General features: G+C 40.1%; 1 protein-coding gene across 7 annotated transcripts; it reads left to right on the forward strand.

The window, feature by feature from the left end:
• Positions 1-11,387: 11,387 nt before the first annotated feature.
• On the forward strand, positions 11,388-40,044 carry LOC133609557 (aurora kinase B-like). Of its 7 annotated transcripts, none has more exons than XM_061965246.2 (10): positions 11,388-11,849; positions 21,560-21,598; positions 27,111-27,195; positions 27,268-27,313; positions 27,394-27,440; positions 27,503-27,582; positions 33,248-33,386; positions 33,459-33,607; positions 33,673-33,847; positions 39,706-40,044. In XM_061965246.2, exons 3-10 carry the CDS (start codon positions 27,184-27,186, stop codon positions 39,877-39,879), a joined length of 822 nt encoding a protein of 273 aa, XP_061821230.1. In that variant the 5' UTR covers positions 11,388-11,849; positions 21,560-21,598; positions 27,111-27,183; the 3' UTR covers positions 39,880-40,044. The 7 variants fall into 7 exon arrangements, with proteins under 7 accessions (XP_061821230.1, XP_061821231.1, XP_072769615.1 ...); XM_072913514.1 differs by lacking the exon at positions 11,388-11,849 and adding an exon at positions 17,265-17,402 and having other exon boundaries at positions 27,111-27,200; XM_061965245.1 differs by lacking the exon at positions 11,388-11,849 and adding an exon at positions 17,298-17,402.
• Positions 40,045-72,089: the final 32,045 nt, after the last annotated feature.

The raw sequence follows: 72,089 nt of genomic DNA on the forward strand, positions 1-72,089 counted from the left end.
ATCTGCTGTTTTTAAGAACATACTGCACAGTCAGTAGTTAAAGATCCTCTATATGACAGAACCCTCTGCTGTTTTTAAGAACATACTGAACAGTCACTAGTTAAAGATCCTCTATATGACAGGACTATCTGATGTTTTTAAGAACACACTGCACAGTCACTAGTCAGAGATCCTCTATATGACAGGACTATCTGCTGTTTTTAAGAACACACTGCACAGTCACTAGTCAGAGATCCTCTATATGGCAGGACTATCTGCTGTTTTTAAGAACATACTACACAGTCACTAGTCAGAGATCCTCTATATGACAGGACTATCTGCTGTTTTTAAGAACATACAGCACAGTCACTAGTTAAAGATCCTCTATATGACAGGACTAGCTGATGTTTTTAAAAACAGACTGCACAGTCACTAGTCAAAGATCCTCTATATGACAGGACTATCTGCTGTTTTTAAGAACACACTGCACAGTCACTAGTCAGAGATCCTCTATATGACTGGACTATCTGCTGTTTTTAAGAACATACTGCACAGTCACTAGTCAAAGATTCTCTATATGACAGGACTATCTGCTGTTTTTAAGAACACACTGCACAGTCACTAGTCAGAGATTCTCTATATGGCAGGACTATCTGCTGTTTTTAAGAACATACTGCACAGTCAGTAGTCAGAGATCCTCTATATGGCAGGACTATCTGCTGTTTTTAAGAACACACTGCACAGTCACTAGTTAAATATACTCTATATGACAGGACTATCTGATGTTTTTAAGAACACACTGCACAGTCACTAGTCAAAGATCCTCTATATGACAGGACTAGCTGATGTTTTTAAGAACACACTGCACAGTCACTAGTCAGAGATCCTCTATATGACTGGACTATCTGCTGTTTTTAAGAACATACTGCACAGTCACTAGTCAAAGATTCTCTATATGACAGGACTATCTGCTGTTTTTAAGAACACACTGCACAGTCACTAGTCAGAGATTCTCTATATGGCAGGACTATCTGCTGTTTTTAAGAACATACTGCACAGTCAGTAGTCAGAGATCCTCTATATGACAGGACTATCTGCTGTTTTTAAGAACACACTGCACAGTCACTAGTTAAATATACTCTATATGACAGGACTATCTGATGTTTTTAAGAACACACTGCACAGTCACTAGTCAAAGATCCTCTATATGGCAGGACTATCTGCTGTTTTTAAGAACATACTGCACAGTCAGTAGTCAGAGATCCTCTATATGGCAGGACTATCTGCTGTTTTTAAGAACACACTGCACAGTCACTAGTCAAAGATACTCTATATGACAGGACTATCTGCTGTTTTTAAGAACATACTGCACAGTCACTAGTTAAAGATCCTCTATATGACAGGGCTATCTGATGTTTTTAATAACTTACTGCACAGTCACTAGTTAAAGATCGTTTATATGACTGGACTATCTGATGTTTTTAAGAACATACTGCACAGTCACTAGTTAAAGATTCTCTATATGACAGGACTATCTGCTGTTTTTAAGAACACACTGCACAGTCACTCGTCAGAGATCCTCTATATGGCAGGACTATCTGATGTTTTTAAGAACCTAATGCACAGACACTAGTCAAAGATCCTCTATATGACAAGGCTATCTGCTGTTTTTAAGGACCAACAGCACAAACACATTTCTAAGATTCTCTTAATGACGGGACTATCTGCTGTTTTTAAGGAGCAAATGCAACAACACTTTTCAAAGATTCTCTATATGACTAGACTATCTTCTGTTTTTAAGAACATACTGCACAGTCACTAGTCAAAGATCCTCTATATGACAGGACTGTCTGCTGTTTTTAAGAACCTGCTGCAGAAACATTAGTCAACAATCCTCTAAATGACAGGACTATCTGCTGTTTTTAAGGTCAAACTGCACAAACATAAGTCAAAGATCCTCTATGTGACAACACTATCTGCTGTTTTTAAGAACCTACTGCAGAAACACAAGTTAGATATTCTCTATATGACAAGAGTATCTGCTGTTTTTGAGAACCTACTGCAGAAGCACCAGTCAAAGATCCTCTATGCTGCAGAAACATTAGTCAACAATCCTCTAAATGACAGGACTATCTGCTGTTTTTAAGGTCCAACTGAACAAACATCAGTCAAAGATCCTCCAAATGACAAGACTATCTGCTGTTTTTAAGAACCTACTCCACAAACATTAGTCAAAGATCCTCTATATGACAAGACTATCTGCTGTTTTTAAGAACCTATTCCACAAACATTAGTCAAAGATCTTCCACAAGACCGGTCAATCTGCTGTTTTTAAGGACCAACTGCATAAACATTCGTCAAAGATCCTCTATATAACATATATATATATATATATATATAAAGAAATACTTGACTTTCAGTGAATTCTAGCTATATATATATTTATTTTATTATATATATAAAAGAAATACTTGAATTTCAATGTTCATTTATTTACACATATACACACACATAACACTCATCTACTCATTGTTGAGTTAAGGGTTGAATTGTCCATCCTTGTTCTATTCTCTGTCACTACTTTTCTAACCATGCTGAACACCCTTTCGCAGGTACCCAGAAAGGTTTCGAGTACCACCAAAAAAAATAAATCTCTGAAGACAGTATAAAAATCTGTGTTAAAGCTGTACAAATACTGTTTGTATAATAAGCATGTTATTGTTTACAAATGAGGGTTAAGAGTTCAGTACTAAAAAAAAAAAAGAATGTGGCTTAAGTACAGTTTTTTAATTGAGCTGCTGCATTTTTTGGTTGGGTTGTTTGTTTATTTTGAGTAACTTCTACATTTCTAAAAGGGGAGGAATGTAATAGAGTGATCTATGTTTGTCTGTTGCCATCTCCTGGTGAATGTTGGCTATAGCGTACTGGGGTTACTTTTTGGTTGGCCAAAGATTTACGTGGTGTTGCGCACCTGACGTCAAGTGTGTGAGTCTGTTCTGAAGTCTACAGTAAAGAGACGTACTTCATCACCTCGCCTGGTTATTGCCTCCAACTCAATATAATACAACAACATTGCTGTTTACGGCAGACGAACTGCTTTACGGTAGAATAAAACGTGACTGCTGTTGTTGTGTGTTGTTACCGCGCTGGGAGGACGTTAATGAAACTACCTAACAATAAACCCACATAAGAAACCAAGAACTCGCCCTCAATCACAATAAACCCACATAAGAAACCAAGAACTCGCCCTCAATCATTCTACAGTTATAACGTGTTTGGGCAGGCACGCTGTTTATATTGTGGTAAAGCGGACGTGAATACAGGCTGTTGACACGTCACTCAGGTCCGCATGGAGCTGGAGGGGGCGTGGTCTCCAGCTCCGCCTGAATTTCGGGAGATTTTCGGGAGAAAATGTGTCCCGGGAGGTTTTCGGGAGAGGCGCTGAATTTCGGGAGTCTCCCGGAAAATCCGGGAGGGTTGGCAAGTATGATTTACAACAACCACTCGTTTTCTTGCTTTATACTTTTGAAGAGTGTGACATATTTTAGCGTCCGTCTTCCGTTTCTTTGTGACCGCTCTAAAGAACAGGTGTTACTTACCCTGCTTTAATTCCTCCTCATAATTGCAGCATCATGTTCAAGCGCAAAGCAGAAGCAACATGTGTTGCTGTGAGATGGACGTGATGTGATGATTCAAAAAGTCATTCATGAGGGACAAGTTTATTGCAGGATTTGCTGCAGGAAAAGCGGGATTAAAGGATCAATTCTTAAAGTCTCAAAGCAAAACTGTCAAACGCAAAGTTGCTCAATGCATTTGTGGCAGCAGTTATTATTCCATGTGTGCATGTAAAGACTCCTTCAATCCTTTAATGCTGAAATATGATTAATGTTTACCTTCAGCAGGCAGGTAACAACGCAATCACAGTCACAAGAAACAAACAAGGCCATTCTCGACCTAATAAAATAATGAATGATAACCTGAGGCACATGTAAAATAGTTATTTATAATTATATATAATTAAAACCAGTATATTTTATTACATAAAATAAAATAAATTGAGCACGGCTAATTATTTTGAATCTGAGTTCTGGGAAAAAAATAATATAATAATTTAAAAAAAATATGTATTTTTACTTTAATCAATTAATGGAACATGTATTAATAAAAATGTAATGTTTACCTAAATAAAAAATAAAGAATAAAAAAAACTTCCCAAACTGCTTTTATTTGTAGTCCACTGCAATTGTTTTCCTCCTATATAATAAGGAATAATAAATAATAAAATAAGCCACATGATAACCTGATTTATTATGTGGCCTCAAATCACATTTATGAATTGCAAAAAAAAATAAAAATACCGCAGTAAGTTGAGGGCTGCTAATTATATTTGTGTCACTATAATTCTGGTATACTGGTAGTTTTTGTCATGACGTGGACTTTGGTGGCGCAAATTACTGCACGGATTGCTTTCCCGGGATGCAAAACAACTTGACTGGACATGGCGTGAAGGTAAAGACATGTTTATTCTGACTATAAACAGAACAAAACAAAAGGCGCGCACAAGGCGGGGACACAAAACTGGCTGAAAAACAAAAACTTACACTTAATGTAGACTATGGACATGAAACAAAAGAACTGCTAAACGTGACATGAATAAACAAAAACTTACTTGGGAAAAGCATGGAAACGAGCATGGAATCAATGGCATGGAATACTAGCATGAGTGACAAGGGTAGTAGAGGTAGCATGGGTATCATCAGATAACAGAGGTAATGTCGCCAGGCCGACTGCCTGGCAACTACAAGCTTAAATGATAGTGACATGATTAGTGCCAGGTGCGTGAGTCCAAAACGTGAAACAGGTGAAACTAATGGGTTGACATGGTAACCAAACAATGGAGCGTAAACAGGAACTAAAAAGAGTCTTAAGACCAAACAGAACATAGCCAAACAAAAACATGATCAACAGACATGACAGTTTTGTTCTTAAATTTAAACATTTCACAACAGTTAAGTTATCAAACAAGAATTATTAAATGTCAATTTTGCACAAATATAACATGTAAAAAAAAGAAATAAATATAATAACTTAACCTGCTTTTATTTTGGGGTCAGTGTGATTTAGAATATATAAATAAATTATGATAAACTGATATGTTATGCAGCCAAATAGGCACAGTTTTGTTGTCCTGATAACAATATTTTGGTATTGGTACCGGTATCAAAATTATTTCGATACTTTTCGGTGCTTTTTTAAATAAAGGGCACCACAAAAAATTGCACTATTGGCTTTATTTTAACAAAAAATCTTAGGGTACATTAAACATATGTTTCTTATTGCAAGTTTGTCCTTAAATAAAATAGTGAACATACAAGACTACTTGTCTTTTATTAATAAGTGTCATGTATGAGTGATCATGTTTTGTTTTAGTCATGTTCGGTTTTGTTTTTGGACTTTTTGTGCACTTTTGTTTGTTTTGTCACCATAGCAACCATTAGTTTTCACCTGTCACGTCACGCACCTGTTTTCACTAATCATGTCACTATTATTTAAGCTTCGAGTTGCCAGGCTGTCTGTCTGGCAACATCACACTCTTTATCGTCACTCTGCATAATGCCATGTTCACAGTCCCATGCCAAGTAAGTTTTTGTTTCATTGTTCACAGTTTCTGTCTTTGTGCAAGTTTTGTTTTCATTAGCCAAGTTTTTTACCTCCGCCATTGTGCGCGCCTTTCGTTTGTTCTTTTTGTTATAGTAAAAAATAAATATGTACTCACAGTCCCGTCTCGCCCGAGCCAACTTTCTGTTGCCTTCCGGAAAATCAAACACCAAGGACCAAGTCATGACAGTAAGTAAGCAAACAAAGGCTCCTAATTAGTCTGCTGACGTATGCAGTAACATACTGTGTCATTTCTCATTCTATTATTTTGTCAACATTATGAGGGACAAACTGTAAAAATTGATTATTAATCTACTTGTTCATTTACTGTTAATATTTGCTTACTTTCTCTTTTAACATGTTCTATCTACACTTCGGTTAAAATGTAATAATCACTTATTTTCTGTTGTTTGATACTTTACATTAGTTTTGAATGATACCACAAATTTAGGTATCAATCCGATACCAAGTCGTTACAGGATCATAAATTGGTCATATTCAAAGTCCTAATGTGTATTTCCTAAGTTTATAAACATAATATCATTTTTTTTAAACGAAAGAAGATATGATGCCAAAAAATATCGACGTAATCATAGTAGTATCGACTAGATACGCTCCTGACTTGGTATCATTACAGTGAATGTTAGGTGTGGATTCACCAATGGCGTTTGTTTACATTTTGACGGCGGTGAGCTACGGTGTGTAGTGAAGCATGTTTAGCTATTTCTCATCCTGCAGGGATGATACTTGTAAGAAACTCACTTTATTTGTCACCATGGAGGCGAGGATTAGTGATTTAGAAGTAGCTAAAACACTGCCGACTGGGGCTGGACTTTAGCTGCTAGCTCGCTAGCCATGTCTTAAACGCCCTCAGGAAGTGTTATAACTTCACCTTTATCGTTAGTTTTTAAGCCAAAATGTGTCCGTTCTCCCTTTTCTGTCTACACACTGTGTCTGCTCATAAGTACTCCGTGTTTATGCGCTGCCAAACATGCTCGTCTGCTCGTAAACCAGAAATGACACGACGTGACGACGACAGAGGCGCGGGGATTGGGGGGGTGTTAGACCGGTTCTTTTCAGAGGCGGTATAGTGCCGAATATGATTCATTAGTATTGCGGTACTATACTAATGCCGGTATACTGTATATGTGTATATATATATATATATATATATATATATATATATATATATGGAGACGGCGTGGCTCGGTTGGTATAGCGGCCAGCAACCTGAGGGTTCCTAGTTTGATCCCCGGCTTCCGCCATCCTAGTCACGTCCGTTGTGTCCTTGGGCAAGACACTTCATCCTTGCTCCTGATGGGTCGTGGTTAGGGCCTTGCATGTCGACTCCCTCTATCAGTCTGTGAATGGGTGAAGGTGGAAATAGTGTCACGGCGCTTTGAGCACCTTGAAGGTAGAAAAGCACTATACTAGAGATGTCCGATAATGGCTTTTTTGCCGATATCCGATATTCCGATATTGTCAAACTCTTAATTACCGATTCCGATATCAACCAATACCTATATATATAGTCGTGGAATTAAGACATTATTATGCCTACTTTTGTTGTGAAGCCCCGCTGGATGCATTAAACAATGTAACAAGGTTTTCCAAAATAAATCAACTCAAGTTATGGAAAAAAATGCCAACATGGCACTGCCATATTTATTATTGAAGTCACAAAGTGCATTATTTTTTTTAACATGCCTCAAAACAGCAGCTTGTAAATTGGGACATGCTCTCCCAGAGAGAGCATGAAGAGGTTGAGGTGGGCGGGGTCGGGGGACGGGTTGAGGTGGGGTAGGGAGTAGCGGGGGGTGTATATTGTAGCGTCCCGGAAGAGTTAGTGCTGCAAGGGGTTCTGGGTATTTGTTCTGTTGTGTTTATGTTGTGTTACGGTGCGGATGTTCTCCCGAAATGTGTTTGTCATTCTTGTTGGGTGTGGGTTCACAGTGGGGCGCATATTTGTAACAGTCTTAAAGTTGTTTATACGGCCACTCTCAGTGTGACCTGTATGGCTGTTGACCAAGTATGCTTTGCATTCACTTGTGTGTGTGAAAAGCCGTAAATATTATGTGACTGGGCCGGCACGCAAGGCAGTGCCTTTAAGATTAATTGGCGCTCTGTTCGTCTCCCTACGTCCGTGTACACAGCGGCGTTTTAAAAAGTAATACATTTTACTTTTTGAAACCGATACTGATCATTTTGAAACCGATACCGATAATTTCCGATATTACATTTGAAAGCATTTATTTAAGTACTTAGTTAACTGAGCATTTTTTTAATAAACCATTTAATATGATTAAAATAAAGTAAAGAAAAGAAATGTAATTAAATTCATTAAATAATATTGTTCTGAATTAAAAAAATCAATTGTTGTATTACATTTGCTGCTGCAGTATTTAGTATTCAACACGATCTTCTACAGGCCTAAACTGGCCACTGAAGGTGCGTTTTGTTTCCTCAGGTGCTGATTAGAGTGACTTCAGCGCGTTATTACAGTTGTGTTGTTGTCTTCACACGAGGTAATCGCACTCATTATTTGCTTGGCTGGCGTGATAACTGCAAACATGCTGCACTTGTTGTTGTTGTTTGCATCCAAAGGTGTAAAAAGGTTGCGTGTTCATGTGATTAATTAGAGCGCTACCTGCTAATCACTTGTCTTTGTTCTTAAAGGGCAGCCACGTCGCCAAAACCGGCGACTAACAACACTTGAGCTGCTTCCGCAGTGTTATTATTGCCACAACTGTGTGGGGACACAAAAGATTCCATAAATGTTACATAAGAGGTAATGGCGGCGACATTATGGAAGTGTCGCGGCCCGGCCGGGCGCTCTAATGCATCAGGAGACGTATTACCTCCAGGGAACGCGGCCCCCTCGCCATAAATAATGCAAGGCAAATACATCACGGCCATGTGTCTCTTTATCCAACATGTGTAGCTGTCAGCTATGATCAATAGGAACACGCCCGTGACGCTAACGCAACACGTTTGGGCGGAGAAAGGACACGTCACGTGGGCGAGCCCTCAAGGCCCTGCCCCGTGATTGACTGCATCATAGAGACCCGGACCATTCTGCGGAATCAAAAGGAAGGAAGAACGTGCGGGATAGGAAGGAGTGAAGGGATCCGGTCAATGTAAGGAAGCAGGAAGGAAAGGAGAATGCCAAAGATTGATGAAAGGAAAGATGAGAAAGAAAGGAATACGGTCAAGAAGAAAGGAAGGTTGGGGGGAGGAATGACAGGACATAAAATGAAATAAAAAGTAGAAAAGATGGAGCAGAAAGGAAGGAAGGATGGAAAGTTTAGGAAAAAAGAAGAAAGATATATTTGTGTGTGCACGAAGGACTGAATGAAAGAAAATAAGATGAAAAAGCCAGCGAGTTATTTCGAAGGCAAGAAGGAACGAAAACTGGGGAAGAAAGATGGAAAGGATCGAGTCAAGAAGGAAGAGAATGAACGATGAAGGCAAGGAAAGACATTTAAAAAAGAAGAAAGTAAACAAATATGGTTGACGAGAGTGAAAGGAACAACAAGAAAGAGAGGGGGAAAAAAACCATATGATTAAAAAAGAAGAAGATAAGAAGTATAAATGAAGCACTAAAGATGGTTGATGAGAAAGGAACCAGAAGAATGAAAAAGAGGAAAAAAGAGACGTTTAAAAAAAATTTGGTTGTTAAGTTTGGAAGGAGCAACAAGAAGGTGAAGTGAAATATATTTTAGCACTTGTTGTCCAGTGACTCAAAGTGTATTTTATTAAGAAACCAATTTTGGATACATTTCTACATACATGTGTACTGTACATGCACTATACATACATGTGTACTGTACATGCACTGTACATACATGTGTACTGTACATGCACTACACATACATGTGTACTGTATATGCAATACATGTGTACTGTATATGCACTATACATACATGTGTACTGTACATGCACTATACATACATGTGTACTGTACATGCACTGTACATACATGTGTACTGTACATGCACTACACATACATGTGTACTGCATATGCACTATACATACATGTGTACTGTATATGCACTATACATACAGGTGTACTGTACATGCACTGTACATACATGTGTACTGTATATTCACTATACATACATGTGTACTGTACATGCACTATACATACAGTACATGAGTACTGTACATGCACTATACATACAGTACATGTGTACTGTACATGCACTATACATACATGTGTACTGTACATGCACTATACATACATGTGCACTGTACATGCACTATACATACATGTGTGCTGTATATGCACTATAAATATATGTGTACATGTGTACTGTGCATGCACTATAAATACATGTGTACATACATGTGTACTGTACATGCACTATACATACATGTGTACTGTATATGCACTATACATACATGTGTACTGTACATGCACTATACATGTGTACTGTACATGCACTATACATACACGTGTACATACATGGGTACTTTACATGCACTATACATACATGTGTATTTATATGTACTATACATACTGTACAGTTAGTACACACATACTGTACATACACTATACATACATGTGTACTGTATATGTACTGTACATACTGTACAGTACATGTGTACTGTACATGCACTATACATACAGTACAAGTGTACTTGCATGTGTGTACATATATGTACATCCAAGCATGTGTGTACATATACAGTATGTACATCCATACACCCAATGTGGCTGGCACTGCTAGCACGGTGGGTGATGTGTGCTGCCCAAGTACACAAGGTCAGTGACTGGGATGGTGGAAGCTGGATTCAAACCAGGAACCCTCAAGTTGTGGGATCTGAGCCGAGGATGTCGTCGTGGCTTGTGCAGCCCTTTGAGACACTCGTGACTTAGGGCTATATAAGTAAACATTGATTGATTGATTGAAGTTTCTGTGCCAGCCGCTCTACCATTGGAGATGAGAAAGAGGAAGAAAAAAAAAAGTGTTAAAAAATGAATGAAAGATGAGTGTGAAAAGAACAACAGTACAATGAAAAAAAACATTTTAAAAGAAAGAAAAAAGTATAAATGAAAGACAAAGATGGTTGACGAAAGTGAAAGGAACAAAAAGAAAGATAAGAAAGAGGAAAATAAGTTAAAGTTAAACGTCCCAACGATAGTCACACACACACACACACACACACTAGGTGTGGTGAAATTATCCTCTGCATTTGACCCATCCCCATGTTCACCCGCTGGCAGGTGAGGGGAGCAGTGAGCAGCAGCGGTGGCCGCGCTCGGTAATCATTTGGGTGATTTAACCCCCAATTCCAACCCTTGATGCTGAGTGCCAAGCAGGGAGGCAATGGGTCCCATTTTTATAGTCTTTGGTATGACTCGGCCGGGGTTTGAACTCACGACCTTCCAGTCTCAGGGCGGACACTCTAACCACAAGGCCACTGAGCAGGTCTAGAAGAAGAAAAACAAGTAAAAAAAAAAAAGCTATAAATGTTTGTCCGCCCAAGTGTAGTCAAGTTAGGTTGCACCTACAAAAAAGTGTACAATATTTAGTATTTGGACTGATGAAGATGTAAAAGTCCAATTCCTGCTCACATCAAAAGGCTGCTCATTTGCATATCCATCTCACCTGTGGACTTTATCCAGGTGCACCGACGGACTACTTAGTGACTCTTTCGAACCATTGCTTCTCCAACAGGACACTTTATTGGGTACAGCGGCGCAATGAACTCCTTTTTGGTCGGCAGCCATCTTCTCGGCACACAAAAAAACCAAACATGTCGACTCGTCAATTATTCCTTCAGTTTTAAGAATCCTGTGCCAACTTCTTCAAATCCCGACCGACGGAGCCAGCACCGTGCTGCGAGGAAGTCTTCTTCTCAGCCGTATTTTTTTTTTGATGTAAAAGACATGGAATGTTCTCGCTATTTTGAGCCCCGAAACCCTCCCATGGCCAGCTGCCCGTCGGGGCCGTGATGGGCTGTGATCAGAGATCCATTAGTCATGTCTGGGAAATGGGCTCAGGGAGCAAAGGAGTCCTAAATTGATCGCTAACTTTGCTTTTCCAGGCATATATAGCGGCCTCATTTGCATATCTGTCTGATTGCAGCGGGGGGACGTGCATGAGGCGTCCACACCGACGGGGCTGAGGGTTGAACTCCCTCCAGAAGAGCTTCTGTACGCCCGCATGAGTTAGCGTCATCCGGTGAGGAAAATATTTGGCTGTCAGGTAAGTAAAGTTGATTTATTTATCCCCACTCCGCGTCACTTTGGCCACCTCTTCTTCCGCCGTTTCCCCAGCATGACTTTCAGTGTCCACACTCATCACGCTCAACGCCAAGCACACAGGATAAAAGGAAACGTGGAATATTGCGAGCACATAAATATGTCTGCGATACTAAACATCCATATGGCATCACTTTGTATAACACTTTTAGAAATAGTCAAAGGCAAAGATGCACAATAGAATAACAAAAACTGGACTTGAGAAAAAATAAAAAATGTTAAAACATCTAGCTTTGTCCCGAAACCAATATTTTGCCAGTACTAAAATGATTTCGATACTTTTCGGTACTTTTCGATACCTTTCTAAATAAAGGGCACCACAAAAAAATTCACTATTGGCTTTATTTTAACAACAAATCTTGGGGTACATTAAACATATGTTTCTTATTGCAAGTTTGTCCTTAAATAAAATAGTGAACATACAAGACAACTTTTAGTAGTAAGTAAGCAAACAAAGGCCTTTAATTAGTCTGCTGACATATGCGGTGACATATTGTGTCATTTTCCATTCTATTATTTTGTCAACATTATTAAGGACAAGCGGTAGAAAATGAATTATTAATCTACTTGTTCATTTACTGTTAATATCTGCTTACTTTCTCTTTCAACATGTTCTATCTACACTTCTGTTAAAATGTAATAATCATTTATTATTCTGTTGTTTGAATGCTTTACATTAGTTTTGGATGATACCACACATTTGGGTATCAATCCGACACCAGGATCATACATTGGTCATATTCAAAGTTCTCATGTGACCAGGGACATGTTTCCTGAGTTTATAAACATAATATACATTTAAAAAAAACGAAGGAAGATGTTGTGATGCAAACATATCGACGTAATCATAGTAGTATCGACTAGTATCGATACGCTATTGTACTTGGTATCATTACAGTGGATGTCAGGTGTAGATACACCAATGGCGTTTGTTTACATTTTGACGCCGGTGAGCTACTGTCGTGTAGTGAAGCATGTTTCGCTATTCCTCGTCCTGCAGTGATAATGCTGCTTGTAAGAAACTTACTTTATTTGTCGCCATGGAGGCGAGGATTAGTGATTTAGAAGTAGATAAAACACTGCCGACTGGGGCTGGACTTTAGCCGCTAGCTCGCTAGCCATTTCTTAAAGCACCTCTTCCTGAGGGTGTTTCAGTGTTTTAATTTCACCTTTATTGTTCGTTTTTAAGCCAAAATGCGTCCGAGTTTGTAAGTACTCTGTGATTGTGCACTGCCAAACATGCTGCTCTGCTCGTAAACCAGCAATGATGCAACGTGATGACAACGGGGGGGGTTGGTGGACCAGTACTTTTCAGAGGCAGTATAGTACCGAATATGATTAATTAGTATCGCGGTACTACACTAATACCGGTATACAGTACAACCGTAGTTAAAACTATCATGCTGTTTTGTTTGGAAGTTCTTAGTATAATGTTCCATTTTTAGATGGACACTCTTATTGTGACTGTTTTATTAATTTCCCTTCTTTCATGTTTGTTTGTTATAAATATCCCGATAGGGACAAGCGGTAGAAAATGGATGGATGGATATTGAGTACAACAATCATGGCAACATTTCAATTTCAATTAATTAAATATTTAACTAAATTATGAAATATAATAAGAAATAATTATATTGAATCTGTTATTTTATGTATACTTTATTTAATGTTCAATGTGTTGATTTCACTGATTGACCGATGTACATATTTTTCAAATGTGTACAACATTTTGAAGTAAATGTAATGTATTTTCAGGGGTACTAAAGTATTACAGAAAGGAGTTTGATGGGTTTTTTTGTGTAACTTTGAAACATTTCAAAATGTATTTATCCGAATTCCAACACTTTTTGATGTCAACTGGGCCAATAAACCCTAAAAAAAAAAACATAATATATTGTCTTATTATTGACATATACTGTATGTAAGTTTATGATAAAGAACAAAATTCTCAGTAATTTACCAGAAACAACATGTTTATAAACACAATTGATTTTTCATTTTACTGTGGGGAAAACTGGCGGCTCATTATAAAGGCGACACCTTTCTGAGGTGCTGATTTTCGACAAAATGGTTAGGGGTACATCTGAACCGATATGATACTAATTCCTGGTACCTGAGAACATTTTCTGTACATTTGTGTGGTCATGTGTTAATAAATGTTCATTTGTTTAATAATAAAAATTTTTTTCCTATTTTTAACATGTAACGGTGAGCTAATATTGATAACTATGCTGTCCAATTGTTATATCTTTTTTTTTTTTTACTCTTCTGAGTCTAAGTCCCTGCCCTTTCTTTTCCACCTGGCAGTGGTCCTCAACGACTGGTCCGAGGACCGGTACCGGTCCGTGACGCATTTGCTACCGGGCCGCACAGAAACATTAATTAATTTATAAACTACCGAATTTTCTCCGACTTAACTGTCACTTGTCCCACTAAACACACTAATAAGCTTGTTAATAAATGTATATTACAACTCATGTGTTATAGTACATTGATAGACATATAACATGTTAATGTGCCAGAATGTAGTCAAAGGCTAATTTTCATCTGCAGTTCTCAGCAGGGTCATTGTATATAGCAGGGGTTCCTAACCTTTTTGACCTTGAGACCCAACTTTACCACTACAGAGGAGCCGGGGGACCTCTCCAATATTAACACTGAATTAGTCATCTTAATCTTGATTTTGATCATATTCAATAACTATATCTTACCTACTTACAGTTTAATACCTTGTCAAATGATAAAAAAGCAAGATTATTATTAATTTAACAAATAAACCTTAGGCTTAGGTCAGGCTGATTTGAAAAATAAGTACTAACCAATTAAACAATACATTTACATACAGTATGTATTATGCTGGGACGGCGTGGCACAGTTGGGAGAGTGGCCGTGCAAGCAACCTGAGGGTTCCTAGTTCAATCCCCACCTTCTACCAACCTAGTCACGTTCGTTGTGTCCTTGAGCAAGACACTTCACCCTTGCTCCTGATGGGTCGTGGTCAGGGCCTTGCATGGCAGCTCCCGCCATCAGTGTGTGAATGTGTGGGTGAATGGGTGAATGTAGAAATAGGTAGAAAAGCGCTATACAAGTATAACCCATAACCCATATGCTGTGCTAAAATAAATATACTAAATTATTAACTAGATGAGGCAATTCCTGAAGGAATTGCATGTGAATGCTCCAATGCTGAAGTTGAACTGAAATGCTGACAGAATGTAGTATGAACATAAGAATAGTTTGAATGTTGAAATGGTTTGAATGTTAAAGAGCTGACGCTGAACTGAAATGCTAATGGAATGTGGTTTGAATGTTGAAATTGTTTAAATGCTGAAATAGTTTGAATGTTGAAATGGTTTGAATGTTGAAAAGCTGACGCAAATTGGTTAGTGTTGGAATGGTTTGAATATGTAAAGAAATGTGTTAGTAGTGACAATTTATAATTGAATAATAGTGTTACAGAATTTCAGGAATTTGTGAATTACCAGGAAAACTGGAATTTGGTTTGGAACTTGGGAAAGTGTTAGTTTGAATGTCCAGGTTGAATAGTATGTGTTTGAATTGGTTTGAATAGGTTAAAAAATTAGGAATTGTGCAACTTGAAAAAATGTCCTATTCATTTCAATAGGAGCTTCCTGGAAATTTGGGAATTTTGGGGAAAAAAAATTTTTTTTTAATGATTATGAGCATGAATGTCCTGAATGAGCTGAATTGGTTGGTGTTGGAATCGTTTAATTCGTTAAGAAATGTTGAAGTACTAACAGTTTTTTATGTGGGAAAAGGTATTTCGGAATTTCGGGATAACTGGGAATTTTTCAAGTTCCTAATCCAACTTGTTTTTTTGTACTGACTAAGAGTGATATTTTGACAATGGAACAGTTGAAATGGGTTGAAAAGTGAGAAAGGTGTCGTCGCACTAAAAAGGTTGAAAAAAAAGGTTGGAAAAATGTTTGTTTGAATTTCCAGGATGAGTCGAATGTGTTGAAGGTGGAATGGTTTAAAAATCGGTTGAAAAATGTGTGAATTGTGGAAGTTTAAAAAATGGGTAACTCATTTTGAATTAGGAAAATGTCCCTAAAAACTGGGAATTCTTGAAAATCCTGGAATTTTTTCAATAATTGTTGAAAGAGACCACACAATTCCTGAACAGGCTTAATATTTGGAAGTTGTAACGGTTTGAATCGGACAAAAAAGTGTGTGGGTTGAAAAAATGTCCCATTCATTTTAATGGGAATTTCATGGAAATTTGGGAATTTCGGGAAAAGCGGGAATTTTTTTGGAAAATGTGAAAGTTGTGAATGGTTGGTTTTGGAATTTTTCAAATCGGTCGAGAAATGTTGAATGAGTAACATTTTTAATTGAAAAATGGTATTACGGAATTCCTGGAATTTCGGGAATACCAGGAACTTTTCCAGCTCAAAAAACAACTTGGTTTTTTTTGTCCTGAATTCTAAGAAATTATTTGACGGTAGAACGGTTGAAGTGGGTTGAAAAATGTGGGAGGAGTAGTCGCCAGAAAAAAGGGTGGAAATAGGGCTTTGGAAAACCAGGAATTCTGGAAAATCCTGGAATTTTTTTCAACTTGGAAAAAGGGTAGTTTGAATTTACAGAATGGTGGAATATGTTGAATGTGGAATGGTTTGAATCGGTTGAAAAATGTGGAAATGGTGGAAGTTTGAGAAATGGCTCATACCTTTTGAATGGGAAAAATGTCCCAGAAAACCTGGAATTCTGGGAATTTGGGAGATTTACCAAGGGATTCCTGAATAGGCTGAACAGTTTGAAGTTAGAACGGTTTGAATCGGGTGAAAAATGTGGAAGGTAGAGCGTGCCAAAATCTGGAAAGAAAGTTGAAAAAATGCTTTGGAGCATTCACGCAAATATGATACTGTCTACAATAAATCCACTTTTAAAACATAAGAATTATCATGTTTTTAACATCAATATGCAGAATTTTCATGGGTTATTTCTGGTGTGGTTTCATGTATTGCATGTGTTGGTATTTTGTCAACGAAAGCTAGTAAAACAATAACAAAGGAATAATATACTTTCGTTTTGGACCCACAAGCACACAATTAGAGTTAGTGCTATTAATATATATATATATATATATATATATATATATATATATATATATATATATATATATATATATATATATATATATATATATATATATATTCTTTTCAAACTTACATTTATTTGACAGTCGATGCATTTTCAAAGTAAAACAGGTGTACGGCAAATACAAGGCGTATTCCACAAAGAGTGAAGAGGCGGGACAAAAATTGGTTTCAGCCAATCATACAAATCCCCCTTTCCGTTGTGTCTTCCGGACTCTTGGCCAATGGGAGCTCTTGGTGTGAGACGTGTTGCCCAATCAGCTGCGTTTGTTGAGACGCTTCGAAGACGTTGGCGGCAGTGTCTGTTCAAAACAGAACGGAGAAGTTTCGGCCACGCTTTTAAAGTCAAAATCTGTTCATTTTCCACGAAGATGCAGGTACCTTTTTGTTTTTCTTGATTACGTTGTTCTGCGATAGTCGCAAGTAAGACTTCGTGGTCATTCGTAATCGCGTATTTTTGCGTAGCTTTAAGTGAGCTAGCATACATTTTGAACGATGTGCCCATATTAACGCTCTGCATTGGTGTTATTATGTCAAAGCAATGCGTCTATTATGTAATATGTTATAATAGTACACCCCATGTGACATAATTATCTTATTTCTAACATTAAAACACGTATTTTACGTCGTTTGCGGCCTTGTCGCTCTTTACCATTGTTCCGCACGAGTCGAGTGGTCAAAACTTAAACTCTTATAGCAAAATGATTGTCCTTAGTACATAATTACATAACATAAATAAAATAGAAACAATATTATTTATACGCCATCCATTTCCTACCGCTTGTCCCGTTCAGGGTCGCGGGGGTGCTGGAGCCTATCCCAGCTGCATTCGGGCGAAGGCGAGGTACACCCTGGACAAGTCGCCTCCTCATCACAGATAGACATCTTGTTTAACAGTATATCGACATATCTTACAAACTCGATATATCACCAAGTCCTCTATATTCATATACAGGGTTGATGAAAAAGTGCAGCACATCGATTAATATTTCCTAGTAAAATAATTATTAGACATCTTATCCTATATAGCAGCTAGTGGTTCGCAGACGTTTTCCACCAAGCAAACACTTGGCTCTCCAAGTACCACCATGATGACCAACATTAAAATACAGTAGTGCAGTAGTCGGGGGTCAGCAACCCGCGGCTCTGTAGTGCCGCCCTATTGGCTCCCTGGCGCATTATTAAAAAAGGGTTGAAAATGGAAAAACATGGGGGGGAAATAATTGTTTGTTTGAGGACAAACATGACACAAACCTTCCCAATTGTTAGAAAGCCCACTGTTTGATATGTTTGAGTATGCTTCACTGGTGAGAGTATTTGGTGAACATCCTTTTGTCCTACTAATTTCGGCGGTTCTTGAACTCGCCATAGTGTGGACTGTGACGCAGCAGTTTGTTTATATGTAAAATCTTCCACTCCTTTGTCTCATTTTGTCCACCAAACGTTGTATACTGTGCATGAATGCACAAAGGTGCGCTTTGTTGATGTTATTGACTTGTTGGAGTGCTAATTAGGCTAGCTGTATGTATATATTGCAACATTATGCCTCATTTGTAGGTATATTTGAGCTCATTTAATATCCTTTACTTTTATCCTCTCTGTATATAATTTATATTTGCATGTCTCATGACACATTATCTGTATGTAATATTGGCTGCATTTCAGATAGTTGTTTGTGTGCCATGTTGTTCCAGACCACAGCAAACATTACCTAGCTTGCCAAAGATTGTAATAAATCTATTAAAATAAGACAACCTGCGATTTCCTTTAACTTGGACACACACATTTATACCTTTGGCCATTAAAAGCCAGTAATTTACAGGAGTTATCTCACCCTCTGAGTAGCCCCTGATTTACTAATGGTTTCTAATGTTGTAAAAATGTGTAGAATAAATATTGAATTTCAACATTTCTGCCAACGAAGATTTGCTTCAGCCTGCGACACATTCATTTTGATAGTAGGCTAATATAGCTAATATAGACACTTGCATCATGTGTTACCTTCATTATAAGACTTATATATGGATTTTCATTTTTTGCGGCTCCAGACAGATTTGTTTTTTGTATTTTTGGTCCAATATGGCTCTTTCAACGTTTTGGGTTGCCGACCCCTGGCCTAAGTATTCATTAAAACAAGGCAGAGGTTTTATTTAACACATGTATTAGTATATTTTGTCTATTGTAACATTGCCAACAGTTTGAACAGTAACACTGTGTTTTGACTATAGGAAAATAAAACACTGGACTTTAATCAAGTCCAAAATAGTTTCTCTCTCTTTGATGAAATAACATTAGAGGAATTGTTAAGATGTGTCAATGGGACAAAACAAACAACATGTTTACTTGACCCATTTCCTGGGAAACTTATTAAGGAGCTTTTTGTATTATTAGGTCCATCAGTGCTAAATATGATAAACTTATCACTTTCCTCTGGCACTGTTCCACTAGCATTCAAAAAAGCGGTTATTCATCCTTTGCTCAAAAGACCTAACCTCGATCCTGACCTCATGGTAAACTACCGGCCGGTGTCCCACCTTCCGTTTATCTCGAAAATCCTCGAAAAAATTGTCGCACAGCAGCTAAATGAACACTTAGTGTCTAACAATCTCTGTGAACCTTTTCAATCCGGTTTCAGGGCAAATCACTCTACGGAGACAGCCCTCGCAAAAATGACTAATGATCTACTGCTAACGATGGATTCTGATGCGTCATCTATGTTGCTGCTTCTTGATCTTAGCGCTGCTTGCGATACCGTCGATCATAACATTTTATTAGAGCGTATCAAAACACGTATTGGTATGTCAGACTTAGCCTTGTCGTGGTTTAACTCTTATCTTACTGACAGGATGTAGTGCGTCTCCCATAACAATGTGACCTCGGACTATGTTAAGGTAACGTGCGGAGTCCCCCAAGGTTCGGTTCTTGGCCCTGCACTCTTTAGTATTTACATGTTGCCGCTAGGCGACATCATACGCAAATACGGTGTTAGCTTTCATTGTTATGCTGATGACACCCAACTCTACATGCCCCTAAAGCTGACCAACAAGCCGGATTGTAGTCAGCTGGAGGCGTGTCTTAATGAAATTAAACAATGGATGTCCGCTAACTTCTTGCAACTCAACACTAAGAAAACGGAAATGCTGATTATCGGTCCTGCTAAACACAGACATTTATTTGATAATACCACCTTAACATTAGGCAACCAAACAATTACACAAAGCGACTCAGTAAAGAATCTGTGTATTATCTTCGACCCAACTCTCTCCTTTGAGTCACACATTAAGAGTGTTACTAAAACGGCCTTGTTTCATCTCCGTAATATCGCTAAAATTCGTTCCATTTTGTCCACTAGCGACGCTGAGATCATTATTCATGCGTTCGTTACGTCTCGTCTCGATTACTGTAACGTATTATTTTCGGGTCTCCCTATGTCTAGCATTAAAAGACTACAATTGGTACAAAATGCGGCTGCTAGACTTTTGACAAGAACAAGAAAGTTTGATCATATTACGCCTATACTGGCTCACCTGCACTGGCTTCCTGTGCACTTAAGATGCGACTTTAAGGTTTTACTACTTACGTATAAAATACTACACGGTCTAGCTCCAGCCTATCTTGCCGATTGTATTGTACCATATGTCCCGGCAAGAAATCTGCGTTCAAAGAACTCCGGCTTATTAGTGATTCCCAGAGCCCAAAAAAAGTCTGCGGGCTGTAGAGCGTTTTCTATTCGGGCTCCAGCACTATGGAATGCCCTCCCGGTAACAGTTAGAGATGCTACCTCAGTAGAAACATTTAAGTCCCATCTCAAAACTCATTTGTATACTCTAGCCTTTGAATAGCCCCCCTTTTTTTAGACCAGTTGATCTGCCGTTTCTTTTCTTTTCTCCTCTGCTCCCCCCTATCCCTTGTGGAAGGGGAGACACACAGATCCGGTGGCCATGGATGGGGTGCTGGCTGTCCGGGGTTGGGACCCGGGGTGGACCGCTCGCCTGTATATCGGTTGGGAACATCTCTGCGCTGCTGACCCGTCTCCGCTCGGGATGGTTTCCTGCTGACCCCACTGTGGACTGGACTCTTACTGTTATGCTGGATCCACTATGGACTGGACTCTCACAATATTATGTTAGACCCACTCGACATCCATTGCATTCGGTCTCCCTAGAGGGGGGGGGGTTACCCACATATGCGGTCCTCTCCAAGGTTTCTCATAGTCATTCACATCGACGTCCCACTGGGGTGAGTTTTTCCTTGCCCTTATGTGGGCTGTACCGAGGATGTCGTTGTGGCTTGTGCAGCCCTTTGAGACACTTGTGATTTAGGGCTATATAAATAAACATTGATTGATTGATTGATTGATTTTTTTGGCATATCAATAGGAGCCCATGTACCACTACTTGAGAATCGCTGCTAAATACTATATAGCCTACTGTGGTTTTGCAATTGGTGAAAGTATGCTACTAGTTGATGAGACATTTTACAACCATGAAGGGAAATCATTTGATAAGCTGCATACTTTGGATTTTCTTCACAGAATAAAGAAAATTACGAGCCAAGGACCACCCAGCGGCCGGTAAGTTATGTAAAGGATATTTTTTTAAACAAAAGAATATAATAACAATGATCGTAGTTAGTTATTTATGGCTTTTGCCATTGCAGATTTAGTTTTAGTAGTCATTTTACAAGTACAGTTACGTATCATTATAACCATTAGGCTGTGTAGTGCCTGAAGAGTTTTAGGAAAAAACAAAATGCTTTTATGGATTTGCCAAGCCTGCTTGTAATAGCTACCCTTCAGAATAACAACAATAAGAGAGAGTGTAATTTATACCATAGGAAATGTCTAATTTGTTTTTAGTTATATTTCTTGCTTGTATGACTTGCCATCTAAATGATATTTTTATTTGTACAGCACTTTACAGTACAGTATATCCTGACTTGGAAAATAACAATGCTAATAATTAAAACACCACAAATAATAACAAAGCGCTATAAGTGCTATATATATATATGTATATATATTATATATACCGGTACATGCATATTGTATTAATATTATACATTTGTCGCCTAAAACCAGGTAATAGTAAAGAACCCAGCTAAATAAAAACACTAATAAACTATGTTAACTTGAATGACAATGAATTTCCCAATTTGAAGAGGTATAAATTAGAGGAGTGGTAATTTGATTTTTGGACAAACAACTTGTTAGCATTAACATATAAACTAGATGCTAACATGTCTTCACATACCCACATGTGTTTGAATAGAACATCCGCTACGCAAGTCAAACATATAAGATGTAAGCCTGATATTGCGCACATTTCACCACAATGTCTGTCTTTTTCAGTTTGAAATGATAAAAAAAAAAACGCTCTCCTTCTTTGGGCTGTTTGCTCTTTTTCCACCTTGATGTAATTTTTCTTTGAGCCATCTCTCCCCTCACACAGGCCATATCACCCACAGTGAGACGTGCCTCACTCGTCGGTGTGATGCTCTCGTGCGTTATATTTAAACAATGTCTGCGTATTTTATTCAAACAAATTATCAAAGCAACAAAATACAAATCTTAGCTTTTTTCTTATTGATGAATCTTTGCTGCCCTTAAAATGTGGAGCCACAACGCTTAAGCCCCAATAAGGATGTATACCGAGTACTGGTATTCTTTGGTACCGGCTCCTAATTTGTTAATTCCAGAAAGAACGTTAAGATTATGGACTAATCGTACTGCTATCGGTATTCTTTTTATCCCGCTGATCGTCGTAATTATGACACGTTGTCACATTCAGTTCAAGTCACGCTACTACGCACGGGTAGATGATAATCAACATTGAAATAATCACAAATAAGAAAGCAACCCAAAAGTTTGTAACAACAGTATTTCCTCCGAGTCCCCAAAGTCACGCATGCTAATAGTTAGGGTCAGTTTGAAGTAAACGCCACTTAATTCTCAACCGCCGCTACTGCACGCTAAATTAACCTGACCGCCCTCTAAGTGATCCACAGGCCAATATTAACCCACACAAAAAAGTCAACGTTTGAAATAATCACTGGGTCTTTTAATCCATATTACACAGACACAAACACGTTGACGGCTGTCAACGCTGGCTTCCGGTCTGTCACTCAAATAGGTCTGTGTGCAACTTAAACACAAAAAGCAATTCCTATAGTTACAGAGTGCACACCCACCTAATGTGCTAATTGATTGTATTGACCTATATATTTCATATGAACATGAATACCATACATTAATATTATTTTACTTTATTATTTCGTTACTATTATTTCCAATGTTATTTGAAGGAAAATGGTAGAAAATGGATAGATATACTGACTGTAAATGTGATGAATAGAAACACAATGATGGATGTGTGTGGTCTTTGCAAGGTGATGACATAACTGCATTGCACCTTACACTGCACACATAGTTGACTTGCTGAAGACCTAAAAGCAGGTGTTAATTGAATACTTCCCTGCTGCGAAATGTTACATGATGTTGCTGGTGTACAACCTCTTGTGCTAATAAAACATGTTTCACATCTTTATTTACACAAATCACAAACCCCAAAACCAGTGACGTTGGCATGTTGTGTAATTTGTAAATAAAAACAGAATACAATGATTTGCAAATCCTTTTCAATTTATATTCAATTGAATAGACTGCATATACAAGATATTTAGTGTTCGAACTGAGAAACTAATTTTTTTTGGCAAATAATCATTAACTTAGAATTTAATGGCAGCATCACATTGCAAACAAGTTGGCACAAGGGCATTTTTACCAGTGTGTTACATGGCCTTTCCTTTTAACAACACTCTGTAAACGTTTGGGTACTGAGACCAATTTTTGAAGCTTTTCAGGTGGAATTCTTTCCTATTCTTGCTTGATGTACAACTTAAGTTGTTCAACAGTCCGGGGTCTCCGTTGTGGTATTTGATGCTTCATATTGCACCACACATTTTCAAGGAGACTGGTCTGTACTACAGGCAGGCCAGTCTAGTACCCGCACGCTTTTATTACGAAGCCACGCTGTTGTAACACGTGGCTTGGCATTGTCTTGCTGAAACAAGCAGGGGCGTCCATGATAGGGATGCCCCGATCCAGGTTTTTGCACTTCCGATCCGATACCGATATTGTTTTTGCACTTCCGATCCGATACTGACCGATAATGGCCTATCCGAGCATGTATTAAAGTTTAAAGTTATTTAGCCTACTTAGTTGTCAGAATCATGTTGAAAAGGGTTTTAGTACTCTTGATAACAACTAGTCAGCTGAATTAGGTGAGTTTGAATAATACACAATGGTTGGTAACAAGAAACTGACCTGTTTATTCAAGGATAAACACAAAATAGACAAAATTATACATGACAAACAGAAATGGCATCATTGAAACTAGGGCTGGGCAATATGGCCTTTTTTTAATATTGCGATATTTTAAGGCCATATTGCGATACACGATATATATCTCGATATTTTGCCTTAGCCTTGAATGAACACTTGATGCATATAATCACAGCAGTATGATGATTCTATGTGTTTTGATTGATTGAGACTTTTATTAGTAGGTTGCACAGTGAAGTACATATTCCGTACAATTGACCACTAAATGGTAACACCCGAATAAGTTTTTCAACTTGTTTAAGTCGGGGTCCACTTAAATTGATTCATGATACAGATATATACTATCAGATATATACTATCATCATAATACAGTCATCACAAAAGATAATCACATTGAATTATTTACATTATTTATAATCCAGGGTGTGGAGGGGGGCGCCGGATGTAAGTGTCAAAAAGACAGCCAAAAGAGTTTGATATGAGAATAAATCTAAAGTTAAAATATAGGGTAGAAATGCATCCATTTGCAGGAAATGTAGTCTTGATTTTCAACATTTTCTTTCAAGGCTTGCATGTCTACATTAAAACATTCTTCTTCATACTGCATTAATATATGCTACTTTTAAACTTTCATGCAGAGAAAGAAATCACAACTAAAAAAATCACAAATTTTTTCATACGGTGTTGATCTGGAAATTTTTCCCTTTGGCATTTTGATGGTGTGGGCGTGTGGCACCGAACGGAGATAAAAGTCTCGACAGACGTTATAATATTTGAACAATGATGACGAAAACTGTTTTCTCTGTCGTGTCCGTGTGTCGAAAATTGTTATGCGCTTATTTTTTTATTTGATTTTGTGCGTGGCATATAATTGCTATGCGCAGAGGACGTTTAAACAGTGCGCAATTGCACAAGCGCGCACCTTAGAGAGAACGTTGGTCACACGGCTGCGCTAGCATCACAGCTAACGTTAGCCATGCTGCTACATCTCTGCTCGGTGAGGACGTATACATATGTGACGTATGACGTGACAGTATGTGACGTATGACGTGACAGTATGTGACGTGTGTAAGAAGGTGCGCTTGCTGTCTGTGAGAAGCACAGACACAGAAAAGAGTGAGAAGAGCCTGTCGTGTAATGCCAGCAGCTAAAAGCAACTGCGTGAGAATCCACAGACCTGTGGATGTGTTGAAGGTGTGCTGGAAAATGCGGAACGGAAATTAGGGAGCAGCAGAAAAGTGGAATGTACTATTTAAAAAGGTGCGTTGGAAAACACGGAGCGGAGTTTGTTTTTTTAACTGGATCTGGATCGGCATTTTCCCATGCCTTGCCGATACGCATTTTTTTGCAAATATCGGCGGCCGATCCGATCCAAATATCGGATCGGGACATCCCTAGTCCATGATAACGTTGCTTGGATGGCAACATACAGTATGTTGCTCCAAAACCTGTATGTACCTTTCAGCATTAATGGTACCTTCACAGATGTGTAAGTTACCCATGCCTTGGGCACTAATACACCCCCATACCATCACAGATGCTGGCTTTTGAACTTTGCGCCTATAACAATCCAGATGGTTCTTTTCCTCTTTGTTCCAGAGGACACGACGTCCACAGTTTCCAAAAACAATTTGAAAAGTGAACTCGTCAGACCACAGAACACTTTTCCACTTTGTATGAGTCCATCTTAGATGAGCTGGGGCCCAGCAAAGCCGGCGGTGTTTCTGTGTGTTGTTGATGAATGGCTTTCACTTTGCATAGTAGAGTTTTAACTTGCACTTACAGATGTAGCGATCAACTGTAGTTACTGACAGTGGTTTTCTGAAGTTTTCCTGAGCCCATGTGGTGATATCCTTTACACACTGATGTCGCTTTTTGATGCAGTACCGCCTGAGGGATCGAAGGTCCGTAATATCATTGCTTACGTGCAGTGATTTCTCCAGATTCTCTGAACTTGTTGATATATATATATATATATATATATATATATATATATATATATATATATATATATATATATATATATATATATATATATATATATATATATATATATATATATATATATATACGGACCGCAGATGGTGAAATCTCTAAATTCCTTGCAATAGCTTGTTGAGAAATGTTGTTCTTAAACTGTTTAACAATTTGCTCACGCTTTTGTTCACAAAGTGGTGACCCTCGCCCCATCCTTGTTTGTGAATGACTGAGCATTTCATGGAAGCTGCCTGTGGGATGTTCCAAATAAGTGTTTTATGAGCATTCCTCAACTTTCTCAGTCTTTTTTTGTCACTTGTGCTAGCTTTTTTGAAACATGTTGCAGGCATCAAATTCCAAATTAGCTAATATTTGCAAAAAAATAGCAAAGTTTTCCAGTTCGAATGTTAAGTATTTTGTCTTTGTCTTTTCAATTGAATATAGGTTGAAAAGGATTTGCAAATCATTGTATTCTGTTTTTATTTACCATTTACACAACGAGCCAACTTCACTGGTTTTGGGTTTTGTACATATAGTACTGATAAGAGTACCAATGAATATTGGTATCGATAAAATCAGAACGATACACAACCCTAAACAAGAATAAACTAGGATTCACTGTACTATAGTATAGTCTTACTTTTTGACTGCTTTTGCGGGCCATTTGTCTTTTTCATTGCAAAATATGGTGCAGCACAGTAGTGCACCAACATTTTATTCTACTCCTGATGACTATTGTTCATTTGTTGCTGTGTTCTACTGTTAGTTTGCCACCCCTACCACATTAACGGGCCCCCAGCGTGTTTTGGTGAAGCCGCGGCTGGGAACAACTGGCAAAAATGTCGTCACGGGTAATGTGAGCTTCTTCACATACGTGCGTGTATATATATGTCAGATTTGTCATTACTTCTTTATTTTTTTAGGACCAGGGAGAGAATGTGTCAGTTCGTCTTCCAGTTCAGGTGCAAAGTAAGTCTGAAAGTGTCTCTTGGTTGATGTCCTGTTGCTGTTTTGTGAGTCAGACCTCTAAGTAAACACTTCGTAAACAGGAAGCTCTCCATCGATGACTTTGACATCGGCCGACCCCTCGGGAAAGGCAAGTTTGGCAACGTGTATCTTGCCAGAGTGAAGAAGATGCAAGCTGTCGTGGCTCTGAAGGTGCTGTTCAAGTCCGAGATGGAGAAGGAAGGTGTGGAGCACCAGCTCAGAAGGGAGATCGAGAACCAGGCCCGTCTCAAGTAAACGCTTGCTCGTTTTTTTCCCACACATTTTCTCAAAGGCACAATGGAAATACAAATAGTCTGTTACAGGGTCAAACTAACTGTACAGGAGATATATTGAACATTCTTAACTGTAAAATACAATATTAAATGTAAACAAAGAAATGTCACCTTTTAATAGCAAGTGTTAGCATGCATGGGGGGGCTGCACAAAAGTATTAGGGCACAGCTGGAGTCTGTCACTTTCTGTTTATATCATTCTTTTTGCTTAACCCTTGTTAAGGCCACACCCTCTTTTTGAGTTCCAAAAGGGCAAAGAATAGGCAGTTAGTCCTTTTGATAACTGAATTGTGAGCGCTTATGTATGATGTCACCTTGGTGCTGAAGTAGAGTTGCACAATACATAATATAAATGATATGTTGGTCGACGATAGAGCTTTTAATACTATTGTCATATTGTGATAATTCATGTTGATGACACATTCTCAGGCAGTTTCCAAAAACAATTTGAAAAGTGGACTCGTCAGACCACAGAACACTTTTCCACTTTGCATCAGTCCATCTTAGATGAGCTGGGGCCCAGCGAAGCCGGTGGCATTTCTGGGTGTGGCTTTCGCTTTGCATAGTAGAGTTTTAACTTGCACTTACAGATGTAGTGACGAACTGTAGTTAATGACAGTGGTTTTCTGAAGTTTTCCTGAGCCCATGTGGTGATATCCTTTACACACTGATGTCGCTTTTTGATGCAGTACCGCCTGAGGGATCAAAAGTCCGTAAAATCATCGCTTACGTACAGTGATTTCTCCAGATTCTCTGAACCTTTGGATGATATTACGGACCGTAGATGGTGAAATCCCTAAATTCCTTGCAATAGCTTGTTGAGAAATGTTGTTCTTAAACTGTTGAACAATTTGCTCACGCATTTGTTCACAAAGTGGTGACCCTCGCCCCATCCTTGTTTGTGAATGACTGAGCATTTCACGGAAGCTGCTTTTATACCCAATCATGGCACCCACCTGTTCCCAATTAGCCTGTTCACCTGGTGGATGTTCCAAATAAGTGTTTGATGAGCATTCCTCAACTTTCTCAGTCTTTTTTGCCACATGTGCTAGCTTTTTTGAAACATGTTGCAGGCATCAAATTCCAAATTACCGTATTTTTTGGATTATAAATTGCTCCGGCCGAAAATGCATAATAAAGAAGGAAAAAGACATATACGGTAGGTCGCATTTATGGGGGAAATGTATTTGATAAAATCCAACACCAAGGATAGACATTTGAAAGGCAATTTAAAATAAATAAAGAATAGTGAACAACAGGCTGAATAAGTGTACGTTATATGACTCATAAATAACCAACTGAGAACGTGCCTGGTATGTTAACGTAATATATTATGGTAAGAGTCATTCAAATAACTATAACATATAGAACATGCTATACGTTTACCAAACAATCTGTCACTCCTAGTCGCTAAATCCGATGAAATCTTCTTCCTCGTTGTCGCTCCTGATATGCTCCGCTCCCTTTCTTTCTGCTGCTCAATCGCCGTATTCTGCTGCATATTTCACTACGTCCAGCTTGTAATCTGCAGTATATGATTTCCTTTTCGGTGCCATTTTAGTTCAGCCCTTCTCAGTTTTTGTAAGTTACCGCCAATGTTGAAATAATCAATTTTAATAGCTACAGATGTAGCAGCAGTTAGCATCCCATGACCCACAATGCACTTCTGCCATGACGCACAAAGCACTTCTGCCATGACCCGCCCCCGCCGAATTCTTATTGGTTGACGTGTGTGACGATTGCTGACGTGTGTGTGACGATTGCGGACATTTGCTTCGTCTCTTACGCGAATGAGATAAACAATATTATTTGATATTTTACGGTAATGTGTTAATAATTTCACACACAAGTCGCTTCGGAGAATATGTCGCACCCCGGCCAAACAATGAAAAAAACTGCGACCTATAATCCGAATAATACGGTAGCTAATATTTGCAAAAAATAGCAAAGTGATTTTAAACATTCATTGTCATGTACAAATATCAATGAAAATACGACCTAAACAAAATTGGTTGAACCCTCTTCTCAGTCGCAGGTACTCGCTGTTCCTGTTGCCTAAAAGCCGCACTGATTTGCAGGACGAGCGACTATGATCAGCAGCAAAGTGGACGGCTGTCAACGTTGTGGCTCTGCTGGCGAACAGAGGCGACAACAAGTAAGCTAGCTAGATGGTTAGCTAACTAGCAAGCTTGTTTCAGTGCACCAAAATAAATAGGAAAAAAAAGTGAAGACCATAGTTGAGAGCATTGAAACAAGCTCGCTAGTTTACTAACCTTCTAGCTAGCTTACTTGTTGTCGCCTCCGTTTGCTCTCCGAGCCACAACGTCGACGGCTGCCCACTTTGCTCCTAATAATATTTGGATGATTACAATCCCAATACTTTTGGTTCTTAACCAGTTGGAGAGTATTTATTAGTAGCCAGCAAGAAGGTATATTTGTAAACAAAGGTCACGACACAGAAAGTATATCACCCGAGGGCGTGTGGCTACAGGATAGAGTTGTCAAATGGGCAACATTTTCTGAGTACTTTGCATGTATGTTATAGAATTTTACATTATATTTTCAATGATAATAATGTTAATACATTATTTACTAAAGAAACACAATTGTGTGGTACGTCACATGGGATGTCTCAGTGTCAAAAAGACAGCTAAAAGAGCTTGATAGATGAGAATGAATCTAAAGGTAAAATATAGTGTAGAAATGCACCCAATTGCAGGAAATGTCTTGATTTTCAAAAATGTATTTCGGGTTTGCGTGGCGGTACTTTGTGCTGATAGAAATGTTCCTTTTTTTTTCTCCCCAAAGTGTGCTCACATTGCTGCATTCTAGCTGTTTCTTGCAACTCTGACTGCGACAAGCGAATGAATATTTAGCATTCTTGCTAGCGGCTAATTTCCCTCCACAGTGCAAAGCCACTTTTAAATCAGCAATCCTTGCCTTCATGGTGGCAAATAAAAATGTTTTTTACATGTACCATTATCACTGGAGGACGAGGAATAGCTAAACATGCAACACTATAAGCTAACCGTATATTGGAATGTAAACAAATGTGGGCGTAATTGATATAAATATTAATCGTAATGATACCAAATACAGTGGAACATCGATTTCAAGAACCAAACTTCATTGGTTCCTGAACATGGTTGGTAAATCGAAATGTTCTTATAGTAAAGCAGAGTTCCTGAAAAGAAACAATGAATAATTGGTTATCGGCAAGCTAAACTGTCAACGCGTGCACACACAAAAGTCTTTTTGGGACTCTCAAAAATGTTAACAACTTTTTCTTTCAAAAATAAAAAAAGGAAAATAAATTTGACCTTCACTGTCAGCAAGCGGCAGACGACGTGCCGTCACAAGGCGGAGAAGGGTGGGCAAGCAGTGAGAGGGGGCCACGGGGAAGATGGGAAATGTGTGTGTTCCCTCTCCTATCCAAGTCCACAGCAATTCCCTCCTTTTTTGCAGGCTGGCTTGTGGGCTTTTTGGACCCATAGTGAGGAAGCAAAACAGACAAAACTTGGAGAATGGTTAGAAAAGAAACACGCTGAAGCACTGAGAAGAGGGGACGGAGGAATAAACAGGATGTTAAATCAGGTGCTACGCCTCTTCAAAATGGCAGCAACCCAGTGTGTTCCCTATGGCTCCTTGCAGCACACAAAATGAATTAATAAATAAAACATTCATTCACTGAGACGTGGTTCGCACACAGTAGCACCTTGGTTCGATATAAATATTGGTAAAATGGAGAAGTTTGCAAATTGATGGGTTCATAAATCGAGGTTCCACTGTATAGTATTGGAATAAGGTCGATACTGCAGTGGTCAGATCGACATTCTTTATTATCAAAAAATCTTGTTTTTATTACTGTTAACAAACTCAGGAAATGAGTCCCTGGAGACAGAAGGACCTCAAGACGCAAAACCCCAAGGATTGAAATCCGAGCGAATAGTAACAAGCGATCTAAAAATGTAACGGATATTGTTGCACTGCCAGCCTGTGATTTTGTGTTATTGCCCCTGTAACGACTTGGTATTGGATCCAGACCCACGTTCGTAGTATTGTTCAAAACTCATGTGAAGTATCAAGCAGAAGAATACACGCTTATTACATTTGAACAGAGGTGTGGATAGAAACATGTTGCAGCAGAAAGTAAGCAACTTTTGACCGTAAGTTAGCAAGAAGATAGCTTTGACAAAGTAATAGAACTGCAAATGATGCAATATGTTACCCCATTAAAAGATTTAAAGTTAGTATTATTTGCGGATGATACAACAGCGTTTTGTTCAGGAGAGAACACACAGAAAATACTACAAATAATAACAGAAGAAATTAACAAATTAAAAAGATGGTTTGACAAAAACAGACTATCGTTGAATCTCAGTAAAACTAAAATAATGCTATTTGGTAACAGTAGAAGAGAAAGTCAAACACAAATACAAATAGACGGAATAGAAATTGAAAGAGTAAATGAAACCAAATTTCTAGGTATAATGATTGATGACAAATTGAACTGGAAATCTCACGTAAAGAATATACAATATAAAGTAGCAAGAAACACGTCAATAATGAATAACGCAAAACATGTTCTAGACAAAAAATCACATCATATTCTCTACTGCTCACTAGTGTTACCATATCTGAGTTACTGTGTAGAAATATGGGGACATAATTACAAAAGTACACTTCATTCATTAACGGTGTTACAAAAAAGATCATTTAGAATAATACATACTGTTGGATATAGAGAACACACAAATCCTTTATTTATTGAATCAAAGATACTGAAATTCTACGACATAGTGAATTTGCAAACAGCTAAAATTATACACAAAGCAAACTAACCTGCTACCCAAGAATATACAACAATTCTTCTCAAAAAAAGAGGAGAAATATAATCTTAGAGAGAAATGTAATTTAAAACATTTGTATGCACGTACAACACTTAAGACCTTCAGTATATCAGTATGTGGAATTAAATTATGGACTGGATTAAGCAAAGCAATCAAACAATGTACTAATATGATCCACTTCAAGAAACTCTTCAAACTTAAAGTGTTTACAAAGTATAAAGAAGAAGAACCATGATAAACATTCTGAATTTATTTAACTCATCCATTCTTTCATTCTTTCACTCACAAAATAATCTTACTTATCTCAACATATGAAATGTAACTTACTTCACCAATTATTATTTATTTACTTATTTTTATTGTGATTACTTATGGAGTATATTGTGAATAAATTGAGAACAGGAAGTGAACAAAAGTTTTAGCAACTGTTATGTAAAAGAAAAGGGGTAGGATTAAATAAGCTCTGCTTCTTCCTACTCCTTTTCGAACATGTTGAAAAGAGAAACTGGAGATTGTGATGTATCATGTTGTATGATTGCATGTTCGAAATAAACTCAAACTCAACTCAACACAACTCAACTCATATGTCGGCAGCAACATTAGGAGCCTTTGGAACCTGTTTTGAAATGGTTCCATTATCATTTATATGCCAAATAATACATTGTGATGTATGTCCCTATGTTGCAGAATGGTCAAAGGAAATGCAAAACATACTCTTAGTGAATCCTGTAATTCTATTAATCATTCAGTAATAATTTTTCCCTTCTTTTCAGGCATCCCAACATCCTGCGCTTTTACAACTATTTCCACGATCGAAAAAGGGTGTTTCTGGTGCTGGAATACGCTCCACGCGGCGAAATGTACAAGGAGCTGCAGCGGTGCGGACGATTTGACGAGCAACGCGCTGCAACCGTAAGCAAAACATACCAGGCCGATATCGCTCTTTTGGAGCGATTTGTGATTGTGATCTCTTCCATGAACTAGTACATGGAGGAGATATCTGACGCGCTCCAGTACTGCCACGAGAGGAAGGTGATCCATCGCGACATCAAGCCAGAGAATCTGCTTCTCGGATATCGCGGAGAGCTGAAAATAGCCGACTTCGGTTGGTCCGTGCACGCGCCGTCACTCAGGTAGGCGGAGTGTTTGTGACAGGTCGTCTTCACAAACAGTTTGTCACTCGTGGTGGTCTGTGCAGACGTCGTACAATGTGCGGCACACTGGACTACCTCCCTCCTGAGATGGTGGAGGGCCACACCCACAGCGAGAAGGTAGACCTGTGGTGCATCGGGGTCCTCTGCTACGAATTCCTGAATGGGAACCCGCCCTTTGAGACGTCCAACCATTCCGAAACATACAAAAGAATCGTGAAGGTTGGTGGAAACATCTGTTAGAAATATACAAGCCGTAACCAACAAAGATGGACAAAAGAATTGGGACACATGGAGTCTTTCAATGCAGGTTCACAACTTCCTTTGTAAACTCTTCTCAATGTCCCTGTTCGGAAGAAATGCTGCAGAAAGGCCACCTAAAGCCAATGACAGGGTTTGAAGTAAGGCAGTGCCATAAATTTGAAAAATAAAAATAATTGGATCTGTTGTGGTGAAGAAGGAAGGCAAGGCTCTCAATTTACCAGTCGATCTACGTTTCCATCCTCACCTATAGTCATGAGCTTTGGGTTATGACCGAAAGGACAAGATTACGGGTACAAGCGGCCGAAATGTTTTCCTCTGCCGGGTGGCGGGGCTCTCCCTTAGAGATAGGGTGAGAAGCTCTGTCCTCCGGGAGGAGCTCAAAATAAAGCCGCTGCTCCTCCACATCGAGAGGAGGCGGATGAAGTGGTTCGGGCATCTGGTCAGGATGCCACCCGAACGCCTCCCTATGGAGGTGTTTCGGGCATGTCCGACCGGTAGTAGGCCACGGGGAAGACCCAGGACATGTTGGGAAGACTATGTCTCCCGGCTGGCCTGGGAACGTCTAGGGATCCCCCGGGAGGAGCTGGACGAAGTGGCTGGGAAGATGGAAGTCTAGGCTTCTCTGCTTAGGCTGCTGTCCCTGTGACCCGACCTCGGATAAGCGGAGGAAAATGGATGGATGGATAGATAGTGGGCAGCACAGTGGAAGAGGGGTTAGTGCATCTGCCTCACAATACGAAGGTCCTGAGTAGTCCTGAGTTCAATCTCGGGCTTGGGATCTTTCTGTGTGGAGTTTGCATGTTCTCCCTGTGACTGCGTGGGTTCCCTCCGGGTACTCCGGCTTCCTCCCTCCTCCAAAAACTTGCACCTGGGGATAGGTTGATTGGCAACACTAAATTGGCCTTAGTGTGTGAATGTGAGTGTGAATGTTGTCTGTCTATCTGTGTTGGCCTTGCGATGAGTTGGTGACTTGTCCAGGGTGTACCCTGCCTACCGCTCGAATGCAGCTGAGATAGGCTCCAGCGACCCCAAAAGGGACAAGCGGTAGAAAATGGATGGATGGATGGATAGTGGACCTGACTGTGTATTAGGCTGTTACATACATGTTATTTTCAATTAGTTAAATTAACATTCTATTTTACAAAATGTTTTAAAAAAAATAATGTCAATACTTTTTAAATGTACAGGCATGTGAAATGTCCGCGAAAACATGGAAATGTGGGCGAAAACATTTGTTTTCGCATCAAAATACCACTTCCGTTTTTTTTTTTTATTGGAATTAAAAAAAAACAAAAAACGAACTAAACAAAATTTGTTGAATGCTCGCCTCAGCTGCAGGTACTTGTTGTTCGTCCCTCCTAAACGCCACACTGAGTTGCAGGACGGGGAGACAATCAGGGACACTGAACCAACAAACTTGCAACATCACTGTCAACATTAACAAAAGTCCTAGCTGCCGGACACTTTTGGGGACTTTGCTTCATTAATCAGCATTGTCTTGAAATTAGCCTCATAACTCATCCTGTTTGCTAACTTTTTGGGACTATTTTTTTCCCAGCGGGTTGTGTCTGTGTTGAATGTCACTGTCTTGTATGAGTGACAGTGGGGGAAAAAACTGACAAAAGTTGTTTGCAGTTATGTGTTGGGTGCATCTATAATGTCCCTGAAAACTCCTAAGATTTATGATGATTTAATTATCTTCTCACCTAATTTATTCCATTGTTGAATAGAACAAATAAAGAATACCAACACGTCAAATCATAAGGTTCTTGCAGTTTTGGATGCCTGTCTGAACGACGGATCGACCCATTATCGGACGCCGATATTTGGCATTTTGACGTATATCGAACTTCTTCTGCAGATACAATATATACACATATAACACCAGTATGGTGTATTAAAAGGGGAAAAAATAGTGAAGTAGATGCTAATAACCACTACTCCGGTCTACTAAGCTGCTGGTCGCCGACCGCTCGTTTCCTTTGCTTACATGAACTTCCATTTTTTCCCCCCGGCAATTCCAGTTTTTAATCCTTCTTTCCTGGAGTCTTCCTCCCGTTTTGTGTGTTTTGGCTCGTTAAAGGTGCAGCGAGTTTTTATGTTTTGTGATTCAATCAAACAACGCAACAGAAATGGATGGACATGAAGAGGACCGAAAATATGCTTCTGCCAAAAATGCAAACTTTGTGCAAGTTTGAAAATAGGAGATTATTATATAACAAGTAAAGAAGAGCAGGCAGCGGCTCACACTTTCTGTAACATTGACAAAGAAATTGTCAGCGAACTTGAAAAATGTCTCACCTGAAGAATTTTTTGTATTTAAAGGGGAACATTATCACCAGACCTATGTAAGCGTCAATATATACCTTGATGTTGCAGAAAAAAGACCATATTTTTTTTTAACCGATTTCCGAACTCTAAATGGGTGAATTTTGGCGAATTAAACGCCTTTCTATTATTCGCTCTCGGAGCGATGACGTCACATCGGGAAGCAATCCGCCATTTTCTCACTTTCGTTGGTGTGTTGTCGGAGGGTGTAACAACACGAACAGGGACGGATTCAAGTTGCGCCAGTGGCCCAAAGATGCGAAAGTGGCAAGAAATTGGATGAAATTTGTTCAAAATACGAGGGTGTGGAAAAGCCGACGAAATGGTCAGTCGTTTGTTCCGCACACTTTACCGACGAAAGCTATGCTACGACAGAGATGGCAAGAATGTGTGGATATCCTGCGACACTCAAAGCAGATGCATTTCCAACGATAAAGTCAAAGAAATCTGCCGCTAGACCCCCATTGAATCTGCCGGAGTGTGTGAGCTATTCAGGGACAACGGGCCTCGGTAGCACGGCAAGCAATGGCGGCAGTTTGTTCCTGCAGACGAGCGAGCTAAACCCCCTGGATGTCTTGGCTCACACAGTCCCTTATGCCACCGAAGATGATCAAGAGAAGAATATCGACCCTAGCTTCCCTGGCCTGCTGACATCAACTCCAAAACTGGACAGATCAGCTTTCAGGAAAAGAGAGCGGATGAGGGTATGTCTACAGAATATATTAATTGATGAAAACTTTATTCATTACTCGCGGTTTTACGTAAATTATTATACATAAACTGTGTTTACCAATAATTTAGCTTAAAAACATTTATTTTTTTCAATCATTCGAGTACATTCGGGTAGTCTTGTGTAATGCAGTATTTTGTGTCTATTTAGGTATGGTTAACCTGAGTGCTGAAATCGTGGAAAAATATATGTTCTTAGCGCGCCTGAAATGGGCTGTCTGCACTCTCAAAGTGCATGTTGTTGCCAAATGTATTTCATATGCTGTAAACCTAGTTCATAGTTGTTAGTAATTATCTTATCAGACAGTGTTAAGCCGCTGAAATCCGAGTCTGAATCCGAGCTAATGTCGCTATACCTTGCTGTTTGTTTGTATTGGCATCACTGTGTGACGTCACAGGAAAATGGACGGGTGTATATAACGATGGTTAAAATCAGGCACTTTGAAGCTTTTTTTTAGGGATATTGCGTGATGGGTAGAATTTTTAAAAAAACTTCGAAAAATAAAATAAGCCACTGGGAACTGATTTTTAATGGTTTTAACCCTTCTGAAATTGTCATAATGTTCCCCTTTAACTGTTTGCCATTTTTAAAAATCATATTTCATATCAATCAATGATTATTGATGTAAATTGTGTTCCAAATTTAGAGACAGGAAGTGATCATATGTGTAATTGCTATGAAACAAAAAAGGGGTAGGATTAAAAAGGCTTTGCTTCTTCCTATACTCCTTTTCAGACATGTTGTAAAGAGAAGTGAAAATGTGTCAAATATGTGATGTATTGAAAATGTAAAAATGTTCAGAACCAATATTTCATGGTTCCTAATCGTCACTAGGAAACCTTGCAATGTATTACCGGTAAATCCACAAATTGTTAAACAATGGATTAGATGGTGTTATTGTGCTGTGAAGAAATTCCATATGTTTTCCATATTCTGAAATGCAAGTGTTGACGCTCCTTTTAGACACACGTAATAATGGTGTTTGATGTTGTTTGCTGCCAAAATAACCACAAAATTGAACATTTTGTCTCTACTGGTACGACGTTTCCCAAAAGATAATGTTAAAAAACAACTTCAAGCACTGTCCATCTCTTTACTGACGTACACTATTCATGTTCCAATAACTCTTACTGCAAATGAATATTGGTTATCGGCCTCCTTGACCACGAATAATCGGTATCAGCCTTGAAAAAAACCATATCAGTCAATCTCTACTCTTTTAGTTTTTTTACAGAGCGCAGTTTGTGTTGTCACTGTTTGACGGACGTACTTATGTGGGCATTCTGGTATATGATCTCTCGGCTCTGCTTTTATGTGCCGAGACTGTTGGCTGCTGCCGTGTGCTGTTTTTCTTCAGGATTTATATCTCAACAGTGTACAGGGGATGGTCGTGGAGCGGTTCATTTGCATCTTAAAGGGGAACATTATCACAATTTCAGAAGGGTTAAAACCATTAAAAATCAGTTCCCAGTGGCTTATTTTATTTTTCGAAGTTTTTTTCAAAATTTTACCCATCACGCAATATCCCTAAAAAAAAGCTTCAAAGTGCCTGATTTTAACCATCGTTATATACACCCGTCCATTTTCCTGTGACGTCACACAGTGATGCCAATACAAACAAACATGGCGGATAGAACAGCAAGGAATAGCGACATTAGCTCGCATTAAAACTCGGATTTCAGCGGCTTAAGCGATTCAACAGATTACGCATGTATTGAAACAGATGGTTGTAGTGTGGAGGCAGGTAGCGAAAACGATATTGAAGAAGAAACTAAAGCTATTGAGCCATATCGGTTTGAACCGTATGCAAGCGAAACCAATGAAAACGACATGACAGCCAGCGACACGGGAGAAAGCGAGGACGAATTTGGCGATCGCCTTCTAAACAACGATTGGTATGTGTTTGTTTGGCATTAAAGGAAACTAACAACTATGAACTAGGTTTACAGCATATGAAATACATTTGGCAACAACATGCACTTTGAGAGTGCAGACAGCCCAGTTTTCCTCAATTAATATATTCTGTAGACATACCCTCATCCGCTCTCTTTTCCTGAAAGCTGATCTGTCCAGTCCAGTTGGAAATGCATCTGCTTTGAGTGTCGCAGGATATCCACACATTCTTGCCATCTCTGTCGTAGCATAGCTTTCGTCGGTAAAGTGTGTGGAACAAATTTCTTGCCACTTTCGCATCTTTGGGCCACTGGTGCAACTTGAATCCGTCCCTGTTCGTGTTGTTACACCCTCCAACAACACACCGACGAGGCATGATGTCTCCAAGGTACGGAAAACAGTCGAAAAAACGGAAAATAACAGAGCTGATTTGACTCGGTGTTTGTAATGTGTTTGAGAAAATGGCGGATTGCTTCCCGATGTGAAGTCACGTTGTGACGTCATCGCTCCGAGAGCGAATAATAGAAAGGCGTTTAATTCGCCAAAATTCACCCATTTAGAGTTCGGAAATCGGTTAAAAAAATATATGGTCTTTTTTCTGCAACATCAAGGTATATATTGGCGCTTACATAGGTCTGGTGATAATGTTCCCCTTTAAAGGACAAACCCTTGAAGGCTTACTCAGAAAGACGTTAGAAATGTGACCATGGAGCAAAATTAACACCAGAGCATAACCAATAAATCTTATTGAGACTACAAGGAAGTGTGTGAAATTGTCATAGTGGCCCATTTTTTTCCAGACTTTTTTCCAAGGTGAAAGTATATTCGTTTTTACACAGGTATACACTCCATTTTCATTTTTCAGGTGGATCTGAAGTTCCCTCGGGTAATCTCTGAAGGCGCACAAGACCTGATCTCCAATCTGCTCCGCCACTGCCCCAAAGATCGCCTCTCGTTACAGGACGTCATCGATCACCCATGGGTGCGCACCAACTCCCGTCGGGTCTTGCCTCCCATCTGTCCCGCTAAAACCTCGTGATCACCCCACCTCGAAGGCCTCGTCTCGATGGAGGTTTTTATTTGTTTTTTGCTTTTTTCCTGACAATGCCAAAGTGCTGTACTTCTCAACGCTTTCGCCCTATTTGTAGGGTTTATAAATATCCCGCAAGCTACACTTTAAATTCTAATAAAAGACCTATTCCTGTTGTTGATTGGGTCAATTATCACCAAAAAAGTAATTGATTGGATTTGAAAACAAACAAATACAACTAGATGTGAATGCTCCAATGCTGAAGTTCAACTGAAATGCCGACAGAATGTAGTAAGAATAGTTTGAATGTTGGAATGGTTTGAAGGTTGACAAGCTGATGCTCAACTGAAATGCTAATGGGATGTTGGAATGGTTTGAATGTTGAAATCGTTCAAACACTGTAGGGCTGCAACAACTCATCGATTAAAATCGATTATAAAAATAGTTGGCGATTAATTTAGTCATCAATTTGTTGCTATGCGCAGAGGCTACTTTTTTTTGGTTTAATTTTTTTTTTTTTTTTTTAATAAACCTTTATTTATAAACTGCAACATTTACAAACGGCTGAGAAACAATAATCACAATAGGTATGGTGCCAGTATGCTGTTTTTTTTTCAATAAAATACTGGAAAGGATGGAAATGTAGTTTGTCTCTTTTATCCGATTATTAATCGATTAATCAAAGTAATAATCGACAGATTAATCGCTTATCAAATTAGTTGTTAGTTTCAGCCCTAAAACGCTGAAATGGTTCCCAGGAAAACCGGAATTTGGTTTGGAACAATGGAAACTTACTTTGAATGTCCGGAATGAGTGGAATGTGTTGATGTTGGAATGGTTTAAATAGGTTGAAAAATGTCCCATTCATTTCAATAAAAACTTTTTTGGAAAATGATTAGGAGCATGACTGTCCTGAATGAGCTGAATTGTTTGGTGTTGTAATTGTTTAAACCGGTCAAGAAATGTTGAAGTAGCAGTTTTTTAATTGAGGAATTGTAATATGGAATTTAGGGAAAAGTGGGAATGTTTCTACAAACCCCGTTTCTATATGAGTTGGGAAAATGTGTTAGATGTAAATATAAACGGAATACAATGATTTGCAAATCATTTTCAACCCATATTCAGTTGAATATGCTACAAAGACGTGAGCAAATTGTTGAACAGTTTAAGAAAAACCTTTCTCAACCAGCTATTGCAAGGAATTTAGGGATTTCACCATCTACGGTCCGTAATATCATCAAAGGGTTCAGAGAATCTGGAGAAGTCTGCACGTAAGCAGCTAAGCCCGTGACCTTCGATCCCTCAGGCTGTACTGCATCAACAAGCGACATCAGTGTGTAAAGGATATCCCCACATGGGCTCAGGAACACTTCAGAAACCCACTGTCAGTAACTACAGTTGGTCGCTACATCTGTAAGTGCAAGTTAAAATTCTCCTATGCCGTTTATCAACAACGCCCCGAAACGCCGTCGGCTTCGCTGGGCCTGAGCTCATCTAAGATGGACTGACGCAAAGTGGAAAAGTGTTCTGTGGTCTGACGAGTCCACATTTCAAATTGTTTTTGGAAACTTCGGACGTCGTGTGCTCTGGACCAAAGAGGAAAAGAACCATCCGGACTGTTATAGGCGCAAAGTTGAAAAGCCAGCATCTGTGATGGTATGGGGGTGTATTAGTGCCCAAGACATGGGTAACTTACACATCTGTGAAGGCGCCATTAATGCTGAAATGTACATACAGGTTTTGGAGCAACATATGTTGCCATCCAAGCAACGTTACCATGGACGCCCCTGCTTATTTCAGCAAGACAATGCCAAGCCACGTGTTACATCAACGTGGCTTCATAGTAAAAGAGTGCGGGTACTAGACTGGCCTGCCTGTAGTCCAGACCTGTTTCCCATTGAAAATGTGTGGCGCATTATGAAGCCTAAAATACCACAACGGAGACCCCCGGACTGTTGAACAACTTAAGCTGTACATCAAGCAAGAATGGGAAAGAATTCCACCTGAGAAGCTTAAAAAATGTGTCTCCTCAGTTCCCAAACGTTTACTGAGTGTTGTTGAAAGGAATGGCCATGTAACACAGTGGTGAACATGCCCTTTCCCAACAACTTTGGCACATGTTGCAGCCATGAAATTCTAAGTTAATTATTATTTGCTAAAAAAAAATAAAGTTTATGAGTTTGAACATCAAATATCTTGTCTTTGTAGTGCATTCAATTGAATATGGGTTGAAAAGGATTTGCTAATCATTGTATTCCGTTTATATTTACATCTAGCACAATTTCCCAACTTATATGGAAACGGGGTTTGTAGTTCTTAAACCAACTTGTTTTTTTTGTCCTGACTAAAACATTTTTTTGACAGTGAAACGGTTGAATTGGGGTAAAAAAAGGAAAAGGAGTAGTCAAACGAAAAAGGTTGAAAATAGAGTTAAAAAAAAAACAGGAATTCCTGGAATTTTGTTGTGGAAAAATTTTGTTGTGGAAAAATGATGGTTTGAATGTCCAGGATGAGTTGCAGTGGAATGGTTTGAATCGATTAAAAAATGTGGGAATAGTGGAAGTTTGAAAAATGGAAAATTTATTTTGAATGGGGAAAATTAAAAAAAAAAAAGAATTATGGGAAATCCGGGAATTTTCTTAGGATTGTTGAAGTAGCGCACACCATTCCCAAACAGGCTGAATATTTTGAAGTTGGAACCGTTTGAATCAGATGGAAAATGTGGGAATTGTGGAACTTTGAAGAATGTCCCATTCATTTCAATGGGAATGCCCAAAAATGTTGTGAATTTCGGGAATTTTTTTTGAAAATGGTAAACTTGAATGATCTGACTAACTTGAAATGGTTGGTGTTTGAATTTTTCAAATCGGTTGAGAAATTTTGAAGTAGTAACATGTTGAATTGAGAAATGGTATTATGGAATTTTGGGAAATCTGGGAATTTTTGAAGTTCTAAAAACAACTAAATTTGTTGTCCTGATTAAGAGAAATGTTTTGATGGTGAAACAGTTGAAGTGGGTCGAAAAATGTAGAAGGAGTAGTCGCCAGAAAAAAAAAGGGTGGAAATAGGGCTTTGGAAAACCAGGAATTCTGGAAAATCCTGGAATTTTTTTTACCTTTGGAAAAAGGGTAGTTTGAATTTCCAGACTGGTGGAATGTGTTGTAGGTGGAATGGTTTGAATCTGTTGAAAAATGTGGAAATGGTGGAAGTTTTAAAAATGTCCCAGAAAACCTGGAAATCTGGGAATTTATCAAGGGAAAGCCCGCCTATTCCCAAATAGGCTGAACAGTTTTAAGTTGAAATGATTTGAATCGGGTGACAAATGTGGAAGGTAGGTAGAGCGCGCCAAAATCTGGAGAAGAAGAAGAAGTTGAATAATGATAAATTGATGAATTTTGGTGTAGAATACCATATGTGTGAATGCTCTGGAGCATTCACGCAATAAATATGTCTCTTAACTAAACTGTCAAAATTAAAGTGCAAATGAAAATATAGTTTTACCACTTCAGTCATAATTTTTGTGCTTAAGAAAATTCTCTATGACATTAGTGCCAAACTTCTTATGTTTGTTTGATATTGTCATTACTGCCACAAGTGGTGGAAAAGTGTATTACAACTGAGTACCGCTGCTGCCCATACAGACCGCAGCTGAAAACCATATTACATTCTAGGGGGCGCTCACGGCCCAACAGTGGGCCCCGGCCCTATGGTTAAGAACCACTGGTATATAGTATATGCCATCAACGTGCCGGGGACCATCTCTTCGCAAAGAAACACGTCCACTTTCACTACTTAAGCGTTATGGAGAGTTGCTTTTTTATCTCCCACACGGGGAAAGCCGGTCCGGGAAAATAATGCATGCATTAAACCAGTCCCTGGTGGAAAAAAGGTTGGGGAACCCTGCCGCCTGGGACTCAAACCTGGGTCCCTATGAGAGACGAGCGTGCTGGCTACCGAGCTAAAAGCCCGAGCTATCAACCCGATAGCCAGCACTGTTCTTGAGGTTGTGAGGAGCACACACTTGCCGGGCCTCCGTTACATACGCAGTCATTTCAGTTTGTCCTCGGTGCTGCCGTAGTCAGGAAGTATTCTTTGCCATTAAGTTGAATGTGTCTTCTCTTTTGTTGAGTGTTTATACTGGAAGTGTTGCACTTATTACAGTACACACCAGCTGTTTGATGGCAAAGTGATTCTTATCTGGAGTTTTCATTACCTAATGCTAATCAGCTAATGCGTTTGGAAAAGTGAAGCCTTACTTTCTATCAGGCATGCTTTCTTTTTTGGCATCAGAAATTGCATGCTTGAGTCTGCAACCGGATGAGACGTTACTTGCAAAAAAAGATATCAACATATGCTACTGTTGGATTTGACGTAAATCGGTTCACACTAGTACGGACGGACTTTGGTCGGTACCTATAAAAGTACCAATTTCAGGAAGCATCCCTAATAGGGTTGCACGGTATACGTATAGTACTGCGATACTAATGAATCATATTCGGTACTATACCGCCTCTAAAAAATAACGGTCATCACGTCGAGTCAATGCTGGTTTTACGAGCAGAAGAGCATGTTCGGCAGCGCACAACCACAGAGTACTTACAAGCAGACACAGTGTGTAGACAGAAAAGGGAGAATGGACGCTTTTTGGCTTAAAAACTAACGATAAAGGTGAAGTTATAACACTGAAACGCCCTCAGGAAGAGGTGTTTTAAGACATGGCTAGCTAGCTAGCGGCTAAAGTCCAGCCCCAGTCTGCAGTGTTTTAGCTACTTTTAAATCACTAATCCTGGTCTCCATGGCGACAAATAAAGTAAGTTTCTTACAAGTATCATCCCTGCAGGACGAGGAATCACTACACACCGTAGCTCACCGGATCTACACCTGACATCCACTGTAATGATACCAAGTACAGGAGCGTATCTAGTCGATACTACTTTGATTACATCGATAATTTTTAGCATCACAAAACGTATTTCATTTTTTTTAAATATGTATATTATGTTTATAAACCCAGTAAATATGTCCCTGGACACATAAGGACTTTGAATATGACCAATTTATGATCCTGTAATGACTTGGCATCGGATTGATACCCAAATTTGTGCTATCATCCAAAACTAATGTAAAGTATCCAAACAGAAGAATAAGTGATTATTACACTTTAACAGAAGTGTAGATAGAACATGTTAAAAGAGAAAGTAAGCAGATATTAACAGTAAATGAACAATTAGATTAATAATTCATGTTCTACCACTTGTCCTTAATAATTTTGACAAAATAATAGAATGGAAAATTACACAGTATGTTACTGCTTATGTAAAAAGACTAAATTAGGAGCCTTTGTTTGCTTATTTACTAATAAAAGACAAGTTGTCTTGTATATGTTCACTATTTTATTTAAGGACAAACTTGCAAAAAGAAACACATGTTTAATGTACCCTCAGAGTTTTTGTTAAAATAAAGCCAATAATGCAATTTTTTGTGGTCCCCTTTCAGTGACGTGCAGTCACTAGAGGCCCCGCCTCACCTGCCATCATGGAAAGAAAAAAAATGTAAAAAGAGTTATTTTCCATTTACTTCACCAGTTTTAGATTATTTTTATTTAAAATCGCTGAATTTTCACATTTGCCGTTCAAATACTGAGAAGAGACGGTGCGGTGATCAGCAGCCAGTTGAGGCACGTCACTCAGTGCCTCAACATGGATTCCGGACTCGACTAACTGCTGGCCTGCTGTGCAGTGAGACCGTATTGCTATATGAACTATATTATACATTTCCATAGTTTAGTTAGCTGAGGTATATAATGTACAGTGTATTTTGTCAACAACTGTATGTGTGTAACGTATTTCTTGTGCTGAGCGATCATAAAACGGCTGCAAAAGACGCACTGGCTGAGGCTCGCAGTAATCCCGCCTCCTGCAACCCCGCCGTTGATATAACACTGCAGTGTTATATCAACTAAAGCCCACACTTAAACTTTCCACGTGCAAGATTGAATCTATTTAAAAAATGTATTTCATAAGAAGCCAAAAAGTGCAAAAACAATAATGTTCGTGTTGGAGGAGTTGTGAATGACTGCAGGGCCACAACATTATGTACACCTGCAGACTGCAGGTGTACCTAATTCACAACTCCTCCAACATGAACATTATTGTTTTTGCACTTTTTGGCTTCTTATTAAATAACTTTTGTAACCTATTGTTATGGGCTTTCCTCTTTGTGATGTTAGGTTCCTGTTATGCGCTGTTATACAGTATATGCCTTGAGCTCTTATTTTGAAGGCGCTAAGAGCGGAAGTGATGAAACGTTGGAGTGGAGCGGAGGTTTTTGAAAGAAGGTAAATAAAGTGGTCCTCGTGTAAACTGGAGCCTCCGTGTTTGTTATTTTGTAGTTTCATACAGTATAGGCGACATTTATAAACCCTCGGTTACACTTTTTCAAATAGATTCAATCTTGCACGTGGAAAGTTGAAGTGAGGGCTTTAGTTGATATAACACTCCCGTCAGGGGGTGCATTAATCCGGCACAACAGCGGCGCATGGACTTCATTTATAAGTAAAGGTAAGACCATAATAACGTTTTTTTTATTAAATGTGCTTTTTTGTGTGCTACAGTTTGTATGTGTAAAGTTAAAGTTAAGTTAAAGTACTAATGATTCTCTCACACACACTAGGTGTAATGAAATTTGTCCTCTGCATTTGACCCATCCCCTTGATCACCCCCTGGGAGGTGAGGGGAGCAGTGGGCAGCCGCGGCCGGGAATAATTTTTGGTGATTTAACCCCCAATTCCAACCTTTGATGCTGAGTGCCAAGCAGGGAAGAATGCTGGTATGAGCTTTTAAATATAACCCGTTAACTGCTGCCAATCAAATGGTGAATAAGATACTCTTTAGGGTTCATATGTTTGTAAATCTGACTGTGATGAAGTCAGTGCCTCACCAGCCATGAAATACCAATATTTTGGTACCGGTACCAAAATGTATCGGGACATCACTAATCCCCACTCACTTTTCCAGTCCGGGAGGAAAGGGAAACCTCACACTCCTGGCAGTTGATTTTTAGTATGGTCTGCTTGTTTTGGTCAGAGAGGTGGAGGAAACCTTCTGCACTTGTTTCAGGGCTCCCAAAATTGTGGGAAAACACAATTTTTCTTTCCTGCAAAATAGCAATTAACACAATAGCGGGAGGGTGGGAAAAAGTGTGACACAGCTGCCGTGAGAAGATCTCATATTAAGCGTGTGACGGAGAAGTGGTGTGAATGGAAACAAAGCGTTTAGTATTACACTTTCATTTCCCTTCCCTTTTTATACGCCGCCGGCAGCTGAGCAGCCCACTAATAATCCAACATGCTGCAGCGTAAACTTCATGTTCTCATCTGGGCTTTTCAGCTTTGTCAAATATTCCATCTCAATTGCGGGCGCGCGAGGAGCAGGTGTGCAATCGCATATTTTACTTAGAAAGTGCGTATTGAAGGCACAGAGTCAAGGAGAACATTTAGCTTAGAGAGTGAACACAAAGTCGCTTTGTTGGCCTTTCCTGCTTGTCACACCCAGGCTCGGGTGAAGGTAATGTAACCTTTGCAAACCAGACTTTCAAATCAAGGATGGCAAGGCACGCAGTTGGTGAGAGTTTACAAACATTTATTGAAATCCCAAAAAGTGTCAAAAGGTGAACAACGACAGAAAAAACAAAGCACCCACAATCTGTAATGTAATAAATAGAGGCAATATTAGTATCGTATATTATATATAGTACATTTATATTCTAAATACATTTCGAAGTTGCATGCGTTAACTAGGCCTATATAATTAATCAAAATAAGCATATTAAAAATAATCAAAAGATAAATCATTCATTATATCAAAATACATGTACTCATAGTCAAAGGTCAATAATCAAATATGTCAAAGTAAAGAATTAACTAATCATAACAGATTTAGCAAAATCAATTAGCATTCAACAAAACTCGTTTAACCGGTTACAACACAACATAATCTCATCATCAAAATATTCACCTTAGTAGATGTTTGATGCATGGAGACCGAAACTCCTGCTCAGGACAGAGATCCTCCTCTGGCAGTGACCGACAGCAGACTGTCAGAAAAACAGCATTTTCCAACTTAAATAGCCCTTAGCCCCGCCCACTAGCTGGGACCAATTTGACAGGGGAAATTAAGAAAACAGTTATTTTGTAAATTTCACCATAAATAACCATCACATGTCTAAAAAGTATTCACATGGTACTTTTGCATGTGTAGAGCAGTCATTTTCGTACACAGTATATTCAGGCTTAGACAACACAACTTTTAAATGTCCAGTGTCCTTCTGTAACACCCAGCATTTGAAGATCATGGTTCGACCCAAATTTGGCCTAATTAGTGAATGCAGGTGTGGTCACCTATATAAAGCCCTCAACCCCACCCTGACTCTTTTGGTCAATTGTTCAGAGCCATGGTGAGTGACAGGTAAGAATTTGTTTGTTGAGCACATGCTTTTCACTGGCTAACAAGATTGAATGTTTGTGTCCATGTTGAGCTTCCCAACAAATGTGCACGGTTTGTGAGGAAGTCCAAAGGTCAAACAGTGACAGTGTGGGGTCAAACTGTCACATTACCTCCCTCCTCTCCAGCGACAGCAAGTCCAGGGAGACGAGACAGGTAATCAGCTAGCAAGTTACTTTTGCCAGCTCGATGTGTAACGTTGAAACAATAAGGCTGTAACGCCAAGTACCATCTGGTGACACGGGAGTTCTTATCCCTCATGGAGTTGATCCAGCTCAATGCCCGGTGGTCCGTTTCCAGATCGAAGGTCCGTCCCAGAAGGTAATAACGTAGGCTGTCCAATGCCCACTTGATGGCAAGACATTCCTTTTCAATGGCAGAGTACCTAGTTTCTCTGGGATGCAGTTTACGGCTCAGATATAGAAGCGGTTGTTCCTCGCCCTCCTTTCCTTGGGCTAGGACGGCTCCAAGGCCCACACCAGAGGCATCAACTTGAACAAGGAATCGCTGGTTGAAGTCAGGACTTTGTAAGACCGGAGAAGAGCATAGAATAGTTTTGACATTCGTGAAGGCAGTTTCACATGTGTCTGTCCATTTGACTGGATTAGAGGATGCTTTGGTTGTCAGCTTGACAAGAGGAGCTGTGATGGTAGAGAAGTGGGGAACAAATCTTCTGTACCACCCGGAAAGCCCCAAGAATGACCGGACCTGCTTCTTTGTCCGCGGTCTAGGACTGTCTTGGATTGCCTTCACCTTGTCCACCTGAGGACGTATCTGCCCATTGCCAAGATGGTAACCTAGGTAACACACCTCAGTTTTGGCCCACTCACATTTCTGGGTGTTAAGAGTGAGCCCGGCAGAACGGATCCGGAGCAGGACTTGACGCAGATGAGAGAGGTGGTCTTTCCAGGAAGTGCTGAAAACCACCACATCATCGAGATAGGCAGCAGAGAACTGGCCACACCCCTGCAGAACGCGATCCATTAGCCGCTGAAATGTTGCGGGGGCTCCATGTAGTCCGAACGGCATAACCGTGTAATGATAGAGACCCTTTGGTCCACGGAAGGCAGTGTACTCCCTTGACTCCTTCTCTAAAGGGACTTGCCAGTATCCCTTACACAGGTCAAGGGTGGTGATGAACACAGCTTTGCCGAGCTTCTCAAGAAGTTCATCAATACGTGGCATGGGATAAGCATCGAATTTAGAAACGGCGTTCACTTTGCGTAGGTCATTACATACTCTTATTGTGTTGTCTTTTTTAGGAACGAGGACAATGGGGTTACACCACTCACTGTTTGAGGGTTCAATCACTCCTAGATCCAGCATGGTTTGGATTTCATGGTTGAGGGGCTCCACCAGCCGCTCAGGCACTCTGTAGGGGCGCTGACGGATAGGTGTTGGGTTTTTTAAATGAATGACATGTTCAATTAGTGGAGTTCTTCCTGGCTTTCCACTGAACAATACTGGGAATTCTTCACACACTTGCAATAGTTTATGGGCAGATTGTGCAGACAAGTGACTAACATCAGGTTTCTGTGGTGTAGTGAGCATGGACAAATCTGTCTCCTCCACATCATCCTCCATTTCCACTTCCCGTGCCAGCATCACCTTTTCCTCTTGCAACTCCTTGCTTTGAGTATGTACTTGACTGGCTTGGACATCCTTTCCTTCCACAGAGGATTTCCTCTCCTTCAGAAGGTTGATGTGGTACACTTGGGATGCCTTTCCTTTCTCTGGATGTGAGATTTCATAAGTGACTGGACCAGCTTGTCTGACCACGGAGTAAGGACCTTGCCATTGGGCCAGCAGTTTATGACTTGAGGTTGGAAGCAAGAGCATGACCTTTTGACCTGGCTGAAGCACCCTGTGACGTGCTTTCTGGTCATACCAGGTCTTCTGTTTCATCTGGGCCTTTCCAAGATATTCCCTTGCCTTAGCTCTGTATTGCTCCAGCCGGTCTCGCATCTGCAGCACATAAGAAAGAACCCCTTGTGGTACAGGTGGTTTGGATTCCCAGGATTTCTTCAAGAGGTCCAAGGGGCCTTGAACAGGGAACCCATAAAGAAGCTCAAAAGGCGAAAACCCGGTAGAGGCTTGGGGTACCTCTCGATAGGCAAAGAGCAAGAAGGGAAGCCACTTCTCCCAGTCTCGACCGGTGTCATCTACAAACTTCCTCAGCATGGATTTCAGGGTTTGGTTGAAGCGTTCCACCAACCCGTCGGTTTGTGGATGATAGGGGGTGGTGAGAATGCCAGTAATTCCAAGTTGTTTATGAAGCTGCTTCATGAGCTTTGAAGTGAAGTTGGTTCCTTGATCCGTGATTATTTCATCTGGAATTCCTACTCGTGAGAAGAACTGTACAAGTGCAGAGATGACTTTCGGAGTCTTGATACTCCTTAGTGGGAAGGCCTCAGGAAATCTGGTGGCGTAGTCACAGAGGACAAGGATGTATTCATGGCCTCCACTGCTTTTCTCCAGGGGTCCAACAATATCCATTGCGATCCTCCGGAAAGGAACATCAATGAGAGGTAGAGGGAGTAGTGGGACTTTCTCAGGTCGTCTCGGAGAAGTCTTCTGGCACTGCAGACAGGTTTGACAGTACTCAATAACATCTTTGACCATTAAAGGCCAAAAGAAGCGAGCTTTGACTCGAGCAAGAGTCTTGTCTTGCCCAAGATGACCAGCCCAAGGTATGGAATGAGCAAGATGCAGTACAAGGGGCCTACAGCAGGTAGGGACCACCAAGCGATTCTCTGGCTGATCTGCTACATACAGGACTCCATCCTCCAGGACATACTTTTCACCCTGGTTTGGCTGCAAGGGGATGTTTGCATCTTTCATCTTAGCCAGCAGGGGAGCCAGTGAGACGTCAGCTCTCTGTAGCTCTCGGATGTCTTCAGGTACCTGCCACTCTTCATCAGGTTTCAAGCTTGACACATCACCCAACAGTGGAGTACCTTGGATTTTCTCCAGGCGGCGCTGGCTCTTACTTTTGGGGGGGCCCTTCTGACCACCCTGGCATAGAGAAGGGTCCAAGTCAGGAAGAGGCTCCAGCCCTAGCTTGGCTGTCTGGGCACGGGTGCGTACTGGATAAGCCTCTTGAATGGCTGGAATAAAACTGGATTTCACTTTCTGCTTGTGTGTCTGATGAACAAGATCATGCAGAATAGGCAAGTCTCTGCCCAAGATCATGTCATGGGGCATGTGATCAAGAACCCCCACACGGAGCAAGAAAGCCTGGTCATCGATGATGATGGTCACATCAGCCACGGGATATATTTTTTGATCCCCATGGACACATTGAATGGCTGTGGCATGCTGATAGTCAAGATTACCAAGTGACACAAAAGAATGGTTCAACAGTGTCATGGAGCTACCTGTGTCCAACAGTGCTTGCACTGGACGGCCATTAACACAAGCTGGCATCATGATAGGCTCAGTGTTAGGTTTGGCCTCAGGGTCAGGATTGGGTGCAAGAGCAGGTGCCATGACTGAAGCTGACACAGATGGATGGGGAACATGACAGAAGCTGGACAGCTTTGGACCTTTCAAGGGGCAGACTGGGGCTCGGTGCCCCGGCTGTTGGCAGTGGTAGCAGATGAGATCCTTCACTGGACTCTGTCTCGGGAGCGGTCTGTTGTCCCCTGAGGTGCTGTAACCACCTGCTTTCTGCACACCTCTTTGGTGTGACAGGTCGGCTGCACCTTGAGCTGCTACACGGTTGTTCTGCTGCCTTGGCATTCGGAGTCCTTTACGAGCATTCAAGTACTGACCTGCAAGTTTAGCAGCAGTAAGTCCGTCTTCTGGCTCGTGTTCCTTGACCCAAGTCTTCATTTCGTTGGGCAGCAAGCGAATCATTTGCTCCAGGATGAAAAGCTCTGCGATGTCTTCTTTGGAACGCTGCTCCGGCTTGATCCATCTTCTGTAGAGACCTTTGAGTCTGTTGTAAGTCTCCTTGGGAGATTCACCAGGGGGAATGTAGGTTGACCGGAACTGGAGCCTATAAGTCTCAGGAGAGATATCAAACTTAGCAAGGAGGGCTTCTTTTAGGTCAGCATAGACGTTGGAAGCATCTTCCTCCATCGCAGAATAGGCATCCAGAGCTTTACCGGTCAAGAGTGGAACGAGTCGGCAGGCCCAGTCAGACTGATGCCAGCCCCAGGTGCGAGCGATGCGCTCGAAGCGGACAAGAAAGTTTTCGATGTCCTCACCCTGCTGGAAAGGGAGCATCTTTGGGCCTTGTCGGAGATGATGGTCAGGTGGCGAGGAATCTCTGGACGGCGACGCTTGAGGACTAAGATTTGGATGTGGGCGAGTTCTGGGTTTGGGTTTGGGCGACTGCTCACAACTATCGTCAGGAGTACGGTTAGCATTTTGGTTAGTGAGTGAGTGATCTAGGCTAGGTCTTGTACAGACAGTTTTTAACTCCTGGAGTTCACGAACTAGGACAGCTTCCCTACGTTGCTGTCCAATCAAAAAGTCTTGGAACATATTAACCAGGGTAGGTTCACTTAACACTCTTTCAGTCCTTGGTGGCTCAGCAGACCACCTAGCCTTCCTAGACCCCTTCCTATGCTGCTTACGCCTAGCCCCAGAGTTCTCAAAACCTTTGACGTCTTCTTCGGACTCCTCGGTGTTCCATCCAACTTCATGCTCCTCAGCCATAGTCGTCCGGTCCAGCCTCATCGCCGTGGCCCCTCGACCAGCCATCTCATCAGTCTCCTCTGTCATTGCCACCTCCGACACTTGGGATCTCAAACCAGTTCTGGCCTGCCCTCTGCCAGATAAATGTTTGTAAACTCTGCGGCTTGCCATCCCACCACTGCCACCATATGTCACACCCAGGCTCGGGTGAAGGTAATGTAACCTTTGCAAACCAGACTTTCAAATCAAGGATGGCAAGGCACGCAGTTGGTGAGAGTTTACAAACATTTATTGAAATCCCAAAAAGTGTCAAAAGGTGAACAACGACAGAAAAAACAAAGCACCCACAATCTGTAATGTAATAAATAGAGGCAATATTAGTATCGTATATTATATATAGTACATTTATATTCTAAATACATTTCGAAGTTGCATGCGTTAACTAGGCCTATATAATTAATCAAAATAAGCATATTAAAAATAATCAAAAGATAAATCATTCATTATATCAAAATACATGTACTCATAGTCAAAGGTCAATAATCAAATATGTCAAAGTAAAGAATTAACTAATCATAACAGATTTAGCAAAATCAATTAGCATTCAACAAAACTCGTTTAACCGGTTACAACACAACATAATCTCATCATCAAAATATTCACCTTAGTAGATGTTTGATGCATGGAGACCGAAACTCCTGCTCAGGACAGAGATCCTCCTCTGGCAGTGACCGACAGCAGACTGTCAGAAAAACAGCATTTTCCAACTTAAATAGCCCTTAGCCCCGCCCACTAGCTGGGACCAATTTGACAGGGGAAATTAAGAAAACAGTTATTTTGTAAATTTCACCATAAATAACCATCACATGTCTAAAAAGTATTCACATGGTACTTTTGCATGTGTAGAGCAGTCATTTTCGTACACAGTATATTCAGGCTTAGACAACACAACTTTTAAATGTCCAGTGTCCTTCTGTAACACCCAGCATTTGAAGATCATGGTTCGACCCAAATTTGGCCTAATTAGTGAATGCAGGTGTGGTCACCTATATAAAGCCCTCAACCCCACCCTGACTCTTTTGGTCAATTGTTCAGAGCCATGGTGAGTGACAGGTAAGAATTTGTTTGTTGAGCACATGCTTTTCACTGGCTAACAAGATTGAATGTTTGTGTCCATGTTGAGCTTCCCAACAAATGTGCACGGTTTGTGAGGAAGTCCAAAGGTCAAACAGTGACAGTGTGGGGTCAAACTGTCACACTGCTGGAAAGAAACTTCACCTGCCAATTGTGCGTTTCTCTCAACATTTTTAGCCCTGTATCGCTTTGTTTTTTTCCATTACTTATTCTTGTTTATTTGATTTTTATTGTGTTCGTATTTTATCTAAAGAAACTTGTTAAAAGGCAATTGCACTTTTTTGGAATTTTCTCCATAGTTCACATTTATGTAAGACAAAAACACGTGATTTCCTTTTTTTATGCATTCTAACTCGTAAATAAATTCTAGCAAAAGGCAGCTAACATTGAAGCTAATGGGATTCGCTCCGTTCCACCTATAAAGCCCTCGAAAAACATCCAAAAGTCTCCGTTAGCATTTTCTATACACACTGTAACTAAGTATATAAGTAATGTACTAACTGTCACAGTCATAACAGCATGTAATAATTATGTATTTTTCACATTTTAAGCACAACGTTCGCTTTTCCCTTCAACAACACAAAGCATCATGTAGCAGTATTGCCAAGTGCTGAACAACAAATACAAACCACGGACATAATAAAACAATAACTTACTGTACGATGTCTGCTCTCACATGGATATACATATCTTCCCGTTTAGATGAAGAATTAACCATAATCCTCACAAACGGTAAAAAAAAAAAGTTGCTGCAAACAAACGCTTTTTAATGTCTTTCTCGCCATCTCCGGGTCTAAGTTGGCTGTCAAAGTTGACCAACTTCTCGGTTTATGGCCACAACCTTCTACTATACAAGTGAAAGGCATGATTTATAATCTAGAATGAACTTTTACCGACTCAGAGGCGATGCAGCAGCAGCTCAGTATGTCAATATTTGTGCGTTTCTGTCAACATTTTCATGACTTTTTCTTGTTTATTTGATTTTTATTGTATTCGTATTTTATCTAAAGAAACTTGTTAAAAGGGAGTTGCACTTTTTTGGAATTTTCTCCATAATTCACATTTATGTAAGACAAAAACACGTGATTTCCTTTTTTTATGCATTCTAACTCGTAAATAAATTCTAGCAAAAGGCAGTTAACATTGACGCTAATGGGATTCGCTCTGTTCCGCCTATAAAGCTCTCGAAAAACATCCAAAAGTCTCCATTATCATTTTATATACACACTGTAACTAAGTATATATGTAATGTAGTAACTGTCACAGTCATAAGAGCATGTAATAATTATGTGTTTTTCACATTTTAAGCATACAATGTTCGCTTTTCCCTTCAACAACACAAAGCATCATGTAGCAGTATTGCCAAGTGCTGAACGACAAATACAAACTACGGACATAATGAAACAATCACTTACTGTACAATGTCTGCTCTCACATGGATATGCATATCTTCCCGTTTAGATGAAGAATTAACCATAATCCCAACAAACGGTAAAAAAAAAGTTGCCGCAAACGAACGTTTTTCTTTCTTTCTTTCTTTCTTTCTTTGGTTTATTTCGAACATGAACACACTTACAGCATAAAACATCACACGATTGTCCGAAAAGGAGTAGGAAGAAGCAAAGCTTATTTAATCCTACCCCTTTCCCACTTGAGAGCGTTTACAAATATATACATTCATTTCCTGACTTTTTTTTTAATAGCAAAATGACATCCGTGAATGAGTAATACAGCAGTTTTGTAATATATAATTAAGTCAGTCTTTTCATATAAATAATAAATAAAAAAGCTTAAAGGTGAAATGTAATTTAGAAAAAGTTGCAATGTTGACTAATAAAACAAAGCTGTTTTTTTTTCTTTCAAACTGTCATTGCTCAAAAAATAATTGTCAAGACTGGGGCTGTGGCGTGGTTTGTTCTCCCGAGGTGCAACAGATTTGGACCATACGTGGCGTGAAGGGGAGTACATGATTTATTTAAACACTATAACTACAAAAAAAAGGAAGCAAACAAAAAGGCGCGCACAAGGGCGGAAGTACAAAACTTGACTATAAACACAAAACTTGCACAAAGGCAGAAAACTATGAACAATTAAACAAAACTTGCAAACTATGGCATGAATAAAGAAAACTTACTTGGACGAGAAACCGGCATGAAAAAAGAGCAGCAAGGGTCATAAGAGTGTGTGGAGAGTGTGCAGAAGCATAAATGCGGGATGTCGCCAGGAAGACAAACTGAAAACAATGAACTTAAATACTACAGACATGATTAACGAAAACAGGTGCGTGACTCAAAACGTGAAACAGGTGCGTGATGTGACAGGTGAAAACTAATGGGTTGCTATGGTGACAAACAAGAGTGCACAATGAGTCCAAACGTGGAACAGGTGAAACTAATGGGTAACCATGGAAACAAGACAAGGGAGTGAAAAGCCAGAAACTAAAGAGTCCAATAACTAAACAAAACAAAACATAGTCACACAGACATGACAATACTATTGAACCAAAATCAATGTTATTATGAATTATTGACCTATCCAAAGTTCCGATTACTTCACATCAAATATTCCACTTTCAAAAATATTTTTGTTGGAAGATTTTGCATATTTTGTGTGTTAGCCATTAAAAACATAGTTTTGTTTGACAAAAAAAGGGCGGAAAACAAACAAAAAAACAACATAAAAAAAACTAAAACATTATGAAATGAGGAATAGATCTGAAGTTGATGTAGACTCCAGAGATTTAAGCGTTAAATATAAAATGTATGTATGCCCTGGCACACCATTATCATCATTTCATGACCCAAGCGAAACACTTTTTACACTTTTTATACTGAAATAAATACACTTACAACTTATTAAATAAAAACATAGAAAAAACTACCAGCAGCGGTAAAGTTCAGAGTTCAGTTTTTTATTCTTTTAATGAATTAAATAACGTTTATGACAATCTTTTTCCAAAACACAATATAGAATGTGAGATATAACGCGATAATGCTTTTTTTTTTTCAAAACGCTTACAAAAAAGTGGGACTCCAAAAATTTACTGTGGGACCCCATTATGAATATTCCTAGCGCCAACACTGCTGTCAACAGAGGAGAACAAATGCTTTATTTAAATAAATATATTATTTATAAAGCAAGTTCGAGTATCATTGGCACATTTTCACGTAGTCCCGGCCTTGGCGTGCTGCCCGCCTTGGCACGCATATACCGTATTTTTCGGACTATAAGTCGCAGTTTTTTTCATAGTTTGGCCGGTTGTGCGACTTATACTCAAGAGCGACTTATATGTGAAATTATTAACACATTACCGTAAAATATCAACTACTGTATTTTTCGGACTATAAGTCGCAGTTTTTTTCATAGTTTGGCCGGGGGTGCGACTTATACTCAGAAGCGACTTATATGTGAAATTATTAACACATTGCCGTAAAATATCAAATACCGTATTTTTCGGACTGTAAGTCGCAGTTTTTTTCATAGTTTGGCCGGGGGTGCGACTTATACTCAGGAGCGACTTATATGTGAAATTATTAACACATTACCGTAAAATATCAAATACCGTATTTTTCGGACTATAAGTCGCAGTTTTTTTCATAGTTTGGCCGGGGGTGCGACTTATACTCAGGAGCGACTTATATGTGAAATTATTAAGACATTACCGTAAAATATCAAATACCGTATTTTTCGGACTCTAAGTCGCAGTTTTTTTCATAGTTTGGCCGGGGGTGCGACTTATACTCAGGAGCGACTTATATGTGAAATTATTAAGACATTACCGTAAAATATCAAATACCGTATTTTTCGGACTCTAAGTCGCAGTTTTTTTCATAGTTTGGCCGGGGGTGCGACTTACACTCAGGAGCGACTTATATGTGAAATTATTAACACATTACCGTAAAATATCAAATACCGTATTTTTCGGACTATACGTCGCAGTTTTTTTCATAGTTTGGCCGGGGGTGCGACTTATACTCAGGAGCGACTTATATGTGAAATTATTAACACATTACCGTAAAATATCAAATACCGTATTTTTCGGACTGTAAGTCGCAGTTTTTTTCATAGTTTGGCCGGGCTCCAGTGCGACTTACATTGTTTTTTTTCCTTCTTTATTATGCATTTTCGGCAGGTGCGACTTATACTCCGAAAAATACGGTAATATTATTTAGCTCATTCACGTAAGAGACTAGACGTATAAGATTTCATGGGATTTAGCGATTAGGAGTGACAGATTGTTTGGTAAACATATAGCATGTTCTATATGTTATAGTTATTTGAATGACTCTTACCATAATATGTTATGTTAACATACCAGGCACGTTCTCAGTTGGTTATTTATGCCTCATATAACGTACACTTATTCAGCTTGTTGTTCACTATTCTTTATTTTAAATTGCCTTTCAAATGTCTATTCTTGGTGTTGGGTTTCATCAAACAAATTTCCCCAAAAAATGCGACTTATATATGTTTTTTTTACCTTCTTTATTATGCATTTTCGGCCGGTGCGACTTATACTCCGGAGCGACTTATACTCCGAAAAAATACGGTACTGTATGTGTCCTCTTTTTGGGGTTTCAGAATATGGTCAGCCTAACTTAGGTCTCCCTTTAATAATGAAGAAAACAAATAAGCCCTCCCCCACCACACTGCAGGATCCCCAAAGTAACATTTAAATGAAGTTAATGGAGGTTAGCTGGCATGCGATCCGTAGCTGCTAATAAGTCGCGGGGAGCGGCTTGAATGCACAATTTGCTCATCAAAATCTTTGACGTTTACCAGCGATTAATTGTGACACGAGCGTAATTGAATGTCAAAACAAGTGGAACCCACTCAGGACTTGCCAAAAGCCAGAGATGATGAATAAATCAATACATATATGGATAAATAAACACGGCGCACCAGGCGCTGCTGAGGTGTCGAGGTAAATCCAAATCAATTCATTTTGCTATCTGCTAATTGCGTTGCATGTCATTAACGGAGCGCTGAGCAAATAATAGCTTGTTTCTCCTGCTGCCTGCCCGTTAGCATGCAGCACTCTTTACCTTGAATTCATTCATCTAATCAGAATCGTGGAAAAACACTTTTTAATGTAACTCTATTGTCTCTCTTTGGAAATGGGAAGGTTTTGATTAAAAAAAAAATAAAAAAAATGTAGCAGTTAACTTGACATGTTTTTGAGTTTACGTGTTTTAAAACTCATAGCCTTTAAATAGACCCCCCCCCCCCATTTAGACCAGTTGATCTGCCGTCTCTTTTCTGCTCTGCCGACCCTCTCCTGCGTGGAGAGGTTATTAGGTTAAGTTAAAGTACCAATGATTGTCACACACACACTAAGTGTGGTGAAATTTGTCATCTGCATTTGACCCATCCCCTTGTTCACCCCCTGGGAAGGTGAGGGGAGCAGTGAGCAGCGTGGGTGGCCGCGCCCGGGAATAATTTTTGGTGATTCCCAATTCCTACCCTTGATGCTTAGTGCCAAGCAGGGAGGTAATGGGTCCCATTTGTATAGTCTTTGGTATGTCTCTTTGGTAGGTAAACAACACCAAAACTTTAAGTGTTCCATTAAACCTGACTAGACCCACTCATCGGCAGTGTGTGAAGTGAAGTGAATTACATTTATATAGCGCCTTTCTCTAGTGACTCAAGGCGCTTTACATAGTGAAACCCAATATCTAAGTTACATTTAAACCAGTGTGGGTGGCACTGGGAGCAGGTGGGCAAAGTGTCTTGCCCAAGGACACAACGGCAATAACTAGGATGGCGGAAGCGGGGATCGAACCTGCAACCCTCGAGCTATACCGTCCCAGTGCACTCTATGGTCTGGAAAATAAGGTAAATAAGTGTGGAGAGTGTAATCTATTTTCCCATCATGCATTGCATGAGATTTAAATGGTTGTAATTTTGAATCATATGTTGTGTTTTTTTTTATAACCATATCCACAAAGTTCAGTGAGAATGTTGTGTTATGTGTGACCATGTGTGTTGTCTATTTGTGTTAGTTTATTTGTGCGATAAGTGGGAAAAGTTAAAGTGCCAATGATTGTCACACACATATTAGTTGTGGTGAAATTTGTCCTCTGCATTTGACCCATCCCCTTGTTCACCCCCTGGGAGGTGAGGGGAGCAGTGAGCAGCAGCGGGGGCCGCGCCCGGGAATCATTTTTGGTATTTAAACCCCCAATTCCAACCCTTGATGCTGAGTGCCAAGCAGGGAGGTAATGGGTCCTATTTTTATAGTCTTCGGTATGACTCGGCCGGGGTTTGAACTCACAACCTACCGATGTCAGGGCGGACACTCTAACCACTGTGTAGGTGTTCGGATTATCGATTATTTGGGGGGGGAAAAGAGAAAAAAGGATGGATTAGCATCCATTTTGTTTACCGTAGTTTAGAGGTGTCAAAGCCTACAGTGAGGTCTCAAAAGGCACATACATACACATAGAAGGAAAAAGAACAGAACAACTTTTTGTTAATATATATATATAAAAAATAGTATTCCTCTGTAGAATTGAATCATGTATAAATTAAATAAGAATGTAGCATTTAGTAACACATTTAGTAACATGTGATATTAACGTATTGCATGCAAAGTGAGATATGTCAAGCCTTTATTGGTTATAATTTTGATGATTATAGCTTACAGTTTATGATAACTTTTAATTGAAAATCTCAGAACATTTAAGGTTTCAAAAACTGTAGCCCAGGGGTTTCAAACGTACGGCCCGCGGCCCATTGGATGAGTTTGCCAAGTTTAAAGATTAACCTGAAATTTTTGAATGAAATAAACAGCTGTTCTAAATGTGACCACTAGATGTCACAATAGCAATTCTTTGTATCTTTTTTATAGATGATGCTCCATATGTACAAAATAAACCACATGATGATAGAATCACTTCCTGTCCTGGTGCTCTTGTTTTGTCAGTGTTTCCTGTTTGGTCTCTGTGTTTTGCAGCACCTTTACTTTCTGTTCCATGTCCTGTCAGCACACATATTCCTCGTTTAATTAGTTCTATTTAGTTCCACCTCTTTCAGTGTTGGATCATTATTGCTGTTCCTTGGAGACTGCGTGCTGTTTCTCTTTGTTCCCTCCTTCCTTTGTGAGTAATACATTGTTTTTTACTTGCATTCCACCTGCCGTTCTCCGCATCCTTGGGGTCACGCCCAAGCAACGCTCACCCTGGCATTTATGAGTTTCACCTGTATGATATAATGACTGAGAGAAAATGTGGTTGAAACTTTTTCTCTCGTTACAATTGTGTTCACCCTACAAAAAATGCAAACTTTTGCCCACAAGCTTAGTCGCTGCTGCTCGGTGACATTGGTCTAGCTGCCCGCTTTGGAGCCAGTCAGAATCTCTCTCTCGTCAATACAACGATTTGCAAATCATTTTCAACTTATATTCAATTGAATAAACCGCAAAGACAAGATATTTAATGTTCGAACTGAGAAATTTAATTTTTTTTTTGCAAATAATCATTAACTTAGAAGTTAATGGCAGCAACACATTGCAAAAAAGTTGGCACTGGGGCATTTTTAAATAAATAAATGATAAATGGGTTGTACTTGTATAGCGCTTTTCTACCTTCAAGGTACTCAAAGCGCTTTGACACTACTTCCACATTTACCCATTCACACACACATTCACACACTGATGGAGGGAGCTGCCATGCAAGGTGCTAACCAGCACCCATCAGGAGCAAGGGTGAAGTGTCTTGCTCAGGACACAACGGACATGACGAGGTTGGTACTAGGTGGGGATTGAACCAGGGACCCTCGGGCCACGCACGGCCATTCTTCCACTGCGCCACGCCGTCCCATTTTTAGCACTGTGTTACATGGCCTTTTCTTTTAACAACTTTTAACTGCTTGATGTACAGCTTAAGTTGTTCAACAGTCCGGGGGTCTCCGTTGTGGTATTTTAGGCTTCATAATGCGCCACACATTTTCAATGGGAGACTGGTCTGGACTACAGGCAGGCCAGTCTAGTACCCGCACTCTTTTACTATGAAGCCACGCTGTTGTAATTGTCTTGCTGAAATAAGCAGGGGCGTCCATGATAACGTTGCTTGGATGGCAACATATGTTGCTCCAAAACCTGTATGTACCTTTCAGCATTAATGGTGCCTTCACAGATGTGTAAGTTACCCATGCCTTGGGCACTAATACACCATCACAGATGCTGGCTTTTAAACTTTGCGCCTATAACAATCCGGATGGTTCTTTTCCTCGTTGGTCCGGAGGACACGACGTCCACAGTTTCCAAAAACAATTTGAAATGTGGACTCGTCAGAGCACTTTTCCACTTTGCATCAGTCCATCTTAGATGAGCTCGGGCCCAGCAAAGCCGACAGCGTTTGCGGGTGTTGTTGATAAATGGCTTTGGCTTTGCATAGTAAAGGTTTAACTTGCACTTAGCGACAAACTATAGTTACTTACAGTGGTTTCCTGAAGAGTTCCTGAGCCCATGTGGTGATATCCTTTACACACTGATGTCGCTTTTGATGCAGGACCGCCTGAGGGATCGAAGGTCCGTAATATCATCGCTTACGTGCAGTGATTTCTCCGGATTCTCTGAACCTTTTGATGATATTACGGACCGTAGATGGTGAAATCCCGAAATTCCTTGCAATAGCTCGTTGAGAAATTTTGTTCTTAAACTGGACAACAATTTGCTCAGGCATTTGTTGACAAAGTGGTGACCCTCGCCCCATCCTTGTTTGTGAATGACTGAGCATTTCATGGAAGCTGCTTTTATATCCAATCATGGCACCCACCTGTTCCCAATTAGCCTGTTCACCTGTGGGATGTTCCAAATAAGTGTTTGATGAGCATTCCTCAACTCTCTGTCGTTTTTGCCACTTGTGAAAGCTTTTTTGAAACATGTTGCAGGCATCAAATTCCAAATGAGCTAATATTTGCAAAAAATAACAATTGTATCCAGTTTGAACGTTAAATATCTTGTCTTTGCAGTCTATTCAATTAAATATAGGTTGAAAACGGTTAGTAGATCATTGTATTCTGTTTTTAGTTATTATTTACACAACGTGCCAACTTCACTGGCAATAGTATTGACTTGAAATTTCTCACACAGCTCTACAAAACAACCACGGTAACTTTAGTATGTTTAGGCAGATCACTAACAAATTTGGTACACACCTCCTAGGGGTCTGACAAGCACATGTGTGTACAATTTGATTGAAAATGTCTGCCATCAATCAAAATGGCAGTGGATTGGGAAATGAGTCATTGCATATTTGTCGAACGATTATAAAAGTTGGAGAATACAAACCCCGTTTCCATATGAGTTGGGAAATTGTGTTAGATGTAAATATAAACAAAATACAATGATTTGCAAATCATTTTCAACCCATATTCAGTTGAATATGCTACAAAGACAACATATTTGATGTTCAAACTGATAAAAAAAAATTTTTGTTTTGCAAATAATCATTAACTTTAGAATTTGATGCCAGCAACACGTGACAAAGAAGTTGGGAAAGGTGGCAATAAATACTGATAAAGTTGAGGAATGCTCATCAAACACTTATTTGGAACATCCCACAGGTGTGCAGGCTAATTGGGAACAGGTGGGTGCCATGATTGGGTATAAAAACAGCTTCCCAAAAAATGCTCAGCCTTTCACAAGAAAGGATGGGGCGAGGGTCACCCCTTTGTCCACAACTGTGTGAGCAAATAGTCAAACAGTTTAAGAACAACATTTCTCAAAAGTGCAATTGCAAGAAATTTAGGGATTTCAACATCTACGGTCTATAATATCATCAAAAGGTTCAGAGAATCTGGAGAAATCACTCCACGTAAGCGGCATAGCCGGAAACCAACATTAAATGACCGTGACCTTCGATCCCTCAGACGGCACTGTATCAAAAACCGACATCAATCTCTAAAGGATATCACCACATGGGTTCAGGAACACTTTGGAAAACCACTGTCACTAAATACAGTCCGTCGCTACATCTGTAAGTGCAAGTTAAAGCTCTACTATGCAAAGCGAAAGCCATTTATCAACAACATCCAGAAACGCCGCCTGCTTCTCTGGGCCCGAGATCATCTCATGCAAAGTGGAAAGGTGTTCTGTAGTATGACGAGTCCACATTTCAAATTGTTTTTGGAAATATTCGACATCGTGTCATCCGGACCAAAGGGGAAGTGAACCATCCAGACTGTTATCGACGCAAAGTTCAAAAGCCAGTATCTCTGATGGTATGGGGGTGCATTTGTGCCCAAGACATGGGTAACTTACACATCTGCGAAGGCACCGTTAATGCTGAAAGGTACATACAGGTTTTGAAACAACATATGCTGCCGTCTTTTTCATGGACGCCCCTGCTTATTTCAGCAAGACAATGCCAAGCCAAATTCAGCACGTGTTACAACAGCGTGGCTTTGTAAAAAAAAAGAGTGTGTGTACTTTCCTGGCCCGCCTGCAGTCCAGACCTGTCTCCCATCGAAAATGTGTGACGCATTATGAAGCGTAAAATACGACAGCGGAAACCCTGGACTGTTGAACGACTGAAGCTCTACATAAAACAAGAATGGGAAAGAATTCCACTTTCAAAGCTTCAACAATTAGTTCCCAATCGTTTACTGAGTGTTGTTAAAAGAAAAGGTGATATAACACAGTGGTGAACATGCCCTTTCCCAACTACTTTGGCACGTGTTGCAGCCATGAAATTCTAAGTTAATTATTATTTGCAAAAAAAAAAAAAAAAGTTTGAGTTTGAAAATCAAATATCTTGTCTTTGTAGCATATTCAATTGAATATGGGTTGAAAGTGATTTGCAAATCATTGTATTCCGTTTATATTTATATCTAACACAATTCCCCAACTCATATGGAAATGGGGTTTGTATTTGTATTGCATGCATGTCCTGATTAATGATTCATTCTGCACTCTAGTGTAAATAATACCTGTAAGGGCAGAAATGAGCCAAACCATTTCTCATTTTTGGCTCAAATTGATGCTATAATGGCGGTAATAGCAGTTTGCATGCCCAGTTTTTGTTTCCTACCGTCAGCAGCAGCAGGAGATGGGATCTGCTCATCAGTAAAACGCGACATGTCGTCTTCGTTAGAGCTCCACGCTTGATGCCAAAAGAAAAATTACTGTTTAGTTTGATATTTGACTTGGCAGCAGGATGGCTAATGGCGGCAACAGCGGAGTGATGCGCTTCTAAAGGCTTTTTTGCGTGCAAGCGATCACTTCTGTTGACCTAATTCAATTTTCTTTTCAATTACCTGTAGTGTATTAGCATTAGGGCCGCCACTAGCGTGGCATAAATCAGCCCGGCGAGGCCCCCCCCCGCCGGGTGATGTAGCGCCACATCCCCCGTCTGTCTTGCCTAAACCTATTTGGGATCTAAAAAAAAAATAAAATAAATTAATTAAAAATCGAGGCACATTTCAGCAGGCAGACTGCGCCGCCGGGCCCCTTCAAAGGAACATTATGTATAATTACGAGCACTCAAGCTCACACCGGAATGATAGCCCGGCTGAGAACAAAGCCCACAGAGTTGGTGGGGGGGGATATGGATTATTATTCTGGGATGTAATTAAAAGGCCCGGGCAAGTGTCCCTTTGTTTTGAATCTTAGTGCCCCAGAGCTTGTGACAGGTCCAGTCGAGCGAGGGTTGCTTTGGGGAGGGCGCTGATCGACTGGACCGTGTCACCTCGGCGTCCCTGCGAGGTGAGAACATAGATTAATTCACCGGGGGAGAATTTAGAGTCAACTAGGCCTGAAAAAACACCCTATAATCAATATTAAGAGCAGTGAACTTCATGTGAGAGGAGACTGACGCATTACATCAACGCTCGCCGCCTTTATTTTACTGACAGGTTATAGCCCAGTGTTTTTCAACTACTGTGCCGTGAGATACAGTCTGGTGTGCCGTGGGGGATTATGTAATTTCACCTATTTGGATTAAACATTTGTTACATGGCCTTTCCTTTTAACAACACTCAGTAGACATTTGGGAACGGAGGAGACCAATTTTTGAAGCTTTTCAGTTGGAATTCTTTCCCATTCTTGCTTGATGTACAGATTAAGTTGTTCAACAGTCCGGGGGTCACCGTTGTCGAATTTTAGGCTTCATAATGCGCCACACATTTTCAATGGGAGACAGGTCTGGACTACAGGCAGGCCAGTCTAGTACCCGCACTCTTTTACTACGAAGCCACGCTGTTGTAACACGTGCGGAATGTGGCTTGGCATTGTCTTGCTGAAATAAGCAGGGGCGTCCATGAAAAAGACATTGCTTGGATGGCAACACATATTGCTCCAAAACCTGTATGTACCTTTCAGCATTAATGGTGCCTTCACAGATGTGTAAGTTACCCATGCCTTGGGCACTAATACACCCCCATACCATCACAGATGCTGGTTTTTGAACTTTGCGCCTATAACAATCCAGATGGTTCTTTTCCTCTTTGGTCCGGAAGACACAACATCCACAGTTTCCAAAAACAATTTGAAATGTGGACTCCTCAGACCACAGAACACTTTTCCACTTTGCATCAGTCCATCTTAGATGAGCTCGGGCCCAGCGAAACCGGTGGCGCTTCTGGGTGTTGTAGATAAATGGCTTTCGCTTTGCATAGTAGAGTTTTAACTTTCACTTACAGATGTAGGGACAAACTGTACTTCCCGACAGTGGTTTTTTTAAGTGTTCCTGAGCCCATGTGATGATATCCTTTACACACTGATGTCGCTTTTTGATGCAGTACCGCCTGAGGGATTGAAGGTCCGTAATATCATCGTTTATCTCCAGATTCTCTGAACTTTTTGATATTACAGACCGTAGATGGTGAAATCCCTAAATTCCTTGCAATAGATCGTTGAGAAATGTTGTTCTTAAACTGTTGGACAATTTGCTCACGCATTTGTTCCGAAAGCTGTGACCCTCACCCCATCCTTGTTTGTGAATGACTGAGCATTTCATGGAAGCTGCTTTTATACACAATCATGGCACCTACCTGTTCCCAATTAGCCTGTACACCTGTGGGATGTTCCAAATAAATGTTTGATGAGCATTCCTCAATTTTCTCATTCTTTTTTTTTGCCACTTGTGCCAGCTTTTTTGAAACATGTTGCATGCAACAAATTCCAAATGAGCTAATATTTGCAAAGTTTACCAGTTCCAACATTAAGTATCTTTTCTTTGCAGTCTATTCAATTGAATACACCTTAGTCATAGGGGACTCCATCACCCGAAACATAAAGCTTAGCAAACCAGCCACAATTAAGTGCATCCCGGGGGCCCGAGCACCTGACATAGAGGCTAATCTTAGGGAGCTAACTCGCAACAGGCCTAGTAAACACGTACGACAGGCTAATCGCACCACTAGTTATGCGAATATAGTTGTACACGTTGGCTCCAATGACACTAGAATGAGACAGTCAGAGATTACAAAGAGAAACATAGCCAGGACTTGTGATCTCGCTAGAAAGATGTCCAGGCATCGAGTAATTGTCTCTGGCCCCCTGCCTGCGAGAGGCAATGATGAGAGATATAGCAGATTAGTCTCGCTTAACAAGTGGCTGGCTAGCTTCTGTAGACAACAGGGACTAACGTTTATTGATAATTGGCCCTCTTTCTGGGGCAAACCAGGCTTGCTGATGAGGGACGGCCTTCACCCTAACCAGGAAGGCGCCATCATCCTGTCTAAGAATATAGACTACTGTTTAAGTCACATTTGACTAACTACACTAGAGCAAGCCCGGTCACAGGCAATTACAGAGCCTGCTAGTCCGGGTGAGGAGTCAGTTAAGCTAGAACTAGCCAGCACCAGGCTGGATAATTCCTGTACGCATAGCAATTTTCTTAGAATAACACACAACTCACATAATGTGTTTTCTGTTGTGAATGTGTCCGGGGTAGATATGCATTCTACTGAGGTGGCAAATCATGATGCGTTCAGTCGATCGCAGCATCAAGCAAACAATCTGGAAATTCCCGTCGTATCAATTCCTAGATATGGTCGAAACTATTTAAAGTGCACTACGTATAATAAACGCAACATTATTAATATTTCTACTACGGATAATTTAAACAAAAACTCGTCAAAACAGCCCAATACTTATAATATGGGCTTTTTAAACATAAGATCATTGTCTCCCAAAACGTTATTAGTTAATGAGGTCATTAGAGACAACAATCTTAACGTCATTGGTCTTAGCGAAACCTGGCTCAAACCAGACAAATTTTTTGCGCTAAATGAGGCATCTCCTCCTAACTATACGAATGCGCATATTGCCCGTCCCCTTAAAAGGGGTGGGGGGGTCGCACTAATATACAATGAAAACTTTAACCTTACCCCTAACCTAAATAATAAATACAAATCGTTTGAGGTGCTTACTATGAGGTCTGTCGCACCGCTGCCTCTCGATATGGCTGTTATCTACCGCCCCCCAGGGCCCTACTCGGACTTTATTAATGAATTCTCAGAGTTCGTTGCTGATCTAGTGACGCACGCAGACAATATAATCATAATGGGGGACTTTAATATCCATATGAATACCCCATCGGACCCTCAGTGCGTGGCGCTCCAGACTATAATTGATAGCTGTGGTCTTACACAAATAATAAATGAACCTACGCATCGCAACGGCAATACGATAGATCTAGTGCTGGTCAGGGGTGTCACCACCTCCAAAGTTATGGTACTCCCGTATACTAAAGTAATGTCCGATCATTACCTTATAAAATTCGAAGTTCTGACTCATTGTCAACAAACTAATAATAATAATAACTGCTATAGCAGCCGCAACATTAATGCCGCCACAACGATGACTCTTGCTGACCTACTGCCTTCGGTAATAGCACCATTCCCAAATTATGTCGGCTCTATTGATAACCTCACTAACAACTTTGACAATGCCCTGCGCAAAACCATTGATAGTATAGCACCGCTAAAACAAAAAAGGGCCCCTAAAAGGCGCACCCCATGGTTTACAGAGGAAACCAGAGCTCATAAATTATCATGTAGAAAGTTGGAACGCAAATGGCGCGCGACCAAGCTTGAGGTTTTCCATCAAGCATGGAGTGATAGTTTAATATCGTATAAACGCATGCTTACCTTAGCTAAAGCTAAATATTACTCAAATCTCATCCGCCTCAACAAAAACGACCCTAAATTTTTGTTTAGTACAGTAGCATCGCTAACCCAACAAGGGACTCCTCCCAATAGCTCCACCCACTCGGCAGATGACTTTATGAATTTCTTTAATAAGAAAATTGAACTCATTAGAAAGGAGATTAAAGACAACGCATCCCAGCTACAACTGGGTTCTATGAACACAGATACAACTGTATCTACGACGGATACTGCAATACAAAATAGTCTCTCTCTTTTTGATGAAATAACATTAGAGGAACTATTACAGCGTGTAAGTGGGATAAAACAAACAACATGTTTACTTGACCCACTTCCTGGGAAACTTATCAAGGAGCTTTTTGTATTATTAGGTCCATCAGTGCTAAATATTATAAACTTATCACTTTCCTCTGGCACTGTTCCCCTAGCATTCAAGAAAGCGGTTATTCATCCTCTGCTCAAAAGACCTAACCTTGATCCTGACCTCATGGTAAACTACCGACCGGTGTCCCACCTTCCCTTTATTTCGAAAATCCTCGAAAAAATTGTCGCACAGCAGCTAAATGAACACTTAGTGTCTAACAATCTCTGTGAACCTTTTCAATCCGGTTTCAGGGCAAATCACTCTACGGAGACAGCCCTCGCAAAAATGACTAATGATCTACTGCTAACGATGGATTCTGATGCATCATCTATGTTGCTGCTTCTTGATCTTAGCGCTGCTTTCGATACCGTCGATCATAATATTTTATTAGAGCGTATCAAAACACGTATTGGTATGTCAGACTTAGCTTTGTCGTGGTTTAACTCTTATCTTACTGACAGGATGCAATGCGTCTCCCATAATAATGTGACCTCGGACTATGTTAAGGTAACGTGCGGAGTTCCTCAGGGTTTGGTTCTTGGCCCTGCACTCTTTAGTATTTACATGCTGCCGCTAGGCGACATCATACGCAAATACGGTGTTAGCTTTCATTGCTATGCTGATGACACCCAACTCTACATGCCCCTAAAGCTGACCAACACGCCGGATTGTAGTCAGCTGGAGGCGTGTCTTAATGAAATTAAACAATGGATGTCCGCTAACTTCTTGCAACTCAACGCCAAGAAAACGGAAATGCTGATTATCGGTCCTGCTAAACACCGACATTTATTTAATAATACCACCTTAACATTTGACAACCAAACAATTACACAAGGCGAATCAGTAAAGAATCTGGGTATTATCTTCGACCCAACTCTCTCCTTTGAGTCACACATTAAGAGTGTTACTAAAACGGCCTTCTTTCATCTCCGTAATATCGCTAAAATTCGTTCTATTTTATCCACTAGCGACGCTGAGATCATTATTCATGCGTTCGTTACGTCTCGTCTCGACTACTGTAACGTATTATTTTCGGGTCTCCCTATGTCTAGCATTAAAAAATTACAGTTGGTACAAAATGCGGCTGCTAGACTTTTGACAAGAACAAGAAAGTTTGATCATATTACGCCTATACTGGCTCACCTGCACTGGCTTCCTGTGCACTTAAGAAGTGACTTTAAGGTTTTACTACTTACGTATAAAATACTACACGGTCTAGCTCCGTCCTATCTTGTCGATTGCATTGTACCATATGTCCCGGCAAGAAATCTGCGTTCAAAGAACTCCGGCTTATTAGTGATTCCCAGAGCCCAAAAAAAGTCTGCGGGCTATAGAGCGTTTTCTATTCGGGCTCCAGTACTATGGAATGCCCTCCCGGTAACAATTAGAGATGCTACCTCAGTAGAAGCATTTAAGTCCCATCTTAAAACTCATTTGTATACTCTAGCCTTTAAATAGCCCCCCTGTTAGACCAGTTGATCTGCCGTTTCTTTTCTTTTCTCCTCTGCTCCCCTTTTCCTTGAGGGGGGGGGGGCACAGGTCCGGTGGCCATGGATGAAGTGCTGGCTGTCCAGAGTCGGGACCCGGGGTGGACCGCTCGCCTGTGCATCGGCTGGGAACATCTCTGCGCTGCTGACCCGTCTCCGCTCGGGATGGTGTCCTGCTGGCCCCACTATGGACTGGACTCTTACTATTATGTTGGATCCACTATGGACTGGACTCTCACAATATTATGTCAGACCCACTCGACATCCATTGCTTTCGGTCTCCCCTAGAGGGGGGGGGGGTTACCCACATATGCGGTCCTCTCCAAGGTTTCTCATAGTCATTCACATCGACGTCCCACTGGGGTGAGTTTTTCCTTGCCCGTATGTGGGCTTTGTACCGAGGATGTCGTTGTGGCTTGTGCAGCCCTTTGAGACACTTGTGATTTAGGGCTATATAAATAAAGATTGATTGATTGATTGATTGAATATAGGTTGAAAAGGATTTGCAAATCATTGTATTCTGTTTTTATTTACGATTTATACAACGTGCCAACTTCACTGGTTTTGAGTTTTGTACATATTTGTGTGAGTCGGTCACGCATGTTAAAATGTAACCCTGTAGCGAGGTGCCGAGTCCAGTACTTTTTTTTTTTTTTTGGCACCGACCAAATCTCGCCATGATTAACGTAAAATAAACCATTTCCTATTAATACTGTCAATTGAGTTCCATAATTCCTGGGGAGAGCCAAAATGACCGAAATGTCAAAAATACACCCAGGAATGATGCACAGGCAAGCGGGGAAGAAAAAGGCAAAAACAACTTAAAATGATCAAAAATCCCTTATCAGGTTTGAGTTCCATAAGTACCGGGAAGAGCCGAAATGTCAGAAATACACCCAGGAATGACTCACAGGGAAGCGGGGAGGAAAAGGGCAAACACATGGGGGGAGCGTGACAGAAAATTCTGTCTCCTAA

Source organism: Nerophis lumbriciformis, linkage group LG07 (genome assembly GCF_033978685.3).
Source record: "Nerophis lumbriciformis linkage group LG07, RoL_Nlum_v2.1, whole genome shotgun sequence".
In the NCBI taxonomy this organism is placed as follows: Eukaryota; Metazoa; Chordata; class Actinopteri; order Syngnathiformes; family Syngnathidae; genus Nerophis; species Nerophis lumbriciformis.

Excerpts from the sequence above, each read along its gene's own strand:
- LOC133609557 (XM_061965241.2), top strand. The coding sequence starts at position 20,971 with ATGGGGTGCTGGCTGTCCGGGGTTGGGACCCGGGGTGGACCGCTCGCC. Across the intron at positions 21,265-21,559 it reads CACATCGACGTCCCACTGGG|AATAAAGAAAATTACGAGCC; the intron begins GTGAGTTTTTCC and ends TTTTCTTCACAG. Across the intron at positions 33,848-39,705 it reads CATACAAAAGAATCGTGAAG|GTGGATCTGAAGTTCCCTCG; the intron begins GTTGGTGGAAAC and ends TTCATTTTTCAG.